The 72,089-nt window shown below is 37.7% G+C and overlaps 2 long non-coding RNA genes across 2 annotated transcripts; one reads left to right on the forward strand and one right to left on the reverse strand.

Annotated features, from left to right (window-relative positions):
- Positions 1–14,206: 14,206 nt before the first annotated feature.
- On the forward strand, positions 14,207–16,287 carry LOC128026442 (uncharacterized). Its single transcript, XR_008186424.1, has 4 exons — positions 14,207–14,325; positions 15,168–15,268; positions 15,400–15,553; positions 15,780–16,287. It is a non-coding gene; the product is annotated as an uncharacterized LOC128026442 (long non-coding RNA).
- LOC128026455 (uncharacterized) lies at positions 16,287–48,528 on the reverse strand. The gene is made up of 4 exons (XR_008186430.1): positions 48,389–48,528; positions 45,814–46,203; positions 16,678–16,848; positions 16,287–16,590 (listed from the first exon to the last, which is right to left on the reverse strand). It is a non-coding gene; the product is annotated as an uncharacterized LOC128026455 (long non-coding RNA).
- Positions 48,529–72,089: the final 23,561 nt, after the last annotated feature.

Consider the following 72,089-nt stretch of genomic DNA (forward strand, 5'->3'; position numbering starts at 1 on the left):
GGAGGGGGGGGGGGGGGCAAGTTCAGGAGGGAGTTCAGCTTCCTGACAGCCTTATGGATGAAGCTGTCCTTCAGTCTGCTGGTCCTGGCCTGGTCCTGGAGACTCTGGACTCAAGGAACTTTGTGCTGCTCACTCTCTCCACATTCGCACTGTTGATGGTCAGAGGAACGTGCTGAGTGTGAGCTCTCCTGAATTCAACAACAATCTCCTTCGTCTTCTCCACGTTCAGAGAGAGATTGTTGTCCCTGCACCACCCGGCCAGGTGGCTCACCTCGCTCCTGTAGTTTGTCTCATCTTTGTTGCTAATGAGACCCACCATAGTCGCAAACTTAATGAAAAGGTTGGAGTTGTGTGACGGTGTGCAGTCACGAGTCAGTAGATTGAAGATGAGGGGTTTTAACACTCATCCTTGGGGGGCCATAGTATTCAGTGTGATGGTGCTGCATGTGTTGCTGCGGACCCGTACTGCCTGAGGTCTTCCAGTCAGAAAGTCCAACAGCCAGTTGCCCAGCTGGACCAGTTTGTAAATAAGCTGTTTCTAAATGAGCTGTTGAGGGATGATTGTGTTGATTGTGATTGTGTTGAATGCTGAACTGAAGTCTATGAATTTATGAAATTATTAGTACACTTTTACTCAAAACTCACTTTAAACCCTGATCGAGTGTTTGTAATAACTTCCTTTTGCTATTTATGCTATTTATTGTATTTTACATCACTGCAAAAGTTAGCATTTTAGATGTACATTTTTAATATAGGCCCCAAATCTCAATAAAATCACATACAAACCATTTACTAATGTAATTGTGTGTTTATTATTTGGATATTTCATAGGTACAGAGGTTTATCTGTGTTGTTGTGGTCAGATATCAACACAGAAGTGTACAGGAAATGCATCATGGGTAGGACAGGACGGGATATGATGCACAGTTATGATGGACAAACACAGACGTTCTCTGTAAGCAGCAGCATGCTGGGAGCGGATCATTATCATCAGATCGTGTACACCAGTGAAAAATGAATTTAAATTATGATTCTGTTTGAAGAAACATGAAGTTAACATAAGTAAATATATCTATATATCTCTGTGTAAACCCTATTTGACGCTGTTCAGTGAATCTATGTGAACACAAAAAACTGCTGCATATGTGACTTAATATGAATACTTGGTGAATTTCTAATATAAAAATGACTCATACATATTTATTATTTTGTACTCTTGACACAAATTACTAAATAACTGAAAATCAGTATTAACATACTGTAGCATAACAGTAGTAAATGTATCTGTCTCACATGTGTCCTATATTGTCCCTCAAAATCACATCTACTGTCACGCAACAGATCTATTGCCAGGTGGTCACCCTAGTCTATAGGGACATTCCAAATGGGATTTAGGGATGAGGTGTAGTAATTATCAGGGGTGTTGCTCACTTATTTATAAGCTTATTTTATAAGTTGTTTTATTCGTCTTAGAATTAGCTGTAACTTAATTAAACCCAGTTAGTATAACAACTAAGTAAAGATAACTAATTATATGTAAGTAAGGTAAACTATTGTATTTTACATTGTGAAAAACAATGACATCAGATATTAGTACACTGCAAACGCTAAGTAAAAAACAGATCAAGCAATTGAATTTAAAACAGAATTTGATATGCTTCTCTTATAGGAATCCTAAGAACTGTTCACTCAAAGTTTTTTTGGGAACCAACAATGGTTATTTTATGACATTGCTACACCCTTTGGACATTTATTTTCAATAGTATATTCAGTCAGTTTTAGGAAAAAAAATAAGTCTATTATTTTTGTGAACACTTTGTCCTATCTTAAGAGGTATGCTTTCTAACTGGACCATATTAGAAATTATGAACAGCTTAGCAGCTGAACACTTTTCATCGCAATGGGCCACAGTACTGTTGCTTTGTTGTCTGAACCTGCTCTTTTTTTAAAATGACGGTCAATGTGGGTCAACCTACATGAAGTGTACATCATGTTTTATCAAAAGCAGTAGCAAAATTGAGTTCACAGCATTACATTGCACAGCATTACAACAACTTGCAGCACAAACTAAAAAATAAAATAAATAGTAATAATAATAATAATAAGAAGAAGAAGAAGAAGAAGAAGAAGAAGAAGAAGAAGAAGAAGAAGAAGAAAAAGAAGAAGAAACAAAATAAAATGTTTAGATTGTGGTTATTAATCATCCCTGAACATAAATATTCACAGTAACTTTAGTTATAATAATCAAATGCAATTTTGGTCACTTGAAACTAGCGAGGGCTACTGTATTATTCGAAAATTAAAAATTATCATACATTAATTGATTCTCTCATCACTCCATGCGTGAAGCTTCCTGCTGACGTCAGATTGCAAAATGCGTGGTTCAGGAGGGGATGCTGCTTAAAGTTGTTACGGTCGTTTCTAAACAGAGCAGGTGTGGAATTTATCCTAGTGTTGTGAGATACAAGAAACTTAACCAAAGACACTGTAACACGACTGACAGTGATATTTTTCTATTTTTGCTCCCTGTGAGAAGCCAACATATTCAGCAATACAGTAGACACTGCCAAAGAAAACGTCTCAAGTTACGAATGTAACCATGGTTCCCTGAGTTGGGAACGAGACACTGCATCCTCTAGGGGGCGCAATGGGGAACACCTTGTCGTGACCCGTCTCTGAAGCATACATTGAAAAAACACCAACTTGTTGGTCGGATATAGCCTCTGACGCCACTACCAGCGCGACTATAAACAGGCACCGGGAGAACACATCATTCACTTCTTCGTCTGAAGCTTGCGTCTGTAGCATGGCAGGGAGCTAGAAGACGCAGTGTCTCATTCCCTACTCAGTGAACCATAGTTACATTTGTAACCTGAGACGTTCCCTTTCAAGGGAACTTCAAACTGCATCCTATAGGGGGCGCTATGGGGAACAGTATACCCATGCTGCCATGCTGAGGGGAGTGTAGGCCAGAATCATGGCGAGCACTAAGTACCAACTCTACCATTTCGAGAATCACCAAAATAGCCCCTCATGTTGAGGGAAGCGATGCTTGAAGTGTATAAACAAATACACACTGGCTGAATGGAGCTCAAGGAAGCAAGGTCTAATCATCTCAAGAAAGGGAATGAAGCGAAGCACATAACCCTTACCGTACAGGATTTCAGAAAGTGCGCAGAGTCTTGTGTGCACACTGGCCACCATGTGGTTTTCAGGAAGTAGACAGCTTAGTGTGTGTACCTAAAGGTTCCTAAGCATCGCACAGGCGCTGAATCACACGTGAAAGGCAAGCTCAAATTTTACAAACCTCTGGCAATGAGAGCATCACCTGAGGCAGCATATACAAGAAGACTTCTGTAACTGCCACATCCATGTCCCACTAGATGCGACAGCACCACTAAGTGGCCAGGAGGCCCCTCAGGGTGGCCTGTCCAGACATCCATGAAATTCCATGCAGCGCTGTGCCAGGCCTGATGATCAAGGAGGCTCCCGCAGGAACCTGTGATCTCAGCTGCCTAATACCGGAACATGAAGCCGGATGTCTGGTGCTGACGAATGTTAAGTAAACAATGTAACTGAGCACTGCAAAGGAAACTCACAGAGTTTATTAGTAGACACATAACCACCAGCAATTTAATACACATAAGTATATACAGAGAGGTGTAAGGGAAACAGGTCAATTTAGCTCAAAGGGAATCATTTAAGATTTTAAAGGGAATTTGAACAGAATCACTGTTTCACGGCTGGTCACTTAGACGCCCTGCGATTCAGTGAACGGCCGTTTAACATAAAATCTGCGCTGGATACTAATATCCAAACTATAGTGAAACACTATCAATTAGCACAGTAACAAGATCGGCAGTTTAAGACATTAACTTGTAAGCACAAAACACAAGATACTTCTCTTTTCAATATGAATAAGGTTTTATTAGATAAATCTAAGACATATAAACTAATCTAACACATAAACGCATACACTCACACATTCATACAAGTTGCAGGAAGATCGAAAGTTAGGGAAAGATGAGTTTAAGAGAATGGAAATATGGAATCCAAAGTTTACAGCAATACGTTAAATTGCATAGACATGAACAACCATCAATCACGTAATTAGTGCTCGCATTGAGTTCCTCAATGAGGTTAAAATTATATTAGATACACCAGCAAAGGTCACAGTCTGGAGGTAAAGTTACTTGCGTCTCCTGTGAAGAAGGAGGGCTATCCCGATGTCGTTGATTGGCTGGAAGTTCAGTCGCTGAAGTGACGTCTTGGGGAGCCCGTGCTTGGGCGTTGGCTGAAGCTGGAGTTGTGGGGCTGGTTGGAGTTGAAACGCGCAGACGAGGTCGACGTTACAAAACTTAACTCAGAACACGAAACTCTCAAACGGAAAAGAAAAGAAATAAAGTTTGACGAGACTAGGTTGTGTTCCTTCTCATCGTGGCATAGTAGCAGCAGGCAGGCACGCTGGAACCACGCTCAAAGAACAGTGATGACTACTCAGCATGGCTAGAAGGATAGCTAGAGACTAGAAACAGACATGGCTAATAGCAGCAGCATAGCTGGAGACTAAAAACAGACTGAAAGCAGATTAAAAGCCCGCATGACTGATAGCACAAGCAAGACTAGAACTAAAAGCCGACATGGCTAATAGCAGCAGCTAGGGACTAAAAGCTAAATTTCATGGTGTCCAAAGTATTTAACCTTCCCTGTTGGCCACACCTCAAATGTTGTCTTAACCAATCAGATATTGTCTTGGCTCGGGGGGTATCATAAATCATATGTTTATCTTACCAAGCATGTGGTCCAAATGTTCCTGCTCTGGCAGGGTCTAATTTTGGACATGATTCCTATAACACGATTATGATATATTTTACAAATAACTGATTGTCAGGACAATATCAAGCAAGAAAATTCAATCACAAACATACCAAACATGACTATGTATCCTTCAGCTATCCCATAGTTATTAAAAAGAACATACACAATAAGTGATTATACATGATAGTCAAATGTGTGGGTTACACATAAATGAATATGGAGTTAAGCAATGGAATGATTCATTTATAAGTCTTTTTGAGTTCATTCTGGTCCATATATATGTACAAAGGGATGTTCTGTGAAGACAGAGGTGTAAAGCCCTTCCCCCTTAGGAATTTCAGTCTGGTTCTGCTAGGTGAGGGGGGGGGGGGGGGGGGGGTCAATGGGACTTGTGCAGTACTCTCATGGGTTTTCATGTGATGTCCAGCGATGCATTTCAATTACGAACAACAAATTTGACAATCTCTTCTTCGAATTGAAATTGTAAATAATTGGTCTAGTGGTGTTCATGTTGAAAGCTGTTGTGTGGACGAGTTGGTTGGTCATCTTGCTTGGTTCTTGTGGCACTAGAACTGATTTATGACTTCCTGAGGAATTCAGCTCGTGTTTCAACGCACAGCTTTGAAAGACTCTTTAATTTGTCTGGTTCATTTCTGTTACAGAGAATTACATACTCACCCACCCTCCTGCGCTGGAGCCCTGCTCAAGGGACGCCTCCTTTTAGTCCGGACCATCATTAGGGTTGTTGCTATGAACATAGAACCAGCCAAAAACATTATAAGGCCAGCATAGGAGACTGTTATGCAAGAAGTTTACACCTAACCTCGATCAGGTGGAGAGCTGGTGGTTACAGGGGAATTTAGGAAGGGGAGGATAAAAGCAGGAGTTAAAAATCACTAAAGGGAACGAGTAGATACCTCGGTATCACTCTAATTTGGATAGCCTGGATAACATCACTTAGGTTCTGTTTACCTCTTTGTGACCCACAATTCCTCTTTCGCCCGCCTGCAGGTGGGGGATGAGCGTGAGTTGCGACACCAGCCTTCTGTTCCCGTCTTTGATCCACAGATCGATACAGGCCAGGACCCCTATGTTGTTCAGGCTCAGACCTGGACCTTCATGGAACGAAGGATCTGAAAGCAGCGGAGCGTGCCTTTGTCTCCCTGAACTTCTCAATCACCGTCTCAAAGGAAATACCGAAAAGTTCAGAAGGTGAAACCTGAGCATCGAGAAGAAAACCTTTTCTTTCTTCCTGATGTCTGCAAGGTTCATCCACAGACGTCTCTCCACTACCACCATGGCCGCCCTAGTCCTGCCCATGGTGGAGTCGGCCTGCTTGGTAGCACGGAGAGAGATCCGTGGTGTGGCACAGCTTGGCTACCTGATCAGGAAAAAGGGCCGCGCCTCTATCCAGGTCTCTTTGCAGATCAGTCTGATATGCTTGAAGCACCACCATCGTGTGTAATAAAGCAACAGCCTGACCTGCTGCTCCATATGCCTTGGCATTTAGACGAGATTAATTTCTGAATGTCTCCCCCAACTTTGCCGTGGTGCAATCCATAACCTCCAAAAGCTCTACATACACAGGGCAGGAGAATTGAGAAGGCTCAGCCTCAGCTTCTTCACCATCCTCAAATATCTCCTGCTTTTCCTGGACAAAAACCCAGCAGAGCACTAACCTCAGTATCAGATAGTGTCAAAAATATAACATCATCCTCCCGAGGCTCTCTCTCGTCCGCCACCATTACGAGCGCCAAAGGGAAAGTCCCTCTTTAAACCATTCAGACAGATCCACCTGTATTCTCACAAGCTCATTCTCCACCATGCCTCAGCAGCGGCAGGTCCTGAACCACGGGAAGCAGATGGCTGCCTTTTTTCCTTTTTTTTTTTCTCAGAAGAGAGACAAATGAGAGCTGAGCTTTTTTTATTATAAAAACGCTCACAATGCATGCAGATTGCCTCCTGAAAGAAATTGCGTGCGTGCTCTTCACCCAAACAAATGATGCAAAGATTGCGTGTGTCATCGGTTGTCAAATAACGCCGACAAAGATGCACACATTGTCTAAACGCTTACTAGTAGTCGCCATGATATACAGAGAAAGATCGCTCTTACCGGTTCTTTCAGATGCATGTTTCAAACAGAACAGTCAGTGAAGAAGAGAATGACGTATTCTCCCAGTGCCTGTTTATAGTCATGCCGGAAGTGATGTCAGAGGCTGTATCCAGCCAACAAGTTGGTGTTTTTTTCAATGTATGCTTCAGACACGGGTCACGATGAGGTGTTCCCTATAGCGCCCCCTAGAGGACGCAGTTCGAAGTTCCCTTGAAAGGGAACTACTGTAAACAGGTAAACTAATGGAGAAAAACTTTCTACAGAATTTAAAGTAGCACAATAAAATGATTAACTAATAATTGTATACACTGGTTGGGTTGTTTGGTCTATGGGTTATTTCATAAGCAAATGAGCTTATACTGTATTAAATAATAATTTGTGAGCATGCGTATTATAGGCTAGTCGATTTTTGTAATATATGACTATGATATAGTTTACCATACATTTTCAATTTGCAAGAGTCTGCCAGAGATTGATTTATATTTTCGTTATGTAAGTAAATGTTAAATGCTTGTTTGCAGCCCATGGCGTTAACTGTGAACTGGTGGACTCTGGTTTTCAGTGCATGTCCCGTGCTGATGGTTCGAAGCAGAGACTCTGCTCTGCATTTACCTGCTGCTCCGTCAACAGACAGAGATTGACACACTAGTGACAGTCAAGTAATAACGCTATATATTGGCAACTAACCAAAAGTTTGCACTGTGTAGGCTTTTTTTCATAAAAGTAAGGCTGGAGATTTAAGATTTAAATAAAGGTTTCATATAATCTGTTAATTACTAATTTTGTTTGTATTTTTTAAAGTTGGAATTTTCCATTTGTTTACAATTGTCAGAATGGCAGGTTCTATCGTGACAACTTCCCCCTTAGTAAGACAAAATTAGAAAATTAGGTTAGATTTTAGTGAGCTGTGTTCTGAATTTTCCTTTTCCTGTAAAAAAAAACAACAATGGCAGAAATGTTCACTAGTTTTTTGTAGTCAAGTCTTAACAAAAACTTACTTTCAAACCTGAAGTTATCCTGTGAAGAATTGTGTGACAACTAGCCCAGTTCCCTTCTATATATCAGTCTTAATGACTTTATTTGCAATAAAAATTTCAATAATAAAAAAAAAAAAATGTTTGCATGTTAACTGCAATTAATTGAAAATGTATTATAGCTAAAATTTATATTAAGTCAGCTGGAATTTACAGTGTTATTTAACTCACATAAGTTTAATTAATTTGTAATTACCTCTATTGTCTTTGTAATAATATGGAGGCCGACAGGTCACCTGTAGGAGAAACAAAAAACAATCAGTGGCGACGGTTTTGCAATCCATCCCCTCAGTTTCTAAACTGTGCTCACAAATTCTTAAACTGTTCCCTCGGTTTAACAAATGTGCCCACGGATTAATAAACCTTACCCACGGATTTCCAATCTGTGCGCTCAGATTTTGTAAACAATACCATCGGTTTTTGAATCTTGCTTTCGCAATCCGTTCCCACGGATGTGTAAACTCAAGGATTTGTGGCTCCGTCCCCACCGGCAGATTCATTTCTGTTTATTAAACATTATTTTTCATAGTATCCTATGAGACCATTATCAGCATTTTAGCGTTTATTTTACATTAATCACCAATAGCATAAGACAGCGCCACTTGTGTATTATAGCCTAAAATAAAAGCTAAAAATAATAAATAAAAAAAGGTAAAAAGCAATACAAAACGAATAATGTGCCGGTTATGTTGTCATTCCTTTTCTAACAATGTAATGTTATAACAGTCCTAATTATTAAATAATAACAGTGAGGCATGCATCTAACTCTGGGGTCGAGACAGAAGCCCATCAGGGCAGTGCAGAGGACCACCACAGCCGTGCAGTCAAGACAGAAGCCCACCAGGGTGGCGCAGAAACCACCACTGCCATGCTGTCAAGACAGAAGCCCACCAGGGCGGCGCAGAGGACCACCACAGCCGTGCAGTCGAGACTGAAGCCCAACAGGGTGGCGCAGAAGACCATGGCACAGGAGAGCAAGTCTGGTTAGGTAAGCCTGAAATAGAGAACATGAACAGGTTAAGGGGGGCCTCCGTGGCCATGACAGGGCAGGCAGTGAGTTCCTGGATGGCCTCCATGGCCATGACAGGATAGGTCGAGCGCTCAAGAAGTTCGGCTGAGACGTGACGAGGCTCTGGAAGTTCCGCAGAGATGTGAAGAGGCTCTCGTAGTTTAGCAGAGACGTGAAGAGGCTCTGGTAGTTCAGCTCTGGTAGTTCAGCAGAGACGTTGAGAGGCTCTAGTAGTTCAGCAGAGAAATACCTAGAAAATCAAAATCAACTGCAGGCGGCAGATCCTTTTCCTATTTGAAGCCTAAACTCTGGAATAACCTACCTAACATTGTTCGGGAGGCAGACACACTCTTGCAGTTTAAATCTAGATTAAAGACCCATCTCTTTAACCTGGCTAACACATAACATACTAATATGCTTTTAATATCCAAATCCGTTAAAGGATTTTTAGGCTGCATTAATTAGGTACATCATTAGAAGAATGGCATCTATGCCAATATTTGTCTGTTTCTCTCTTATTCCGAGGTCACCGTAGACCACCAGATCCAGTCTGTATCCAGATCAGAGGGTCACAGCAGTCACCCGGATCCAGTACGTATCCAGACCAGATGGTGGATTGGCACCTAGAAAGGACTCCATGAAACAGAATGAGACAGGCTGGTTTGTATGGACAGGTGAAAACGATGAAACTGGAGACAGCTGAGTGCAATACCAGGTGTGCAATTAACAGTGATGAATGGGACAAAGGCTTGTGGCAAATGTTGTGCCTGCAGTGGGGTGACTATGGGGAAGTGAGACCACCAATGGACACCCAGGGAAACACAGACCAGACACTCTGACACAGTGTCAGTCACAATGCCAGGTTTATTTTACAATGATATTCAAGTTCTTAGATTATCACAAATTAAACAAAATTTTGATCTTTCTTATTAAATCGTTGTATTCCACCTCTTACTACACTTGATAGAGAATCACTTAAGACACTTTGCTGTAGACCTATTCCACTTAATAATATTCAATTAAAACTTTATGTTAACACGTAAGCGCTTGCTGCATGAATCTGTGAGTACAGTTTACAAATTCATGGGAACGGACTGCGAAAGCGTGGGCACGGATAAAAGTACGGTTTACAAAATCTGTGCGCACGGGTTGGAAATTCGTGGGTACAGTTTATTAATCCGTGAGCATGATTTGTTAAACCGAGGGAACAGTTTAAGAATTTGTGAGCATGGTTTATAAACTGAGGGGACGGACTGCAAAACCGTCGCCACGGATAGTTTTTTTTTCCTACAGGTGATATGCCAGGCTCCATTTGAAACAGTGCAGGCCGGTAAGAAATTTTGTCCGACTTGAGATGTCATATGTGGCATTAAAGTACCGCGAGAGTGTTTCGAGAGCAGCCCTCTTATCAGCCGCCGCAGTTTCTCCAGGGATGCGTTCGACTTGCAGCACGGCTACAGACGGCGATAAACGAGAGCAGCCGCTTGCAGTCGGGGGCAGAGTTGAAAAGGGAACTGTCAAGCCGTTTTCTCAGAAAATCTGAATATTACTTAAGACCAATACAAAGAAAGGATTTAAAAACCCGACTGAAAAGTATGAACGTGAAAAGTACAAGCATGTACGGCACTCAATACTTAGTTGGGGCTCCTTTTGCCTGAATTTCTGCAGCAATGCGGCGTGACATGGAGTCGATCAGTCTGTGGCACAGCTCAGGTGTTATGAAAACCCAGGTTGCTCTAATAGTGGCCTTCAGCTCTTCTGCATTGTTGGGTCTGGCATATCGCACCTTCCTCTTCACGATACCCCCATAGATTTTCTATGGGGTTAAGGTCAGGCAAGTTTGCTGGTCAATTAAGAACAGGGATACCATGGTCCTTAAACCAGGTACTGGTAGATTTGGCACTGTGTGCAGGTGCCGAGTCCTGTTGGAAAATTAAATCTGCATCTCCATAAAGTTGGTCAGCAGCAGGAAGGATGAAGTGCTCTAAAACTTCCTGGTATACGGCTGCGTGACCTTAGACCTCAGAAAACACAGTGGACCAACACCAGCAGATGACCCAAACCATGACTGAAAACCATGACTGTGGAAACTTTACACTGGATCTCAAGCAATGTGGATTGTGTACCTCTCCTCTCTTCCTCCAGACTCTGAGACCCTGATTTCCAAAGGAAATACAAAATTTACTTTCATCAGAGAACATAACTTTGGACCACTAAGCACCAGTCCAGTCCTTTTTGTCTTTAGATGCTTCTGACGCTGTCTGTTGTTCAAGAGTGGCTTGACACAAGAAATGCGACAGCTAAAACCCATGTCTTGCATATGTCTGTGCGTAGTGGTTCTTGAAGCACTGACTCCAGCTGCAGTCCACTCTTTGTGAATCTCCTCCACTTTTATGAATGGTTTTTGTTTCACAATCATCTCCAAGGTGCGGTTATACCTATTGCTTGTACACTTTTTTCTACCACATATTTCCTTCTTTTCACCTCTCTATTAATGTGGTTGGACACAAAGCTCTGTGAACAGCCAGCCTATTTTGCAATTACCTTTTGTGTCTTGCCCTCCTTGTGCAAGGTGTCAGTGGTCATCTTTTGGACAACTGTAATGTTAGCAGTCTTCCCCATGATTGTATAGCCTACAGAACAAGACTGAGAAACCATATTTAAAAGCCTTTGCAGGTGTTTTGAGTTAATAAGCTGATTAGTGTGGCACCAGGTGTCTTCAATGTTGAACCTTTTCACAATATTCTAATTTTCTGATATATTGAATTTGGGGTTTTCCTTAGTTGTCAGTTATAATCATCAAAATTAAAATAAATAAACATTTGAAATAAATCAGTCTCTTTGTAATGAATTAATTCAGTATACAAGTTTCACTTTTTGAATAGAATTAGTGAAATAAATAAACTTTTTGATGATATTCTAATTATATGACCAGCACCTGTATATGCTTTTATCAGTGATGTATGATAAACATGACTCAATACAACATTGCGACTACAATAAAAAATTGCTTTTATCGTTCTAAAAACACAGATTTCTTGTCATTGGGTGCGTTCCACTTGAAGCACGGCTACAGATGGCGATCTACGAGAGTAGCCACTTGCGTCAGGGGCGGAGTTGAAAACAGACATGTAAAGCCAGACACCTTCTGCCCTGTTAGTGACACTAATGCATTGTTTGCATACTTTTTCACAGATGAAGTAAATAAAATGCAGCATTTATCAAATACACAGACATTTCAGAAATATTTTCATGAGAAACAGAATCACTTTTTAAATACATTGCAATATTTTCAGTAATAAAGTTATACTATTTATATACTATTTAAATACTAATACAGTGAGGTATATATGCTTTTATCAGTGTTGTATGATAAATACAACTCAATACAACAGTGCAACTACAGTAAAAAAAAAAAAAAAAAAAACGGCTTTTACCGTTCTAAAAACACATATCTGTGTCCATTATTGGAACACAATATATTGAATAAACTCCGAAACACACATGATCATTGTCATGTGGTCAATTTGGCGCTGTCTCAAGTCAGGCAAAAGGTGGGTTCGACTTCATGCAGCACAGCACAGCACAGCACAAACCGATCGCAATCTGACTTGAAGCAGTGCATGCCGATTAGAAATTTTGTCTGACTTGAGACGGCGCAGACGCCACATGAGATTACATAGTAGGCTACCCTGTACTAGATTAAGTCCTTTGTAGTAGTATTCATTTTTCATTTTTCATTTTTCATTTTGTGGGGAAGTCGTGGCCTAATGGTTAGAGGGTTGGACTCCCAATCGAAGGGTTGTGAGTTCTAGTCTCGGGCCGGATGGAATTGTGGGTGGGGGTAGTGCATGAACAGGTCTCTCTCCACCTTCAATACCACAACTTAGGTGCCCTTGAGCAAGGCATCGAACCCCCAACTGCTCCCCGGGCGCCGCAGCATAAATGGCTGCCCACTGCTCCGGGTGTGCGCTCACAGTGTGTGTGTGTGTGTGTGTGTGTGTGTGTGTGTGTGTGTGTGTGTGTGTGTGTGTGTGTGTGTGTGTGTGTGTGTGTGTTCACTGCTCTGTGTGTGTGCATTTCGGATGGGTTAAATGCAGAGCACAAACTCTGAGTATGGGTCACCATACTTGGCTGAATGTCACTTCACTTTTCACACACTCACTTTTTTTTGTATTGATTTATTTAGTTAATTTCTTTCTTATTTTTCCTGTTGTGTTTATTTTGTTTATCTATGTAATTTTTGTTATGCTGCTATTTGGACTTATTTGAATTAAGAAGTGTTTTTTTCTGTAGTTTATTTGGTATTTTGTATGTTTGCCAAGCAAAAAGAGCTATGTGCTTTGAGGTTTTTAAGATCTACACACACTTTTTCATCAGTCTCAGGCTTAACTGTAAATATTAATAAATACAAAATGTTTCCACTGAAATATATTTCTGATGGTGTGGTGGAATTGTGTGGTATACCAGTTAAAACCCATGTTTTTTATTTGGGAATCAAAATTTTAAAAAATCAGAAGGAAAGATTTGATCTAAATTATCTTCCTTTGATAAAATACAAAATAAATTTAATTCTTGTTTATTTAAAGATTTTTCTTTGAATGGTAGAATATTATTATCAAAAGCTGAAGGACTGTAAATATTATCTTATACAGCAATGGTTTTAAATACTCCAAAGTCAATTATTAGTCAAGTAAACAAGAAAATGTATAACTTCATTTGGAAGAATAGACTACATTATAGAGACAATCTAGGTAATTTATTTCATCAAGGTGGTTTCAAATGCTATCGACTTTGAAGTATCTAATGCTATCTTTAAAATTAAATGGATTCAGAATTGTATTAAATCAAATAATTAATTATGGTATTATATCGAGTCAAAATAGGGCCATATATATCTGCAAAATAAAACAATGTTTTGCAAACAAAAAAATATGTTTTGCAAAAAAATATATATGTTTTGCAAATAAAAATAAAGTATTGAGAAAAAAATTGCTTTTTTGCAAGTAAAAAAAAACAATTGCAAAAGAAAAGTTTACCACTGAGAAAAAATAAAGTTTAGCAAAGTAAAACTTCAGCAGCATTGATTTGCAACACATTTCTCTTTGCGCTGCTCCTTTAAATCCGCGTTTCAGTCATCCGTGCCTCTGCGGTGCAAGCTTTCCTTTGCGCTTCATTTTTTCTTTGCGCCTCCCTTTGTGTCCCTGAATTGACGTGGGGGAGGGGTCAAGAGGTTGAGGTGTGTACAAGGGACGAAGGCGCGTCCTTCTCGTTACGTCATCAGCGCGAGCCCCAGACCGAGTGGATCGATCGAAATGAAGGAGCAGAGACATGCGGGTGATGGATCACAGGTATGTGTTATTGAACGCTTTCTTCAAGTTCGCTAGATAGACCGATAACTATATGTAACTATGTGTATCAACGTGTTTGCTCAAGTTAAGTAAGTTAGAGATCAATTAATGCGGGTCGCATCGGCGGCTGTACATTTCTCTTAATATGCACACCTTTCACGTTGTTTTATAATTAATAAATAATAATTATTCTCCACGCCCTAGTTGTATTATGGACTATAAACGATGCTAAAGGTGTCTCTCAAAATATACTGTAAAACAAATAATACAAAACAAATGCCTTGTATGTGTAAACATAATTTGAAATAAACCTCTTTCTGATTCCTAACAAGTTTATTTATATACAGTAGGTCACATCCCTATAGACTATGTTTAAAAGCTGTGATGTTTATATGATACATTGTTAATGCACTTATTCTAGATCAGTTGTGTGAAACTCAATTCCTGGAGGGCCACAGCTCTGCACAGTTTAGCTCAAACCAGCTCCAACCCACACCTGTTTGGAGGTTTCTAGTAACCCTGAAGATCTTGATTAGCTGAATCAGATGTGTTTGATTGGGGTTTGAGCTAAACTGTGCAGAGCTGTGGCCCTCCAGGAACTGAGTTTAAAACACCTGATCCAGATAATCCTATATGATGTTGTGATGACCTATTTAACAGAGAGAATATTCTGATGTCTGTACAGCTGCACAGAATTGAATGGGTCTTCTGACCCAAAGCCTTGGTCAGATTCAGTCAGCTCAGGGTCAGCAGCAGCAGCCACAACAACGACAGCAGCCTCCTGCCTCAAATTCATAAAACCTTTATTTCTACGCACAGTTTACATTTTTATGTTTTTTCAGGTGGAGGAAGAAGAAACTGATCTCTCTGCATGGAATGATCAAATAATTAATTGTGGTTTTACTGGGGCCGTTAAACCTGAGAACAAAGAGGCCATAATAAGGTCAGAAAAAGTCTTCTAACTTCTTTACATTTGAAACCTTGCAAATGGTTTTAATTTTGCTGCCTACCAGATATACTGATTAGCCACAACACTGTCTATATTATGCAATAATTTTCTGGTTCTTTTTCCAGATCAATTGTGCTTCATGCAACTCTACGTTTGGTCCCTTTGTTGAAGCAAATCTGAAAAGGTCTTGAAGTCCACAATTTTGTGGACATCCTGGAAAAACATTCAGGACTTTGCCACCAGTTCTTTGTCCCTGATGTGGTGTATGATGATGATAAGGTATCAGTAAATAGAAAAAAAATATATGCCTATATCTTGTATTGCATTTTAGTAATGTTATATATAGGAAAATTATTATTTGCCAAGTTTAAAAATAATTGTCAAACACTTGTTCCTTACAAAAAAAAATAATAGTAGAAAATGGTAATAAAGTAGCTTTGGATAAAAGCCAAATGCATGTGCATATGTACCTGAAAATGGATGGTTGTTTTTTTTTCCCCCACAGGCTGATGCAGACTTCATCATGCAGAACATTCTTCCAAAAATGTCGGAGAAGGGATCAGTACGAGAGACTTATGAAACCGCTATAATCAACTTTCTGCAAGACTTTCTCCAAGAAATTGAAAGCTGTGTTATGTATGAACTGACAGAGTTGATTTAGTATAAATATTGTAAAAAAAAAACTGCAGATTACACAAATTAATGTTAAAATATAATTGATTTAATTCAGACAATACCAACCCCAACCAAGCCATTCAATTTGACAACGGTTTAAACAATTTAAAATTATACTAAATGTATGTAATTGTACGTTCAGGAAAAAAAAAAAACCTTTTATACATTGGTAAATGTTCTTATGGTTTTGAAATTTACTGTGTATGTGTAGAGAACACAACGTGTTACATAATGTAAAATTGTATATCTTAATGAATGTGTTAAGAGAACACAAGTTGTTATACTAGCCATTTTCTGCTTTAAATATAGCAATACAGAAAATAAAACAAGCATGCAATGTCACCTTAAATTTGTTTTTTATTGACTTGGATGTTAATTTGCTTGTAAATGGATCATTTGGTCACTAGTCATTTCAATGACTGATTTAGTGTAAATTAAGAATGAAGCAGCACAAAATTTAAAACTTATAAATACTGGTCTCTTCCATAGTTTTGAGAGTTTGAGTTTGGGTTAAAGAAGTTTGAATTTGGGCCTATAAGTTCTTAAGTTAAGGGGCATTTGACTGGAGGAACTACAATTCCTGTCCACGGCTGGTCAGAGATACTGTCTGTGTCCCAGTCAGAGTCGCCGTCTTGTGCAATCTGTTAAAAGTTGGTAATAGTTTATGGACATTGGGGCAATATCTTGCATGAAAACATTACATTAAAAGACACACATTCTTAAAATACCTCAGATAGGACTGGAGGAGTGACAGGGTTTTGCAGGAGTCCAATTTCCCACAACTGGTCTGGGCTTCGATTACTCTATGTGCGGAGAGGATGGTTATTCCACCCACTAGTAAAGGAGTCAAGGCTGGCTTGGAGACGAGGTAGGAACACCCTCTGGCCGGTCTGAAGTATCTGTTATTAATAATATAGGAGTTTAATAATAATAACAAGAAAGCGATCAATAACACATACCTGTGATCCATCACCCGCATGTCTCTGCTCCTTCATTTCCAAGTATAGGTCTCTGCAGGAAAGTAATGGGAGTTACGAGATCAAGGTGTTTTTACACCATGATACCTGATTAGTTGATGTAATAGTGACGTTAGGTTTAGGGGTGGGGTTGGGTAAGGGGGATCATTTAGATTGCATGATTCAAAAACACCCAGCAGTTTCAAAACACCCATATGGTGATAAACGCCCACTTTTGCTCTGCAGAGACCTAAGTCTCTTCATTTCGATCAATCCACTCGGTCTGGGGCTCGCGCTGATGACGTAACGAGAAGGACGCGCCTTCATCCCTTGTACACACCTCAACCTCTTGACCCCTCCCCCATGTCAAATCAGGGACACAAAGCGAGGCGCAAAGAAAAAATGAAGCGTAAAGGAAAGCTTGCACCGCAGAGGCATGGATGACTGAAACGCAGATTTAAAGGAGCAGCGCAAAGGGAAATGTTTTGCAAAGTCAATGCTGCTGAAGTTTTACTTTGCTAAACTTTATTTTTTCTCTCAGTGGTAAACTTTTCTTTTGCAATTATTATTTTTTTTTTTTTACTTGCAAAAAAGCAATTTTTTTCTCAATACTCTATTTTTATTTGCAAAACATATTTTATTTTTGCAAAACATATTTTTTTTGTTTGCAAAACATATTTTTTTTGTTTGCAAAACATTGTTTTATTTTGCAGATATATATGGCCCTATTTTGACTCCATAATTATCACATTCATAAATGTCCATGGTCAAAGAGTACACCTAGTTACTTCAGCAACTTAAAGTGATGGAATGTGTAAGGAACTATAATTAGTATATAATAATTCAAGGAACTCTAAAGCAATGTATACTAATATATACTTTGTAAACTAATTTTGTAGTAGGAGATATGGGTTTGTTTTTAATACCCCTCTGTATTTTTTTACTATTATTGTCTGTTTGAACTTTTTAACATTTTTGCTTTTATTGTTAATTTGTATATGAATCGTCATTAAATAAAGCATTAAAAAAGAAGAAGAGAAAAAGCATTTGGACAAGGCTTTTGATTTGGACGTGCTACCTCGGCTGTGCGTCCTGCGTCATCAACCCGGAACTATACAGTTCGATTCAGTTCGATTTTTTTAACCGGCTCGACCGGTTAGTTCATGTCTATGAGTTCATAGTATAGACATAAATACCTAGACGCCTCATTGCCGCTTTGAGCCGTTGCTGCAATACGTCAACGCGTCCGCCATGTTTGTGGGGGCAAGACTGCCTTATAAATAAATGGAAGTAAACGGAGGAGCTGCGGTTTTTCAGGATAAAAACATGATAACGTTCACATTTATCAACCGATTTCAGAGGTTTGTGATCTACGTAGTTAAAAATAAATTTGCCTCCAGTTATTTATTTAGGTTTGTAGTATAACTGTGACATATGCATGTAATGTAATTTGAATGTACATTAAAGTCAATGAAGTTGCTTTATTGCTTTCTCTGTGTTCAACCCCAACTTTTTTTCTCTCTCTCTCCACAACAAACAATAACAAAGCAACTGATAAGCTTTTATGGATCCAGTGAAAATTTAAATATTATGCACTGATACAGTGGACAGTAAAAATATAGTAAAAGTGATATGTTATATTAAAAAGCATATGTAGGAAAACTTGTAGTAAAGTGAATAATATAAAAATCGAGTACAACAGTACAATAACATAAGTGATATAATATATTTATAGATTTTAGCACAAATTATATGTATATGAATAATACCATAATGTATTAAAGAAGAAAGAAGAATATGTAATATCAAGGGTGGAATAATACAGAAAATGAAGAATAAATTAGTAATATAAATAAAATAAAGAGTAAAATAAACAATTGTGAAATTTAATTTAATAATGCTATTTGCTTAATAGATTCTTAAACAAATTAAGACACAACTAATGACACAACACAAAAAAATGTAGACATGAATTCCATATTTTGTTTAATTTATGAGCTCCTTAAGTATAATGTATACACGTGCACATACACACACACACACACACACACACACATATATATATATATATATATATATATATATATATATATATATATATATATATATATATATATATATATAATACCAAATCCTCTGAATCAAACTCAGCTCGAGATACACATTTTATTTAAGTTTTCAGTGATAGCTTTCTCTGGGAATAGAGTGGTTTAGTTGTGATGACAAAACCTGACTAAAAAAGACTAATTCTCCACCGCTTTCCTCGAGATTTTCTATTTTATTCAATTAATGAGTAAAATCATGTAAAAATAAATAAAAAAATAAAAAATAAAAAACACCTTGCTTGACATTTTGTTCTACAATGCAAATTGCATACCCCCATGCAGAAAATACAAATTGTTTATTTGTCCATATATGTTAATACCTAGGAATGTATGTGGTGTGAGTGTGTGCAGTTTACGTTATACAACAAAATGTGAGTATAGCTATGTTTATCACAGACCAGAATATGAGATGATGCCCATCAAAAAATCTTTCTATTAATAAAAAAATAATAATCATTATTACAACATCAAGTGCAATAATAAACTATGATTTTTGTCATGATATTGCAGCTGGACTCACTAATGAGTTCTTGTGTTTTTCATTTCTAGGCTATTTACATTATGTAGTTTTTGTGTAAAGACACATACAGTACAGCATTAAACAGCCTGTGTTAATCATTTTAAATGCAGTCTTTAGTATTGTGATTGACTGAAAATACTGGTTAGATTTAAATAATAATTAATAATTCCTTAAATTAATATAGCACTTTTCTGGGCACTGAAAGTGCTTTACATAGAAGGGGGAATCTCCTCAACCACCAGCTGTGTGCAGCATCCACCTCCAAATATTTGACAAAAACGACAGAAACATTTAATAGGGTAATTATATTAAATTATATTGTTATAAAAATTACCCTAATGGAGGTAAAACATGCTCCTGGAAGTCTATTCCTTGGAGAAGAGAGAGTGGTTGGGGGGGTATGTTGAATATGACAAGGGTGATTCCGGCCATTCATTCAGGGCTGCTCTGGGTTTGAACTGGGTTTGAAATTAGGCTGTGAAAGTAAAGCCTAGTCTTGGAAATGCAGAGAACAGCTTTATTAATCTTTCCTTAAGGCTTTCATTGTCCTCTTTACAATTTGCTAATAAATAAATAAATAAAATAAATATATATAAATAATATATATATTCAGTTCACAGTTATATGACAAGTTATGAAATCCTTATAATCAAGTGATGATAAACTTAATCTTTGTAAATAAATAACTTTAGTGGAATTAAAGAGAGATGCTTTAGCTCCATCACTAATCCTGACAGTCTATGGCAAGCCGAATTGACTTTTATTCATTCGCAGCATATGCATTCTTAATATAAACAATTCAATTTTTACTAGTTAAAATGTTTATTCTTGATATCAGGAATTAGATTTCTACTAGTAACAATTGCTATTTTTGATATCAACAATTACATTTCCACAAGTAGCAATGTTAATTCTTGATTTCAACAATTAAAGTTTCACTAGTTAAAATGCTATTTCTTGATATCAGGAATTACATTTCAACTGGTAAAAATTATAATTCTTGATATCTGTAATTGTATTTTCACCAGTTAACCCTCTTGGCACCACGGTCGAGTTTACTCGACAAGGATGAATAAAACGGACGATTTTGTCAAATAGGGTGTCAAATTTCATGCAACCTCCCCTGCACCAGATAGCAGACATGTAATACTTCATCTCTGACTGAAAAAAACGTCATGCTCCTATACAAAATCTTCGAGCTAGAGCACATTGAATCAGTGCGAAAAAAAGCAGAGCTTGTGTGAGAGTGAGCCATTTTATCTGACCAATATTGTCAACGTCAGTGAGTATTGCATTAGATTATTATTATTATCATTATTATTATTATCTAATGGCATCAATAAAGCCGCAATGAGGTGTTGGGACTTCTATTCGCGGACACTGATTCTGAAGGGGAATATCTGCATTCAGAAGATGACGGTGATACTGAAAGTGAAAGTATAGCCCTACACCAAGCACAAATGGTGAATCCTTTGCCCAATGTAAATAAATGGTCCTTTGCCAAATGTCAGAGGTGTGAACAATGTTTGCCGGGGTCGGAGTGTTCATCGCAAAATTAGCAAGCGTGTTATTGTAGCGGGGACGAGGCGGGAGATTTTTACCGCGCTAGACATGTATATTTGTCTTCTGACCGCACCTCTCCGCAATCGCGGCGACAGTATTGTAGTGTCTAATGCCTCTGGGTATGTTAGACGAGGTCGAAGTATTTATAGGACAGTTAGGAGGCAAGGTGGGGCGTTGCAATGACACTGACAGTAGTCCGAGCTGTGCACACTCGGCGCGTGCGCGAGGCAGATCTGGCCGCGCTGCTCATAGCGGAAGCAGGGGCGATGTGACACGGGGCATAGCTTTTGAACTAAACAGGTCTTGTCTACTTGTGTTTGTGTGTCATATGAATAATATAGTGCCCCATACATGGAATCAGAGTGCCTGCTGCATGTAGTAAATTTAAAATCCCAACCGCTACATGCATTCGCTTTGTTTCTACCATTTATTAGTAATGATTTACACAGTTTGTTTACTGCTTACTATTTAACTGAGCATTCAGTATCGTGCAATATAGCACACAGAAGGTGAGGGACATTTTTTGGGGGAAAGAAGAGCTGCATTTTATCATTTAAACATGTGACTTTTCATGAAAATTCTATAATTCAAGATGACCACCCTCATATGACGTCATAATATGCAAATTAGATGGGGAAATAAAATCCCTACATAAACATTGGGTCATCCTTAATATTTTTATAATTGACAGAAAGTCTCTATCTTTTATACATTTTAAGATATAGCCTTTTGAAATTAAGATGTCAAAATTGAACGTTTTAGGAAAAAACCTCTGGCGCCTAAAGGGTTAAATGTCACAATGGGCTGCCATTCAAATTTAACTGTTGATATCAAGAATTGGTTTCTTACTAGTTGAAATTCCGATTTCAAATATCAGAAATATCCTTACTAGTAAAAACCTCTTATTTTTGATATCAGTAATCACATGGTTACTATTACAGATGTCTATTCTTGATATCAACAGTTCAATTTTTGATATCAACAGTTCAATTCTTGATATCAACAATTCAATTCTTGATAACAACAATTTAATTGTCACTAGTGACAATGTTCATTTCTGATATCATGAATGTGATTGTTACTAGTAAGAAATTTAGATTTTAAATATCCAAAATTTTATTGATATCAGAAATGCATTTTCTGATACCAGAAATAACAAATGTAACATGCTGAAATACATTTACTGATATCAAGAATTCATATTTTTACTAGTAAGAGAGTAATTCTTGATATCAACAAAGGCAGTTGATATCTGAAATTGCCCTTGCAACTAGTGAAAATAGAATTACTGATATCTAAAATAACATTTTAGCTAATAAAAATACTTTTACAGATATGTAGAAATGCCATTTTTACATGTAAGAATAGCTATGGTAATAAGATCATGAATATTAATGAGATTTTCTGATAGTCCTTGTTTTAGCATCAGCATTGGCCAAAGATGGCAGAAGAACATCCATGTGCAGAAAAAGCTCCTCCTTTATTTGTTTTATCAATGAAATATGAAAATTATATTATGGCTGGATTCATTTTTTTAAGTTTGAGTTAATTGTAAAATAATACATTTATGCTGTTTCTTTTTATTGAACACTAAGTCCTTCAGATAATTAAAGCAAAAATGAACAAGGCATTAATTTAGTTTTAAAAATAAGTTCATCATTTTTTCAGGTGTTTATTTTTGGTTTTATTACACTTTCCTTTAATACATCAAATAAAAAATACGGACCCACTTTATATTAAGTGGCCTTAACTACTATGTACTTACATTTTAATTAATAATTTAGTACAATGTACTTATTGTGTACATACATGTTTTTACATTGTACTTTTATTTAAAAACAAACAACATGTAATTACATCTGTATTTAATTGCTGTAATTACATTTATAATTACACTGTTGACCCATACTTTACACCTTAACCCACCCTTAAACTTACCCATATCTCCAACCCTCTTCCTAACCTTACCCCTATCCCACCTCAATAGTAGCAAAAGTGTTTTACAATACAATATGAACACAATAAGTACATAGTAGTTAAGGCCACCTAATATAAAGTGGGACCAAAAATACAACCAAAAGGAAAAATATAATAATGCATAATAATAATGATACATACAAACGGTTTACTTTTTTTAATATATATATATATATATATATATATATATATATATATATATATATATATATATATATATATATATATATATATATATCGTTGGCTACATGAATGAGTTGTATCCTAATAGGATTATTTTTTTTTTTATATATATATAACGTTGTTCGGTTCTTGAAGCATAGGTGGACAAGATGAATGATAAAGTCTATTGAACCTCTTTATCATGTCTGTCTCAGCCATTTCAATGTTATGTTAATTATGGCACTGCACTGATACACTCTTCTGAAAGTGAAGACATGAATAACAGTTTCTCAATTGTAGTTGGTTCAGAGAATGGACAATGATTTAATAAGAATTGTGTAATCTTGCCCATCTGGTTCATTTCTTCTTCTTCTTCTTCTTCTTATTAAGCTATTATAATAATTCTTATTATCCTGTTTTATTAGGCTATATTGTTGTTGTTGTTTTAAGTTTGTTATGGAAAATGGCTCGTTTATTCATTATTCCATCTAAGTTAACAAACGGAAAATTAGTTTTTGACTTGATTTCTCATTTTGTCGTTTGGGGTTTAAAAAACGGTTTATGGCTTCAATATTTCATTCGCACTTGTGGGCGGAGCTGAAACGCTCCTTTCATCTGATTGGTCGGATCGCTCCATCTTCAACTCGTTCTCCTCAGTCTTTCAGAATAAGAGTCTTACAAGAGCAATATCTGAAACCAGATGTAGACACATAATTTGCGTTGTTTGACTTGCAAGTCACCCCTTTAAATTATTTCTAGGTTATAGCATTGTATGAATATTGTCCCACTGTAAATACAGTGCAAATAGTTCTGTCTCCTGGGATAAAAGTGAAGTGGAAATAAAAATCAATAATAGATTGAACATTTCCATGATAATATGTCTGTAACATTTACCACTCTCATCTTTTAAGTCTAATGGCACTAGGTAGGTGTGTGTGACATAAATAATTAATTGTGGAAATTAATATAGTTAAATTTATTAAATAAATTAGAATTATTAGTTTTATTACAGACACAATTGAATGATGTTTCTCTTTTAGTCTTCTTTGTTGGCCTTGAGAAAGCCGACATATATTTGAACATTATTATCATTTATTATGAAAGTAATTGACAACGACTAAAATTTTATTGTTTCACCAAATTCATCTCAGATCTTCAGACTCGTTTGACTCGTTGCTGTAACTGGTCAGACTTTTTCCTTCTCAAAAAATCCTAGTGACTTTCATTATCTGAGCGATGAAGGTCTTACACTTAAGGTCCACTAGAGGGGGAGACAGGATTTCTGTTTATGTAAGTTTAAATGACAGATAAATACATTAATTTCATGTGTACTACCATGAATATGCCATATCTGTGTAACACAGGTTCTTCAATGATAGATGGTGTGGTAGGGGGGTATACCTTAGCTCAATGATAGCTGTATAATATAAAACAACATTAACTACTGCAGCTGGTACCAAATAAAAATGATTAAGTTTTGGAAAACTGCAAGTCAAATGTACTTGCACAAATGACTTGCTGTTACATAATACCCCATATACGTTGTTGGGGACGTTTTCGTCCACTAGGGGGTAAAGTTGAGTCTTATTTTGGCCACAACTTTCTCTGTGTTTCAGCTAATGGAATGATTGGTGACAAATCTTATTTTGACACTTATTTTGGGAAAATGCTTGAAATTTTTCAAAAACTCAACAGTATACTGTGGGTAAATTCACTACCCTTTTGTTATGTTCGGGATGAAAACACCCACTTTAAAAATGTCTCAGATAAAGATTATTATTATTATTATTATTTTTTTTTTTTTGCATAAATCTATTAATCACCCTCATTCCTGATCAAACTACCAAATGTTTAAAAAAAAAATCCAAGATTTTAACTCTTTAATTACCAAGTTCATAAATTATGTCACTGATTTGGGAAGAAAAAACACACACAAAATGACATATTTTCAATATAAAAAGTAATTGTGGACTGGATTTTTTTTTTTTTTACCTTTTATGACAGTCTTGGGCATGTCAAAGATTAGTAACTGTAGATTGGCTTTGATGTATTGTTAGTTTTGTGCAGCATTAGATTTTAATTTTTTCTCCCTCATTTATTGTTGGTGGCTGTTTTTGCCCCATTGACTTCCATTATAATGACATTTTTTGATAGCAAAGCCATGACACCATATAATCATGCACTCTTGATTGTTGGTGGTTTTCCCTGTTGGGAAGAGGTAACATTTGTTATTTTTACAGTTGATCACTAGATGGGACCATTAACCCTTTAGGCCTGTGCAAAAAAACGCTTAGTTTCTGGCCTGTATATAGAGTTATATGGAGTTTAACAACAAATTATAGTGTGTGTGTGTGTGTGTGTGTTTGAGAGAGAGAGAGAGAGAGAGAGAGAGAGAGAGAGAGAGAGAGAGAGAGAGTGTGAGAGAGACCTTTGTTTAATTACCTTGATGTATCTGAAAAAATCCAAATATGCACCTCATGCTCTCAGAACTACATGGACTAAACAATAAAAAAAAAGAAGTGTGTTTATGCACCTGCTGACTTTTGATGGTGAAAAGAACGGAGGGCCTATGTGTGAAATGCTTGTCTTTTCTTGATGGTGAAGCCAGTTTAAAACCTTTAAATCTTATAAAAAAAACTACTTTGAACATAATTGATTATGGACCAAAATTCAATACCAACTTTAAATAAGCAGCAACTCGCTGGAAGGTTCAAGCTGCATAATCATTTCTAAAACTCTGGTTCAAGTCAAGCCCTTTCTCGTATTTCTTGCTGCTCTTCTCACCATCAAATGACCAGAAGGATAGCATGCAAGTGTTTAAATCCATGTACTTTGTTTTTGTTTAGTCTATACTTATCACCACCATTAAAAGGCAGCAGGTGCATAAATACACTTTTGTTTACTCCATGTAGTTCTGAGAGCTGAGGTGTACATTTAGATTTTCTCAAATACATCAAGGTAAGTGTGCAAAAGTCTCTCTCTCTCTCTCTCTCTCTCTCTCTCTCTCCTACACACATACACACAATATAATTTGCTGTTATACTCCACATAACTCTATATACAAGTCAGAAACTAAGCTTTTTTTTGCACAGGCCTATCTAAAGGGTTGATGGTCCCACCTAGTGATCAACTGTAAAAAATAAAAAAATTTACCTCTTCCCAACAGGGAAAATCACAAACAGTCAAGAATGCATAATTATGTTTCATGGCTTTGAAATCAAAAATGTAATTATAATGGAAGTCAGTGAAAAAAAACCATCCACCAACAATAAATTAGGGGAAATTTTTTTTATCTAATGCTTATAGCAGAGTGAATGTTTTCATCCCGAACATAACGAAAGGTAGTGTATTTGAACAATGCACAAGGGATACATAATAATTTTTATTTGGCACCAGCCGCAATTAATGTCGACAGCTAGCAGGAGTGTGGTGGGGTGCGAGGTCTGTTTTGACCATTGGATGGAGACCTAAAGGCAGTGGCCTTAATGCTTATCTGAAGATTTTGTCTTTATAGATTACAGTTTACATTGTACTTACTGAAGTACACCTCTGCATGCAGACACCCAACTGTACAAATTCATTTATAGATTTAAAACCCAGTCCTGAACCGGGAGAACCATGTTCTGCAGAGTTCAGTTCCAACACACTTGCTTGGACATTGCTACTGATCCTGAAGACCTTGCTTAGCTTAGGTGTGTTTATTTGGGGTAGCTAAACTTTGCAGTACACTGGCCATCCAAGAGGAGGACTGAGAGTCCTGACATTAGCATTTACATTCAGTGCATGTGATTTATCAACACTGAGTACATCTTAAAATGTACAGCTCATGAAAAATAAAAGTTCCAGATGGACAAACATTAAATGCATAAACCAGTGTGAATAAAAAATAAATCTTAAAATAAATTTGGAGGTATTTGAAAAAGCCAGAATGGGAAGTTTTAAGTACAGCTTGAAGTGTGAAGTTTATTCTTGTACACAGATATGGCATATTCTTGGTAGTACACATGAAATTAATGTATTTATTTGCCATTTTACGTAAATAGAAATCCTGTCTCCCCCTCTAGTGGACATTAATTGTAAGACCTTCATTGCTCAGATAATGAAAGTCACTAGGATTTTTTGAGAAGGAAATTTGGTGAAACATTCAAATTTTAGTCGTTGTCAATTACTCTCATAATAAATGATAATAATGTTCAAATATATGTTGGCTTTCTCAAGGCCAACAAAGAAGACTAAAAGAAAAACCATTCAATTTAGTATGTAATAAAACGAATATTACTAATTTATTTCATGAAATTTAACTATATTAATTTTCCCAATTAATTATTAATGTCACACACACACACCTACCTAGTGCCTTTTGACTTAAAAGATGAGAGTGGTAAATGTTACAGACATATTATCATGGAAATGTTCAGTCTATTATTGATTTTCATTTCCACTTCACTTTTATCCAAGGAGACAAAACTATTTGCACTGTATTTACAGTGGGACAATATTCATACAATACTATAACCTAGAAATAAATTAAAGGGGTGACTTGCAAGTCACAGCAGCACGAATTATGTGGGCAGCAACATCTGACTCAAATATTATGTCAATTAACAGTGAGCGGTGGTTTCAGACACTACTCTTATAAGACTCTTATTCTGAAAGAATGTAAGACCGAGTTGAAGGCGGAGCGATTCGACCAATCAGATGAAAGGAGCATTTCAGCTCCGCCCACAAGTGAGAATGAAATATTGAAGCCATAAACCGTTTTTTAAACCCCAAACGACAAAATGAGAAATCAAATCAAAAACTCATTTTCCGTTTGTTAACCTAGATGGAATAACGAATAAACGAGCCATTTTTCCATTTCTCGTTATTGAATTCATGTTCTCTCACTTGAATCCTCTTGAGTCTTTCGTTTTCTGATTTTTAATTGAAAACGGATTTGGAATGGACGGAAGATACCCTGATTGTTTCATTGCTTTCAGCTCGAAACGGGAAATATAATAAACAAGGAAACCAAAACGAAATAATGGATCAAATTTACGTTTTCTCAATTGTTCTTTATTTGTTGTAGTAGGTCTAACTATTTCCCACGGTGCCGTCCTGCTTGCTTTGCGCATGCCCAGTGGATAGTTTCAAAGGAATTGCGCTTACTTCCGCGTATTCCTCGCGGGGATAAAGAACACGTTTTTTTTTACGATCACAGGCATAGTTACAGTATGTCCAATAACAATACAACACGCTCTAATAGATTATATTGGTTAATATAATATAATAAATCAATCAGAGATGGTTTAAATGTCCTTTGAAATCAGGCTAACCACTTGTTTTGGTATGTTTGGCATTTTAAGTGATCATTAATTAAAACATTTATATTAGCAGATTATTTTATTAATAATGAGATCAATAAAAGCAATCAAAACCACTTCAAACGTTGACTACTTTATACACACACACACACACACACACAGAGAGAGAGAGAGAGAGAGAGAGAGAGAGACAAAACAAGTAGTTAGAATATAAATATTTAGAATATATAAAGAAAGTTTTTTTTTTTATCTTAAGTAGCCTAGATAGAAATCGAACAGAGAGCAAGTAGAGGGTCAAGTGTTTTCTTTATTTAAATGCAAACATTTAAACAAATATGTACAGAATTATGTGAAGTTAAATATTTACATTATTTTTACAGTTACATTGTGTGACATAGGTAAGTAGTAGTTTTCAGATGTTCTTGACGTCATCAAACCAAAGTAACAGCAAGCGTAGACTTATGTATCATTCCTGAATCCTGATATGAATCAGTCTTTGAAAGACCTATTATTATAGACAGTTCAGTGACAAATTATTAAACACAGACACTTGAATTTATTCCTGAAAGAATCTGAATCTTGGACGAATAGATTGAATAAAAGGCTTCTTTATTAACACAGTGACTTACCGACACCTAGTGGCGATATTAATTTCATAAATATAATAAAGTAGGCCTATCATTTCATTTTGTCATTACATATTTCTATGTTAAAAATGTTGTATTAAACATTAATCTCATTTCATTATACAGTTGTAATTGCTATGTAAAGGCATGTCTAATAAGCATTAAACTGTAAACAGGCCTAATACATCTAAAATAAACTTCAGACGCAGCTATCTCTGAAGGCTTAATTAATACTGATTTAATTATTACATGTATTCCAATTTAACATTATCATTATCATTAAGAATTTAACATTAAGGATGAGATAAATACACACCCGATTCTCAAAAACTTGGGACGCTGTACAAATTGTGAGTAAAAAAGGAATGGAATAATTTACAAATCTGATAAACTTATATTTTATTCACAGTAGAATATAGATAATATATGTTGAAAGTGAGACATTTTGGAATGTCATGCCCAATATTGGCTCATTTTGGTTTCATGAGAGCTACACATTCCAAAAAGATTGGGACAGGTAGCAATAAGAGGACGGAAAAGTTAAATGGACAATTTGCAACTTATTAGGTCAATTGGAAACATGATTGGGTATAAAAAGAGCCTCTCAGTGTCTCTCAGAAGTCCAGATGGGCAGAGGATCACCAATTCCCCCAATGCTGCGGCGAAAAATAGTGGAGTAATATCAGAAAGGAGTTTCCCAGAGAAAAACTTGAAGTTATCATCATCTACAGTGCATAATATCATCCAAAGATTCGGAGAATCTGGAATCATTTCTGTGTATAAGGGTCAAGGCCAGAAAACCATTCTGGATGCTCGTATCTTCGGGCCCTTAGACAGCACTGCATCAAATACAGGAATGATACTGTAATGGAAATCACAACATGGGCTCAGGAATACTTCCAGAAAACATTGTCGGTGAACACAATCCACCGTGCCATTCACCGTTACCTGCTAAAACTCTATAGGTCAAAAAAGAAGCCATATCTAAGACCCAGAAGCACAGGCGTTTTCTCTGGGCCAAGGCTCATTTAAAATGGACTGTGGCAAAGTGGAAAACTGTTCTGTGGTCAGACGAATCAAAATTTGAAGTTCTTTTTGGAAAACTGGGACACCATGTAATCCGTACTAAAGAGGACAAGGACAACCCAAGTTGTTATCAGCGCTCAGTTCAGAAGCCTGTGATCTTATTGTTCCTTACTCTCCTTCTAGAGTCCTTAGGTCTACCGATCAACGGCTTTTAAAGGTCCCTCGTTGTAGTCTAAAATCAAAAGGAGATCGAGCTTTTTCTGTAGTAGGTCCCAAACTCTGGAATAGTCTCCTATTCCATGTGAGGTCAGCTCCATCGGTAACAACTTTTAAGTCCTATTTAAAAACGTATTTTTTTCTTTAGCTTTTGAATAAGATATGTTTATTTTATTGTATTATTTTAATTTTATTAATTTTGTAAAGCACTTTGGGGCAGCATCTGTTGTTTAAAAAATGTGCTATATAAATAAAGTTGCTTGCTTGCTTGCTAAATTAATTTCATTTTTCAGATTTCAAAATTAAATAAAAAAACATGGGGATGAAACCCTGATTTTATGCTGATTCTTCACAAAAAAACGACAGTCTTCTTTAGGCTATTCATTTATTTTATGTGAGAATTAAGAAAAAAAAATCCTGCTGGCAGAATTTGGAAGAATACAAAGCATTAAAGCACAAAGATCTGAATTTATCTTAAAGTAATTAGTTATTTTCCTACATAGCTGCTAAATATAATTTTTCACTTGCTGCCTTTCCAACCTAAGGAAATAATAATAATTGTTGCCAATTCAGACGAGATCTGATAAAGTCATGGATTTACAATAGGCCTACTAAGTGTTACTTCAACCCTGATACTACATCAATAATTTGATAACTGAAGAATGGCACACAGCAGTAGATAAGCTGATCCTAGGTTTAGACATAACACAAGGAATAAATGAATTTGTTTTATTTGTACAGATTGCAATGTAACTGTAAAATAATGTAAATATGTAACTTCATAGTTCTGTGCATGCAGTATTTTTTTACATGTGCACTAGAACCGTTTGTAAGTGTGTATTGCTAATAGATCTTAAATTTCAAAGTACATCTGTGCAATAAAGATGTTCTATTCTATAAATTCAGTATAATTAAAGGGTGTAATCTATTTAACTGATACAGTAATTGTCAGGTAGAATACTATTACAAACATTATTACAGTATGTCAACCATTGCCTTTTTAATTACATTGTTACCTTTAAAACTGTTATATTGCAAAGCTAAATATATATTACATGCAGTACATGCATCTTCAAGAAACATCTAAAAACACATCTTTCATCTTTGACCTTCGAACTCTAGCACTGTCTATTCTAATTATATCTATTTTTTATTTATTTATTCTAACTGCTAGTTTTTCATCCAACACTAGCTTTCTGTATTCTTTTTCAATTATTTCCATTTTTTTTTTTGTATTGTATATGTGTATGTATTTATGGATGTGTGTTGTGTATTTAATAATTAATGATCTACTTATAATGCCTCACATACCAAAACAAGTGGCTAGCGTGATTTCAAAGGACATCTAAACCATCTATGATTTTTATTATAGCGTGTTGTATTGTTATTGGACATACTGTAACTATGCCTGTGATCGCTAAAAAAAAGTGTTCTTTATCCCCGCGATGAATACAAGGAAGTGAGCGCATATTGGATAGTCTACAGTATATAATGTTCCAGATATAATTGTTTGCGCTCTGATTTAACACTGGGTTTTTATTATAGGCATAAAACATAAATATTTAACTGAAACTTGTCTATTAAAATCTGTTTGCATGAACTTTTAACTTTTAACCCTCCGCTTTTGGCGCTCAGCCACCTACTTTGAAACTATCCACTGCACATGCGCAAATCAAGCAGGACGGCACCGTGGGAAATAGTTAAGACCTACAACAGCAAATAAAGAAAAATTGAGACAACGTAAATTTGATACATTATTTCGTTTTGGTTTCCTTGTTTATTATATTTCCCGTTTCGAGCTGAAAGCAATGAAAGAAACGTCAGTTTTTCATATTTGGATCATACAGAAAAACAGAAAAACAAAATATTGATTCGTTATTTCGTTTTTGGTTTGCCAGATTAAATGGAATAATTGAATGATCGGATGATACACGAATCAGGGTATCTTCTGTCCAGTCCAAATCCGTTTCAAATTAAAAAACAGAAAACGAAAAACTCAAGAGGATTCAAGTGAGATAACATGAATTAAATAACGAGAAATGGATAAATGGCTCGTTTATTCGTTATTCCATCTAGGTTAACAAACGGAAAATGAGTTTTTAACTTGATTTCTTATTTTGTCGTCTTGGGTTTAAAAAACGGCTTATGGCTTCAATATTTCATTCGCACTTGTGGGCGGAGCTGAAACGCTTCTTTCATCTGATTGGTCGGATCGATCCGCCTTCTACTCGGCTCCTCAGTCTTTCAGAATAAGAGTCTTACAAGAGTAATATCTGAAACCAGATGTAGACACATAATTCGCGTTGTTGCGACTTGCAAGTCACCCCTTTAAATTATTTCTAGGTTATAGTATTGTATGAATATTGTCCCACTGTAAATACAGTGCAAATAGTTTTGTCTCCTTGGATAAAAGTGAAGTGGAAATAAAAATCAATAATAGACTGAACAGTTCCATGATAATATGTCTGTAACATTTACCACTCTCATCTTTTAAGTCAAAAGGCACTAGGTAGGTGTGTGTGTGACATTAATAATTAATTGGGAAAATTAATATAGTTAAATTTATGAAATAAATTAGCGATATTAGTTTTATTACATACTAAATTGAATGGTTTTTCTTTTAGTCTTCTTTGTTGGCCTTGAGAAAGCTGACATATATTTGAACATTATTATCATTTATTTTGAGAGTAATTGACAACGACTAAAATTTTAATGTTTCACCAAATTTCCTTCTCAAAAAATCCTAGTGACTTTCATTATCTGAGCAATGAAGGTCTTACACTAAATGTCCACTAGAGGGGGAGACAGGATTTCTATTTACGTAAAATGGCAAATAAATACATAAATTTCATGTGTACTAACATGAATATGCCATATCCGCCATAACTTCACACTTCAAGCTGTACTTAAAACTTCCCATTCTGGTTTTTTCAACCTACCTCCAAATTTATTTTAAGGTTTATTTTTTATTCACACTGGTTTATGCATTTAATGTTTGTCCATCTAGATCTTTTATTTTTCATGAGCTGTACATTTTAAGATGTACTCGGTGTTGATAAATCACATGCTCTGAATGTAAAGTGCTAATGTCAGGACTCTCAGTCCTCCTCTTGGATGGCCAGTGTCCTGCAAAGTTTAGCTACCCCAAATAAACACACCTAAGCTAAGCAAGGTCTTCAGGATCAGTAGCAATGTCCAAGCAAGTGTGTTGGAACTGAACTCTGCAGAACATGGTTCTCCCGGTTCAGGACTGTGTTTTAAATCTATAAATGAATTTTTACAGTTGGGTGTCTGCATGCAGAGTTGTACTTCAGTAAGTACAATGTAAACTGTAATCTGTAAAGACAAAATCTTCAGATAAGCATTTAGGCCACTGCCTTGAGGTTTCCATCCATTGGTAAAAACAGACCTCGCACCCCACCACATTCCTGCTAGCTGTCAACATTAACTGCGGCTGGTGCCAAATAAAAATTATTATGTATCCCTTGTGCATTGTTCAAATTCACTACCCTTTTGTTATGTTTGGGATTAAAACATCCACTCAATTAAACTGCTGTAAGCATTAGATAAAAAACAAATATCCCCTAATTTATTGTTGGTGGATGTTTTTTTCACTGACTTCCATTATAGTTACATTTTTGATTGCAAAGCCATGACACATAATCATGCATTCTTGATTGTTTGTGGTTTTCCCTGTTGGTGCACAAAGTGCACAAAGGTCTCTCTCACCCTCTCTCTCTCTCTCTCTCTCTTTCTCTCTCTCTCTCAAACACACACACACACACACTATAATTTGCTGTTAAACTCCATATAACTCTATATACAGGCCAGAAACTAAGCCTTTTTTTGCACAGGCCTATCTAAAGGGTTAATGGTCCCACCTAGTGATCAACTGTAAAAATAACAAATGTTACCTCTTCCCAACAGGGGAAACCACCAATAATCAAGAGTGCATGATTATATGGTGTCATGGCTTTGCATCAAAAAATGTCGTTATAATGGAAGTCAATGGGGCAAAAACAGCCACCAACAATAAATGAGGGAGAAAAAATTAAAATCTAATGCTGCACAAAAACTAACAATACATCAAAGCCAATCTACAGTTACTAATCTTTGACATGCCCAAGACTGTCATAAAAGGTAAAAAAAATATCCAGTCCACAATTACTTTTTATATTGAAAATATGTCATTTTGTGTGTGTTTTTTCTTCCCAAATCAGTGACATCATTTATGAACTTGGTAATTAAAGAGTTAAAATCTTGGATTTTCTTTTTAAACATTTGGTAGTTTTGATCAGACTGAGGGTGATTAATAGATTTATGCAAAACAAAATTAAATAATCTTTATCTGAGACATTTTTACAGCATTTTAATTTAGTGGGTGTTTTCATCCCAAACATAACAAAAGGGTAGTGAATTTACCCACAGTATACTGTTGAGTTTTTGAAAAATTTCAAGCATTTTCCCAAAATAAGTGTAAAAATAAGATTTGTCATCAATCATTCCATTAGCTGAAACACAGAGAAAGTTGTGGCCAAAATAAGACTCAACTTTACCCCCTAGTGGACGAAAACGTCCCCAACAAAGCATATGGGGTATTATGTAACAGCAAGTCATTTGTGCAAGTACATTTGACTTGCAGTTTTCCAAAACTTAATCATTTTTATTTGGTACCAGCTGCAGTAGTTAATGTTGTTTTATATTATACAACTATCATTGAGCTAAGGTATACCCCCCTACCACCCCATCTATCATTGAAGAACCTGTGTTACACATGAAATTCATGTATTTATTTGTCATTTAAACTTACATAAACATAAATCCTGTCTCCCCCTCTAGTGGACCTTAAGTGTAAGACCTTCATTGCTCAGATAATGAAAGTCACTAGGATTTTTTGAGAAGGAAAAAGTCTGACCAGTTACAGCGACGAGTCAAACGAGTCTGAAGATCTGAGCTGAATTTGGTGAAACAATACAATTTTAGTCGTTGTCAATTACTCTCATAATAAATGATAATAATGTTCAAATATATGTCGGCTTTCTCAAGGCCAACAAAGAAGACTAAAAGAAAAACCATTCAATTTAGTATGTAATAAAACGAATATTACTAATTTATTTCATGAAATTTAACTATATTAATTTTCCCAATTAATTATTAATGTCACACACACACACCTACCTAGTGCCTTTTGACTTAAAAGATGAGAGTGGTAAATGTTACAGACATATTATCATGGAAATGTTCAGTCTATTATTGATTTTCATTTCCACTTCACTTTTATCCAAGGAGACAAAACTATTTGCACTGTATTTACAGTGGGACAATATTCATACAATACTATAACCTAGAAATAAATTAAAGGGGTGACTTGCAAGTCACAGCAGCACGAATTATGTGGGCAGCAACATCTGACTCAAATATTATGTTAATTAACAGTGAGCGGTGGTTTCAGACACTACTCTTATAAGACTCTTATTCTGAAAGAATGTAAGACCGAGTTGAAGGCGGAGCGATTCGACCAATCAGATGAAAGGAGCATTTCAGCTCCGCCCACAAGTGAGAATGAAATATTGAAGCCATAAACCGTTTTTTAAACCCCAAACGACAAAATGAGAAATCAAATCAAAAACTCATTTTCCGTTTGTTAACCTAGATGGAATAACGAATAAACGAGCCATTTTTCCATTTCTCGTTATTGAATTCATGTTCTCTCACTTGAATCCTCTTGAGTCTTTCGTTTTCTGATTTTTAATTGAAAACGGATTTGGAATGGACGGAAGATACCCTGATTTACACGGACCCTAGTGACAATGTTATTCTGATATATGAAAATGTATTTCTGATATCAACAACTGGGTGGTTAATTTCTGATATCTAAAATGGCTTTCTTACTAGTTACAAGCACATTCATGTCACTAATGACAATTAAATTGTTGAAATCAAGAATAGACGTCTGTATGTGAAATTGTAATTTCAATTAGTAAGAAAGTAATTCTTGATATCAACAATTACATTTGAATGGCAGCCAATGGTGACATTTAACTAGTGAAGATACAATTCCAGATATCAAGAATTATAATTTTTAATAGGGATGGGCGTTTACCGCAAATATCACGTTCGAATATTTGAGGTTACGAAAAACGAATATTCGAATATTTGTTTATTTAAATTAAGTTTAATGAGACAGACGTTATTTTTCAGCAACATTTATTGTTTCCGTCATTTTGAACAAGCTTACACACAATAAGCTTGAAAATTACACATCGTGTTTTGTAGATGAAAACCTTTAACAATGCGTGCAAACAAACAAAAGTACAGATTAAAAGCAAAAACATAAAAATAAAAGTGAACAAATTAAAATGTAAAGCAGCCTGCAGCAATTAGGCTATTGTAGAACGTAGCCTACACTTAAATTTGAAACTTTAAAACTTTCAGCAAATCTTTTTTGCTTTTTTTTCTATTGTTTTATATGTTCTTGTTAAGAAACACGGGCATGTAAACATGATCGGGGGAAAGTCGGCTCCTTAGCCTGTTAACAATAAGGCCGGCCGCACAGAAAACGCGCTCTGACGTTGGCGGGAGTCACAAATAACGGTGTGCTAAGCGAATAAGTTTTGTGGAGCACTTCGTGTTTTCGTTTCACCACTGAATGGGATCCTCATCTGGTGGAATACATGGCTCCAGCAAGAACTGTTCCCACTTGTCTCGGCTGGACTCTCTGTAATCATCGCTGAAGAACTGCTCAGCCTTTTTTCCGACGAGTGGGCATTGCATACTCTTCATCGTTGGTGACGCAATCATGGAAAATAATGTTCTGATAATGTTCAAAAAAGTTGAATATATGTTTTTTTAATGTTATAATGTTTTTTTCTTACTTATCTCATGTTCTCATCGAGAAACCTGAGATGTTTGTGCCGAGGGTCTAGGGCAGACGCGAGAAGAGGAGTTTTCGCTGCATTCTCCAAGTTAGTGGTGTTTATTCGTTGCTCGAGAGATGCCACAACAGTGTTATTGAATTTGGTCACTTTCTGTGATTCTCCACGGCATATCTGAAGTACTGTAGAAGACCGCAGTTCTTAGGGGCTGTTCACATATCGTGTCTTTTGGGTGCTCAAGTTCGTTATTTCCAATGTAGGCACGAGGTATGCACGCTCATAATGGAAGCGATGCGCTCACGATGCACACGCTGTGCGACCCGCCCGTTTTTTTCCAGGCGAGTCCGCACCGCATCGAGTTAAAAACATCTCAACTTTTCAGAATGCTGCAAGCACACCACGGGTCATGTGACAAGAACTAAACATTCAGCTTCATCCTTTCCCGTAACAACGTTGAAAGCTCAGCCAAGATGAAGGAACAGCTGATCAGCTTTCATTTTGAAATAAATTTAGTAGCAGAGCTACTGAAAGCGTTTTTTTTTGTGCTGCAAATCCATTTATCCTTTGCTGTAATTTCTGCATTTTCACAGAGAGAGCGTGTCATTGTTGCTTAGCAACGGCAGACGCCTCGGGAGTGCTTCTGCCCGAGCTCTTTGGAAAGAAGGAGAACGCGGTGCACCTAGCGTTTTCCACGCGTCTTTAGGCGCGATATGTGAACGGCCCCTTATTCATTCATTAATTATTTTTTTGCTTGCATACATCTTCAAATATGCCGTGGAGAATCACAGAAAGAATATCATTTTTATTTATCGAATAGAGCAGAACGAATATTCGAATGTTCGGCTAATTTTTTCTAGTTGAAATGTAATTCCTGATATCAAGAATTAGCATTTTAACTAGTGAAAATGTAATTGTTGATATCAAGAATTAAAATTGTTACTAGTGGAAATTTAATTGTTGTGGAGCTGCAACTAATGATTATTTTTTCTGTCGACTAATCTAACAATTATTTTTTCATCACTACTCTAACGATTCTTTTTATTAAATAAATTATTAATATAGTGTTCTTTTTGATTAGCTAATGAATCCTTTGGATAACTTTACAAAAAGCATAACTTCTAATATAATATTTCAACCTTTATTCATTCTTCCCCCATAAAATACTTAATTCAATTCAAGTTTATTTGTATAGCGCTTTTTACAATACAAATCATTAAAAAGCAAATTTACCGAAAATTATGTTTCTACAATATTTAGTAGTAGCTAGTAGTTTGTGCACGTTTGACAGGATTTTAGAAAAAAAAAAATAATAATAATAATACAAGACGTAGTCAGCTAGACGATGAACTATCAATATTATTAATTGATAGTTATTTATATGATGACGTCACACATGTAGCAATAATTGTTAGATCTAGAAACATCTGGGGACTTTGAGGGTCAGCATCATCTCTTCTCAGGTGTTCTGGATCCAGACTGGAGTTTGTGTAAATCCTAGTTACATCCCGTGACAAAACATAGAAACAAAATAGAGACATCATTAGAATAGCCAGGGACGTGCACAGACATTTTGAGGGGCAGGGGCTCAAGTGAAATAAAGGGCACTTCTCATAATTACGTATTTTTTTTCTTTTTTAAAAACAAAAAAGTATATATATTAATGCAACACTGACTTCCTTTAAAAAAAAAATAATTAAAAAAGTTAATTAATTTTATCTTCCTCAAACTCTAATTTTCAAAAGATGTCTACAAAATAATCAGTTCACACAGAAACCATGGTCTCCTTAGTATTCACTAGGTTTATAGAGCAGCAAAGGAAACCATCCCACAATGTGCATGTTTGGAAAACATTTTCTATGCTACTAGTTTCAAGTATATATTTAGAATAACCAAACTGCATCAAGCAGAGGGGTGTGTTTTACTAATAATTTGTTTATTTTTTTACACAAGGCACTACATCATTTTAATTATTTCTGTATCCTCTCTTTTTTTGGCATTATGCTGCCTGCCTGGCCCTGCACTGCAAGCATGATTAAAATTAATTGTTTAAATAATTTTTGTTTCACAAGCAAAATAACTTTTTAGCTTCACACAACTAAGCATCAGAATACTGAATTGCCTTAATGTTTTAATCAAATACATTAATATTATTATTGCTATGCATGTACACATTCACAATAACTGATGGTGACTGACAAGGACTTAGTTTCACATTTGAGGGAGGACTGTATCATCACCATCATCAAATAAAACCTTCAAAATCCACATTTAGATGGAGTTTGTTTTAAACCTACTACACTCAAAAAATATTCTGTGGCTTAGTAAATATTTAACTTAATTAACTTAATAAAATCTTACTTGATTGTTTGAATTAAACTTACCAAAATAATTCAGTAAAAATTAAATAAAATTAAATAAAAGCCAATGTCATGTATGTATTTGTCGTTGTATGGAATACTATTTTATAAAGGTTTAGAGGAAATAAAAAAAAGTTCATAAATAAAAAGTTAATTTATAAATATTGTTATTTTCAATGTTTAATGTTAACTTATTTCTACTCACTTTTATTTATTAATGTACAGATGCAGTTACTCAGATTTACTACATTTTTTAGAGTGTAGCCTATCCTCCATCTGTTTGCATCTGTCGATTTCTTCTAGATTCACCAATTTAGATTTCTAAATTTCAGGGGGAAAGACTCTTGATGTAAGTCATTAACTAACTGGGGACGTTCTTATTTTATTAACTTATTTTATTACATGGCTTGGTTGATCTCCAATGTAGAATGCGGTCTGTTATTTCTTGATAACAGACTGCTGCGCGGAGTATAACAGACCGTTGCCATGAAAAACAGAGCGTTGCTATGGACTCACAGGATTCTAACCGTAGAGACGGAGCGTACTATTTTCTTTAGCGGAAGCAATACAATCGGGTTTGTCAATAAACTCCCTTTTAATATTTTGTGTCAAATTATTTATTTATTTGGTAGGTAGCCATGTAATAAGCAGGAGGATAATGTATAGCGATTATCCCTTACACAGCTCTAGTCTTGTAGCTCATGAGGCATGCATGCTAGCAAAACACAGGTTAACTAAGTTATATTTGCCTTTGGCTAATCAGCAGTAAATTCGAGCATTATTCGAGGCACTGGTATTTGAATCTTTTGTTCATCACCAGCTCCACTCACCTCAGCACAAGCCAAGAAAAACACTGCTGGGAGGGGCTGCTGCTGCCTGCAGGTGTGTGTCTGTGTATCTGATGTGTGCCGATCGATGTGCGTCGATGTGCGCCGCTGCGCGAAATGGGGGGAAGGGGATTGGGGGTCAATGAGCGCTTCAGAACTCCTGACCTGATATTTAGATATACTATTCTTCAATAAATATTAGGGCCGGGACTCGATTAAAAAAATTAATCTAATTAATTAGAAGCTTTGTAATTAATTAATCGAAATTAATCGCATTTTAATCGCATATAAATATTTGACCTGAGAACAGTGAGAAGTAATTTTTTTTTCACATGAATTTATAGTATACCATTAAATAATGACTGAATACATAAGCTTAAGCAACAAAATATTGTTTATTTTTGTTCAACCAAGTCTAGCAGACCAGTGCAATTTTTGCCATGAAGTGTAGCAATAGCATATTTAGAAACAATTTAGAAATAGTACATTTCAGAAATTCAGGAAACTTATAGGTGCTGGAACCTTCTGTAAAGAGTTTTTTAAGTAAAACACAATACTGTCAATTACATTCAGAACATTGGAAACACTGACTATTAAAAAAAACATCTCTCTGTTGCTTCAGAGGCCATAACATACTAAGTCCAACTCTCAATAACCTTGGCCAAAACAATAAAGAGTTCAACATAAACTGTTGCACCAACAAAATAATATATAGTTCAACATAAAGTGTAAAGTCCACGCTAACTGCTATATGTTTTGCGTTGAGGTGATACTTGAGGCTCGATGTGCTGCAGTGATATGAGAAGCGAACGCTAGTTGGTGCTCCAGTATAATCGGTCCGCCGAAACAAATCCAGTGAGAAACGTTCTGCGGTGCAAAAATAAGTTATTAAAAATGCGGGATTTTTTTTTCTGTAATTAATTAATGTTAGTTAACGCGTTATTTTTTGTGTAATTAATTAATCTCAATTAACGCGTTAAAGTCCCGGCCCTAATAAATATATTTGTTTGACAGGGAAGCTGTGCGTAAACAGGAATACAGTATTGTTCAAAATAATAGCAGTACAATGTGACTAACCAGAATAATCAAGGTTTTTCGTATATTTTTTTATTGCTACGTGGCAAACAAGTTACCAGTAGGTTCAGTAGATTCTCAGAAAACAAATGAGACCCAGCATTCATGATATGCACGCCCTTAAGGCTGTGCAATTGGGCAATTAGTTGAATTAGTTGAAAGGGGTGTGTTCAAAAAAATAGCAGTGTGGCATTCAATCACTGAGGTCATCAATTTTGTGAAGAAACAGGTGTGAATCAGGTGGCCCCTATTTAAGGATGAAGCCAACACTTGTTGAACATGCATTTGAAAGCTGAGGAAAATGTGTCGTTCAAGACATTGTTCAGAAGAACAGTGTACTTTGATTAAAAAGTTGATTAGAGAGGGGAAAACCTATAAAGAGGTGCAAAAAATGATAGGCTGTTCAGCTAAAATGATCTCCAATGCCTTAAAATGGAGAGCAAAACCAGAGAGACGTGGAAGAAAACGGAAGACAACCATCAAAATGGATAGAAGAATAACCAGAATGGCAAAGGCTCAGCCAATGATCACCTCCAGGATGATCAAAGACAGTCTGGAGTTACCTGTAAGTACTGTGACAGTTAGAAGACGTCTGTGTGAAGCTAATCTATTTTCAAGAATCCCCCGCAAAGTCCCTCTGTTAAAAAAAAGGCATGTGCAGAAGAGGTTACAATTTGCCAAAGAACACATCAACTGGCCTAAAGAGAAATGGAGGAACATTTTGTGGACTGATGAGAGTAAAATTGTTCTTTTTGGGTCCAAGGGCCACAGGCAGTTTGTGAGACGACCCCCAAACTCTGAATTCAAGCCACAGTACACAGTGAAGACAGTGAAGCATGGAGGTGCAAGCATCATGATATGGGCATGTTTCTCCTACTATGGTGTTGGGCCTATTTATCGCATACCAGGGATCATGGATCAGTTTGCATATGTTAAAATACTTGAAGAGGTCATGTTGCCCTATGCTGAAGAGGACATGCCCTTGAAATGGTTGTTTCAACAAGACAATGACCCAAAACACACTAGTAAACGGGCAAAGTCTTGGTTCCAAACCAACAAAATGAATGTTATGGAGTGGCCAGCCTAATCTCCAGACCTTAATCCAATTGAGAACTTGTGGGGTGATATCAAAAATGCTGTTTCTGCTATTTTTTTGAACACACCCCTTTCAACTAATTGCCCAATTGCACAGCCTTAAGAGCGTGCATATCATGAATGCTGGGTCTTGTTTGTTTTCTGACAATCTACTGAACCTACTGGTAACTTGTTTGCCACGTAGCAATAAAAAATATACTAAAAACCTTGATTATTCTGGTTAGTCACATTGTACTGCTATTATTTTGAACAATACTGTATATATTATTTTTTTAAATAATTTATAAAATGCTCACAATTTAAAAGATACATTATTCGAATGCTTGGTGGAAGAGATGTGTTTTTAATCTAGATTTAAACAGAGAGAGTGTGTCTGAACCCCGAACATTATCAGGAAGGCTGTTCCAGAGTTTGGGAGCCAAATGTGAGAAAGCTCTACCTCCTTTAGTGGACTTTGCTATCCTAGGAACTACCAAAAGTCCAGCGTTTGTTACCTTAGGGTGCGTGATGGGTTGTAGCGTGGTAGAAGGCTAGTTAGGTACGCAGGAGCTAAACCATTTAGGGCCTTATAGCTAAGTAATGATAATTTGTAACTGATATGGAACTTAATAGGTAGCCAGTGCAGAGACTGTAAAATTGGGGTAATATGATCATATTTTCTTGACCTCGTAAGGACTCTAGCTGCTGCATTTTGGACTACCTGTAGCTTGTTTATTGACGAAGCAGGACAACCACCTAGAAGTGCATTACAATAGTCCAGTCTAGAGGTCATGAATGCATGAATTAGCTTTTCTGCATCAGAAACAGATAACATGTTTCGTAGCTTGGCAATGTTTCTAAGATGGAAGAATGCAGTTTTTGTAACATTGGAAATATGATTTTCAAAAGACAAATTGCTGTCTAATATAACACCCAGATTTCTGACTGTAGAGGAAGTAACAGTACATCTGTCTAGTTGCAGATTGTAATCTACAAGATTCTGTGTAGTGTTTTTTGGTCCAATAATTAATATCTCTGTCTTATCTGAATTTAATTGGAGAAAATTATTTGTCATCCAATCTTTTACATTTTTACACACTCTATTAGCTTAGATAATTGGGAAGTTTCATCTGGTCTCGTTGAGATATATAGCTGAGTATCATCAGCATAACAGTGGAAGCTAATTCCGTATTTTCTAATAATATTACCAAGGGGCAACATGTATATTGAAAATAGAAGGGGACCTAGGACGGATCCTTGTGGCACTCCATATTTTACTGATGATAAATGAGATGACACCCCATTTAAGTAAACAAAATGGTAGCGATCGGACAGGTAGGATCTAAACCAATTTAGAGCCTGCCCTTGAATACCTGTATATTTCTGTAATCGATCTATGAGTATGTCATGATCTATGGTGTCGAACGCAGCACTAAGATCAAGTAAGACTAGAAATGAGATGCAGCCTTGATCTGACGCAAGGAGCAGGTCATTTGTAATTTTAACAAGTGCAGTTTCTGTGCTATGGTGGGGCCTAAAACCTGACTGAAATTCTTCATAAAGATCATTTTTATGCAGATGATGATATTGAGAAGCGGTTCTTCGGCTACAGGTAACAGCTCTTTCAGTAATTTAGTGGGTACAGGATCTAATAAACATGTTGTTGGTTTAGATACAGTGATAAGTTTATTTAGCTCTTCCTGTCCTATATTTGTAAAGCACTGCAGTTTATCTTTGGGTGCGATGGATGAAACTGAAGTGTTAGACGCTGTAGAATCTACATTCGCTATTGTATTTCTAATGTTATCTATTTTATCAGTGAAGAAATTCATAAAGTCAGTACTATTTAACGTTGGTGGAATATTTGAATCAGGTGGCGTCTGGTAATTTGTTAACTTAGCCACTGTGCTAAATAAAAACCTTGGATTGTTTTGGTTATTTTCAATGAGTTTGTGTATATGCTCTGCCCTAGCAGTTTTTAGGGCCTGTCTATAGCTGGACATACTGTTTTTCCATGCAATTCTAAAAACTTCTAAGTTAGTTTTTCTCCATTTGCGTTCAAGACTACTAGTTACTTTCTTGAGAGAGTGAGTATTACTGTTATACCATGGTACAGTACGTTTTTCTCTAACCTTTTTCAATTTGATGGGGGCAACAGCTTCTAATGTATTAGAGAAAATAGTGCCCATGTTGTCAGTAATTTCATCTAATTCATGTGTATTTTTGGGTACAAATATAGCAGTTGAGATAGATCAGGCAGGTTATTTGCGAATCTTTCTTTGGTGGCTGGAACAATAGTTCTGCCCAGACGGTAAAGCTGAGCCATATAGTTAATATCAGTTATACGCAGATGCACGATACAAGGAAATGGTCTGTGATATCATCACTTTGAGGTACAATATCTATAACAGTAAGATCGATTCCATGAGATATAATTAAATCTAGTGTAAGATTAAAACGATGAGTGGGCCTGGTGACATTTTGCTTGACTCCAAAGGAGTTTATTAGGTCAGTAAAAGCAAGTCCTAATGTATCATTTACATTATCAACGTGAATATTAAAATCTCCCATGATTAGTGCCTTATCAACTGTAACTAGAAGGTCTGAGAGGAAATCTGCAAATTCTTTTAGGAATTCTGTATACGGCCCTGGTGGTCTATACACTGTAGCCAGAGCAAGAGATACATTAGATTTCTTTTGCATGTCTGACAGTGTAACATTTAGCAGAAGTATTTCAAAAGAGTTAAACCTGTATCCTGTTTTCCGGGTAACATTGAGAATATCACTATATATTGTTGCAACACCTCCGCCACGACCTGTCTGATGGGGCTCATGCTTATAACAGTAGTTTGGTGGAGTAGACTCATTTAGACCAAAATAATCATTTGGTTTTAGCCAGGTTTCAGTCAAGCAGAGTACATCAAAACTATTATCTGTGATAATTTCATTTACAATAACTGCTTTTGGTGTGAGTGATCTAATATTTATGAGCCCAAACGTAAAAATGTTTTTTGTTCATTTACTTTACATTTTTCTGGTTTGATTACGATAAGATTTTTTCTAGATCCTACATTATATTTATATTTTGACCTCACTATTCGGGGAACAGACAAAGTCTTAATAGTTTTTACAGCGCAAGTACTTCTATCATTTGAGCGTGTAGAACAAAACTCATCATAATAGTAATCTGAGAATTGTCTTACTAGTCACATGGAGTGAAGTGTCCTGGAGATGATGTCAGAGAGCAGCTCCGCTCCGATTCTGCTGGGGTGTAATCCATCAGCGCGAAACAGCCTAGGACTCTCCCAGAAAAGATTCCAGTTATTAACAAATAACAGTTTCTTTTCTTTACACCATAACAACAACCATTCATTTAAAGCAAAAAGTCTACTGAACCTTTCGTGTCCTCGTCGATACGTGGGCAGTGGTCCTGACACGATGATCGTCGCCGCGGGCATCGCGCTGCGAACCGTCTCGATCAGGCTGCTGAAGTCCCTCTTCAGCGTCTCCGCCTGCCACAGCGTGGTGTCGTTAACCCCGGCGTGAAGCACGACTGCTCTGGGGCTCTCGTCGGCCTTCAGGATCACGGGTATCTGCGCAGAAACATCGAGAACACGAGCACCAGGCAAACAATGAGTGTGCACTTTACCTTCCACTAATGTAGCACTTACATGTCGGACGATGGAGTCTCCGATGATCATAAAACTAGTGATAGCGAGGCGCTCTGATTGTTTTTGTTGTAGAATACAATAGAGTATATATTCACACGTTATATAAACGGAAACGATGATGTATAAAATTATTTTTAAGTTAAAAATAGTCAATGAAAAGAATATAGTGACGGAGCTCAAACGCAGTACAGCCGCCAACAACAAACAGGAAGTCTGTGACTTCCAGCCATCTGTGTGTAAAATGATTAAATCAATTATAATTTCATGTTGGTTGGCATCAAACCTGCCGGGAATAATTTCTTATTTAAATAAAATAATGCTTTTTGATTCTGATTAAACTGATATTTATTCAGCTGCTGTGAAGAAACACAACAGAAATCTCATGTAGATCAAGGATTCCCACAGCCATATGTGACCATGGACCACAAAACCAATTTAAGTGTAAATTTAAGTGAAAATTAGTAAATAAGCTTTCCATCGATGTATGGTTTATTAGGATTGGACATCAATTGGCCAAAATAAAACTATCTGACAATCTGGAATCTGAGGGTGCAAAATAAATAAATAAATAAAAAATTCTAACTAATGCAAAAAATTTCATTTAAAGTTACCCAAATGATGTTGTTAGCAATGCATATTACTAATCAGAAATGAAGTTTTTATATATTTATTGTAGGAAATTTATATCTTCATGGAACATGATGGTTACGAACGCCTTGAGCGGTTGGAGGCTCCAGAGGAAACCTTAAATGTGGTTTAAGTATACAAAAATAAAGAAACAAAGAAAATTATTTTACTATGGTAAATATGATTTAATGATAGCGTTTAGAATTAAACCACAGTAGCCACAAATTTACAATTGTCTCAGATGTTATGAAATGTTCTTTAGCATCACAAACCATAAAATGTAGTCAGGGTTCTGCTATGGTTTATTTTCATAATAGCTAAACACGGGTCACAAGTTAACACGATCACATTTCCTTGATTCAGCATCTGCACGATGTGAAGCCGGGAGTCCTGTCTTGAATCCAAAGATCTGGAGCTGATTCGGTGTAGATCGGTAGCTCAGTGGTTCGTTACTGTTGTCTCGCAGCGCTGAGTCTTTTAACGCATACTTCAGCTGCTACGTGCGATCATACCAATAACTTGTTATCCTTACAAGAATATCAATCATGCAATAAGATTCTGCGTTTATTATACACTTAATAATATCACATCAGTTTGTGCTTTTAGAATCACAGAATCTGCTGCGGTCGTTCCATCACATCTGCAGCGGAGACCTGAACCAGGAAGTTGGTCACCAGATAACAACTGTAACACCGGAGAGTGCCAGTATGTTTTCCTATTGTTTTTGTGATAGAATGCAACTTTCTCCATTCTCAGGAGCAGAAGCCGCCATTACGCGAGATGTAAACAGTGTGACGTGTCGACGCATCCCTTATGAAAATTAACCATGGTTTTACTACAAATAAAACCAAAAAACCATGGTTACTATAGTTAAACCATGGTAACCACAAATTAACCATGGTTTTGCTAAATTAACCATAGTTTAACCATGGTATTTGTAGTAAATCTGTGGTTATACAAATGGTAGTAAACACGCCAAAAAACCATGGGTTACTACTGTTTTACTATAATTAAACCATGGTTATTTTTCGTAAGGGATTTCACGCAGGTCAACGTAATCGATGAAGTCGATTGTTGATATCAAAAACAGCAATTGTTACTAGTAGAAATCAAATTCCTGATATCAAGAATAACATTTTAACTAGTTAAAACTGAATTGTTGATACCAATAATTCATATCCTGCGAATGAATAAAAGCCAATAAGGCTTGCCATAATAGTCTTACATTGTCTTGTCAAAGTGCTCACTTGTAGGTATTGTGCTCATAACACAATTAAGTTTATGATATAAGCTACAATACAAGTTAAAACTTAATAAGAATTAATTTAAACTTGTAATTTCTTATAAAGTCTTTCAAATCTCACCAGCGATATCGCTAGCTATTAATATTCTGACACTTGTGGCTAGCTGTCAACGTAATGTTAAAAATGACCAAAAACATCCAGAACAAAATAAAATAAATAAAAATGCTGAGTCTTACCTGTGAAAGATAATATCCAGAGATTTGTTTTTATTATTGTGTGACGGTTTGTAGATGTTTACCGAAGGGTCAGATATGTTTTCTTCTGTTCTGATATGAGTTTTAGAGTTGCCCGCTCCAATATGGTGTCGACGTTAACGTGCAGTGGAGCGGCCAATGAGGCGTCTAGGTATTTATAGGCCCTTTAGAAGGGTTAGTTTCTGAAAACCGGCTCAAAAGAACGATTCGTTTGAGAACCGAACATCACTATTCCGTAGATCTACTCCATTGTCTGAACTAGGTAAACTTCAGTTAACCATTATTGGTGAAATAGTGTGTTGGGCGTCCGTCTGTTGTGGTTTTTCCAGAAGTTTGAACTTGAAGAGGAGGAGAGGGTAGTAACGTCATTATCAAAGTTTGTGCGAGTCCTAACGTTAGCCGTCTTTGATTACTGTTTATTTGAAGGACCGATATTTATTTACCGACTGCGATCTGCACGAGAACAACCCACCATTCGGGAACTTTGTATCTCACACAAGGTAAACCTTCTTGCAATCTTTAATGCCTGCTTTAGATTTCGATTCTCTCTCTCTCTCTCTCTCTCTCTCTCTCTCTCTCTCTCTCTCTCTCTCTCTCTCTCTCTCTCCCTCCCTCTAAACAGTTTCTACTTAGGTTTTTAAAATTATCAGTGATCTTCTTAATCAGCATGTTTCTGACCACTTTGGTTTTCCGCAGTCTTTTTCACACTGTGATAAACTGTTCTTTCTGTGTCATATTCATAAGGCCAGCTGCAAATCTCAGAATGAACTTTCTCCTGGAGACTCTTCGGTTGATAGTGTTAACCATATACTATCACATTGAAGCCTTCATAAAAGTAATCGTTCCTCAGAGAAAGAAAGATGTGTCTGGGGAGATTGTGCTCATTACTGGGGCAGGTAGTGGTATTGGCAGGCTGATGGCTCTCGAGTTTGCCCTACTGGACGTCTCACTGGTGCTTTGGGACATTAATGTGGATGGTTTGAAGGAAACTGCAAAGCAGGTTAAAGAAAAAGGAGCATCGAGGGTACATTACTACCACTGCGACTGCAGTGATAGAGAAGTGGTCTACCGAGTGGCAGATCAGGTAAGCCAGGTCTAAACCTGTTGCTGTGAGCAGTTTATTTTTTTTATTTTTTTTATTTTTTTTTTCTGGAATGACAAGTATTTAATTTAAAACCATACGTGTTCTGGGTGCTTTGATGAATATAATTTGAGTGATCTGTTGAGTTGTATATTGTAGACAATATAATTTTATTATAAAATTACTCATTAGGGCTGCACGATTAATTGATATGGAATCGAAATTGTGATTCGACAGAAGCTGGGATTTTCATGCTTGTGTGTGTGTGTGTGTATATATATATATATATATATATATATATATATATAATATAACAATTATATAAGTCACATAATCTCACAGAAGGATTTATTTTGAACACTTGACTGATATTATGAAGTGAATTTGGAGTAAAAACATGTTATTGAATGTCTTTTTTTCACATGCTTTCAGATGGAACAACATTTACTACACGGAGCCATTTTTCCGATTCCATAATCGTGCAATAAAATCATCTGCAAACTTATTATTTTTTTTTTTTTGCTAACTTATCAGTGAACTATGGCTCTTTGTGGTAAATGCTGCTCCATCTGAAAACAGGTGATGATGATTTACTGCTGATTACAGAACTGGCTTTCCTAACAAATTCGCATGACAAGCGCATTCGGCTAATCGTGCAGCCCTGTTACTCATTATAGCATTGGAACGCATCTTTGCATCACCTTTAAAGGGGTCATAAAAAAATAAATGTGCTTTTTGCAAACAAAAATAAAGAATTGCAAAATACATATTTACCATGGCTATATCTACTAATTTATTTGCAACACTGCTTTTATTTTGCGATTAAGTCAAGTTTGAGCTTGCCATACCATTTTTCCCTCTCACTTTCTTGCACGGTTTTGAGATGGGGGTGGTGTCAAGGGACGGGGCCCCAATGCCCCCGCCGACGTCATCGTCCATCGCTATGTTTCACTGTAGACATCGTCTGATGCCAAATTTGAAGACCTCAAATATACCGTATTTTCTGGACTATAAGTCACACTTTTTTTCATAGTTTGGCTGGTCCTGCGACTTATAGTCAGGTGCGACTTATTTATAAAAATTAATTTGATATGTACCAAGAGAAATTAACTAACAGAAAACATTACCGCCTACAGCCACGAGAGGGCTTTGCTGCCAGAGATGCTGCACAGTGCTCCTGTAGTCCATACTAAGCAGCACAGAGCGCCCTCTCGCGGCTGTAGACGGTAATGTTTTTAGATTAGATTAGATTCAAATTTGTCACTGCACATGTAGGTACAAGGCAACGAAATGCAGTTAGCATCGAACCAGAAGTGCAATAAGCAGTAAGTACAGAATATACAAGGTCTATAATATGTACAATAACTAATAATAATTTATTAGTTGTAGTAATTTATCTGTAGTAATTTACAGATTTTAAATATCACTATTACCGTGATATACAGATAGGTGTACTATGAACATACTATACAGATGGATTATGTATAAGTGTATGTACACTATAGGCAGAACTATGAACATATGAACATAATTACACTATTGTGTAGCCACTGGGTTGTACATAATAATTAACTCAAATGATATATAGGGAATTTGAATAATTAATCAGGAATATGATTAATATATATCTCATATGACAGTTACACTAAATTTTATTGATTATGAAAAATAGCTCAATTGCATTCATCAATAACTCATAGGGCACTGCAATTTACTCATTAATATGTCAATATTCCATTCTTCATATCAATTATTGTGATATCTCTTACTGTAAATTACTGCAAATCAAACAGTGGTTTGTCCAGCAAATGGCCGTAAGATTAACTTATCAATTTTCAATAAAGTTATCACTTCTTATAATTCAAGGAAAAATATTCTCTGGCCATGAAAACATTATCCTATCATTATGATAAATTTAGTTTCTCAAAATAAAGCTTGTAGCTAAAGATCAGACACTTCAGTGACTCGTAATGTGAGCGGTTCGGAGGCAATCATGAATATATTGGTTTTTAATAATTGAACTAATAATACATCAAAGTACAAATCACACAGAGTAAATACGCGTACGAAAATACAGACAGTAAACGTTGTACAAGACATAACTGAATCCAAATAAGGGAGAGAAAGAGAGAGAGAGAAAGAGAGAGAGATCACAGAATGAGCTTGGGTATGAAAATCACAGACAGTAAACTTTTGGAAGCCAACAACGACTCAAATCATAGAAACACTTTAAGCAGCATTTAAATCTCCATAGAAAATGATACTTGCAGAGTCTCTCTGTGTGACGCCAGACCGGCGACGCGCGTGTGAGCTGCGCTGGAGTTTGGCGTGAGCTGGAGCAGCGTGGTCCTTTGTGGCAAGGAGTGTTCGTTCATCTTCCGGGCTGCTGCGGAATCGTGCGGTATTTGAAAGGTTTAACAAGGCAGTGTTTCAGAATTCGTCTTCCCCATGTGGAGAGGCGAATAGGCGAATAAACTTAGTAAAGAAAACAAAACAACGAAAACGAAAGCTTCCGAAGGAGCCATGAGAATGGCTGTCCTCTCAGCCCCTGTGCTGACCCAAGGCCGCACCGAGTGACGAGCGGGAGCGATGAGGGTCGCAGCAGGTTAGCAGCGTGTAAGAGAAGGAAGAGAGGGCGGACCTTGTTCAGTCAGCTCTTATGGCTTGAGATGGTTCACGCCTCTGTTCGCGTGAACAACCAATGAACGTCCGCGATCTGAAGCGGGAAAAAGTTCCTTTGTCTCTGTGGAAACACCCACCCTACTAACTTTGGGGCTTAGCAGATTTCAGCAGTGATATTCTAGCAAGTTCGTAATTCCAGATTAATACATTTTTCATTACTTTGCTTTAGATAAATGGGTCTGTCAAAGCATGACGATTAAACAGATACCAAAAATAATATATATATATATATATTATTATTATTATATATTATTATTATTATATATATATTATTAATATATATTATATATATATTAAAACATGAAGTTACATTCTGTGTAAGTCTGTAGTCTGTGTGTGTGGTTTGGGGGGTGTTGAGGGGTGTCAGAGGGCAGAGTTCAGCAAGGAGACATCTTTAGGGAAAAGCTGTTCCCGAATCTTGTGGTCCTTGTCCGGAGGCTCCTGAAGTGCCTCCCGGAGGGCAGGAGGTTAAACAGTGCATGGTCAGGGTGAGAGGAGTCCTTGAGAATGCTGCGAGCTCGACATAGACAGTGTTTCCTCTGGATGTCCTCAAGAGCAGGAAGTGGTGTCCCTGTGATGCGTTGGGCAGTTTTCACCACCCTCTGCAGTGCTTTGCGGTCAACCACTGAGCAGTTCCCACACCAGACTGTGATGCAACTGGTCAGGATGCTCTCAATCGCACACCGGTAGAAGTTTACCAGGATGGATGAAGACAGCTGGTTCTTCAGAGTCCTGAGGAAGAAAAGGCGCTGGTGAGCCTTCTTGACCAGACTGGAGGTGTTTGTGGCCCAGGACAGTTCCTCCGAGATAGTGAAGCTGGAGACGCGTTCAATAACCATCCCATTAATGTGGATGGGGTCATGCGTGCTTCCTTTCTTCTTCCTGAAGTCCACAATGAGCTCCTTGGTCTTATTGGTGTTAAGAAGCAGGTTATTGTCAGCGCACCATGTGGCCAGGTGCTGTACCTCTTCGCTGTAGGCAGTCTCATCGTTGTCTGTGATGAGGCCAATCACAGTGGTGTCGTCTGCAAACTTAATGATGGAGTTGGATCCATGCACAGGCTTGCAGTCGTGGGTGTAAAGGGAGTAGAGGAATGGGCTCAGCACACAGCCCTGTGGTACGCCAGTGTTAAGTGTGATGGTGGTGGAGTGGGTGTGGCCTGACCGAACATGCTGAGGCATGTTGGTCAGAAAATCCATAATCCAGTTGCAGAGGGAGGTGTTAATTTCCAGGTCTCCAAGTTTTGTGGTCGGCTCGGAGGGAATGACGGTGTTAAATGCTGAACTGAAGTCAACAAACAACATCCTAACATACGTGTTGTTATGGTCCAGGTGTGTGAGTGCAGAGTGCAGCACTGTGCATACTGCCTCTGTGCTCCTATTTCTGCGATAGGCAAATTGGTGTGGGTCCAGTGTGGGTGGGAGGCAGTCTTTGAGGTGTGTTAGGACCAGTCGCTCGAAGCACTTCATAATGATGGGTGTGAGTGCTACGGGGCGATAGTCATTCAGGCATGTTGGGGAGGAGTGTTTCGGTACTTGCACAATGGATGTGGACTTAAAACATGTTGCCACAGTTTCTTGGGTGATGGATAGGGATGGGTATAGTTAAGGTTTTAACGGTATTACTACTCTTACCGATACTGCTTAACGGTCCGGTACTTTAACGTTATTCTTATCGATACTTTGTGTTGTGTGTGTGTGTGTGTGTGTGACTGACAGACAGCCTCCGCGGCGCGCATGTGAGTTCTTGCAGATCTCACAGACAAACGTCTTAATAATATCGCAAATTAGAAATGTTTGGTAAGATAAAATGTGCACGATAACATTAAGCAAATCTCTTCGCCATCGTCACTCTTTATTATGAAGCAGGAGTTTACGTACAGTTAATGCATGTGCGTGCGCTCGTTGTGGTGTGTGTGTGTGTGTGTGTGTGTGTGTGTGTGTGACTGACAGACAGTCTCCACAGCGTGCATGAGTTCACGCAGATCTCACGGACAAGTGTTTTAATATGATCGCACATTAGAAATGTTTAGCGAGATTAAATGTGCACAACAACATTATTAAGCAAAAATACATAGTAAATAGTTTTTTTTTTTTCTCCAGTACCGAAAGCAGAACCGATACTGTCAGATCTTACTGATACTATGGTCTTTCATAATTTAGCCCCGGGGCCAGTTTAATAGTGGGTTTCGGTACCCATCCCTAGTGATGGACAGGTTGAAAATGTCTGTGAAGACCCCTGCAAGCTGCTCTGCACATGCCCTAAGTACACGTCCAGGAATGCCATGGAAAAATGCTGGGTAAAGAGAGCCGGAGCGGTGTTAGCTTTAGCTTGGCTCTTAGACCTCCGTGCTTCCCCCGTCTTTGTTTACAATCTCGACGCCGCCTGCGAGCACTTCTGCCCGGCCGGGTAGAGTGCGTAGCCTCGGATGTTCTAGCAATCTCAGGGATGAGTCGAAGATTGGTGATTAAAACTGTTGGAAAAGTCCTCCCCGATATCCAAAGCTCCTGTCGGGTGTATGATGTCAAAGCAAAGCTGTTCAGTACGAACAGACCCGAGAAGAGCAGGAATAATACTGCAAAATTGCAAAAACTGGAGAGACGCTGAGCCTCGCAATGTGTTCGCACCGCCATCTTGGTCAACAAAAAGACATTTTTTTTTCTCTTGGTTCTTGGGATCTAAATAAATGCGACTTATAGTCCGGTGCGACTTATATATGTTTTTTTTCCTCGTCATGACGTATTTTTTGACTGATGTGTCTTATACTTAGGTGCGACTTATAGTCCGAAAAATACGGTGTGTATATATAATTCTTGTATTTAATGCATAAACAACCCCACGGGACCATAGCAACTTGAGATTATCAGAGATTGTTAAAATATTTGTATCCATCCCATAGTCCATTGATGGTAAATCAATACAGGTTTGGGACACTGTGACAGTGATTAAATAATAACATTTAGAACTTGTGTGTTTTGAAAGTATTAGCACAAAAGATAACTTGGTTAAATAATCAGGCGCTGTTTGACAGGCTTTAGCGCGTACATTTTAAAGCACACACAGATAATGAGAGAGTAACTCTATCTCTAAGTTAACTATTGCTGTGAATGAATGTGGAGTTGTAGAGTGTATGACAAAGTAGGGCTGGGCGATATGGACCAAAAAATATATATCTATATTTTGCTATATCACGATATATGGTATATAAAATAACCCCCCAAAAACTACTGTAAAAACAAATATGCCAAATATTACATGTTTAGGGCCCTATGAAATGTTGTTTTTTTCTTCTTCTTCACCATATGTTTTATTGTTACCTAATTCTGTGCTTTAGCATGTGTAATTATTTCAATAAATAAAAACTTTCTTAAAATAGCCTTAAATGAAATGTTTTTTCCCAAACATATGGGATGGAAACAAATATTTGATCAATCTCTGATAATCTCAGGTCACTATGGTCACGCAGGTTTGTTTATGCATTTATGCATTAAACTCGTGGCCTAAACCAAAAAAACGAAACCAAAATTTTACAGAGTATTTTTTTGCATTTTTTTTTATCTTACAGTAAAAATGTTTTTATCTTATTTCTTAATTTATGCCAGGAGTTATGTAAATGAAAAAAAAAGTCGAGATCGATATGAATCTTGAGTTGTAGACCTTTTTAATGATGTACAGTATTGTTCAAAATAATAGCAGTACAATGTGACTAACCAGAATAATCAAGGTTTTTAGTATATTTTTTATTGCTACGTGGCAAACAAGTTACCAGTAGGTTCAGTAGATTGTCAGAAAACAAACAAGACCCAGCATTCATGATATGCACGCTCTTAAGGCTGTGCAATTGGGCAATTAGTTGAAAGGGGTGTGTTCAAAAAAAATAGCAGTGTCTACCTTTGACTGTACAAACTCAAAACTATTTTGTACAAACATTTTTTTTTTCTTTCTGGGATTTAGCAATCCTGTGAATCACTAAACTAATATTTAATTGTATGACCACAGTTTTTTAAAACTGCTTGACATCTGTGTGGCATGGAGTCAACCAACTTGTGGCACCTCTCAGCTGTTATTCCACTCCATGATTCTTTAACAACATTCCACAATTCATTCACATTTCTTGGTTTTGCTTCAGAAACAGCATTTTTGATATCACCCCACAAGTTCTCAATTGGATTAAGGTCTGGAGATTGGGCTGGCCACTCCATAACATTCATTTTGTTGGTTTGGAACCAAGACTTTGCCCGTTTACTAGTGTGTTTTGGGTCATTGTCTTGTTGAAACAACCATTTCAAGGGCATGTCCTCTTCAGCATAGGGCAACATGACCTCTTCAAGTATTTTAACATATGCAAACTGATCCATGATCCCTGGTATGCGATAAATAGGCCCAACACCATAGTAGGAGAAACATGCCCATATCATGATGCTTGCACCTCCATGCTTCACTGTCTTCACTGTGTACTGTGGCTTGAATTCAGAGTTTGGGGGTCGTCTCACAAACTGCCTGTGGCCCTTGGACCCAAAAAGAACAATTTTACTCTCATCAGTCCACAAAATGTTCCTCCATTTCTCTTTAGGCCAGTTGATGTGTTCTTTGGCAAATTGTAACCTCTTCTGCACATGCCTTTTTTTTAACAGAGGGACTTTGCGGGGGATTCTTGAAAATAGATTAGCTTCACACAGACGTCTTCTAACTGTCACAGTACTTACAGGTAACTCCAGACTGTCTTTGATCATCCTGGAGGTGATCATTGGCTGAGCCTTTGCCATTCTGGTTATTCTTCTATCCATTTTGATGGTTGTCTTCCGTTTTCTTCCACGTCTCTCTGGTTTTGCTCTCCATTTTAAGGCATTGGAGATCATTTTAGCTGAACAGCCTATCATTTTTTGCACCTCTTTATAGGTTTTCCCCTCTCTAATCAACTTTTTAATCAAAGTACGCTGTTCTTCTGAACAATGTCTTGAACGACCCATTTTCCTCAGCTTTCAAATGCATGTTCAACAAGTGTTGGCTTCATCCTTAAATAGGGGCCACCTGATTCACACCTGTTTCTTCACAAAATTGATGACCTCAGTGATTGAATGCCACACTGCTATTTTTTTGAACACACCCCTTTCAACTAATTCAACTAATTGCCCAATTGCACAGCCTTAAGGGCGTGCATATCATGAATGCTGGTTCTCATTTGTTTTCTGAGAATCTACTGAACCTACTGGTAACTTGTTTGCCACGTAGCAATAAAAAAATATACGAAAAACCTTGATTATTCTGGTTAGTCACATTGTACTGCTATTATTTTGAACAGTACTGTAAAAGTTATAGTTTATGAAGTTGATTGCATTATTTTACATTGAAACTAGCAGGAACTCTGAACTTATGTAAACAAAGAACACTTCTGTGTGCTGGCATCCTCCCACAAGTTAAGAGATTTTAAACAAACACTGTTAATACACATTTAGTTAACCAAATGAAATGATACACATTTTTATGCTATAAAAGTGTGCACATTAAGAGGGAAAAACAGCAGATGTTCATGTTAACAACTTTTTTAACTTGAGCAAATGCTGCTATTACACACATACATTTGTTAATAAAGTTAATCAAATGAAAACCATGCATGTTTTAATGCTACTGAATAAACGGAAACAATCCACTCTAGAACAGTGAGCTGCATCTCGGTCCGATGACATCACTTCCAGAGAGGCATGTTGTACACAGCATCGTCCCTTGACTCCACCCCCATGTCAAAACAGTTCCAGAAAGTGAGACACGCAGAAACATGAAGCGCAAAGGGAAAAATGGTATGGTAAGCTCAAACTTGACTAAAATGCTAAATAAAAGCAGCATTGCAAATAAATTAGTAGATATGGCCATGGTAAATATGTATTGCAAAATCAATGTTTTTGCACGGTTTCATTATAATATTTTAAATTTATTTTTGTTAGCAAAACTTATTTTCTTCTTGCAATACTTCATTTATTTGTTATTCCTTATTTTTGTTTGCAAAAAGCACATTTATTTTTTTCAATACTTTTACTCCTTTGCATATGTATTTGCCATTTTATTGACTCCTTTACAATCAGTATTTATGTCTCCACTGGATGCAACACATGCCTAGTTTGTAATGGGTTTTATTGTTTTTGTATTGTGGTGAGTGGTGTAACATTTCCATCTCATGATTGAGGCATTCGTCCAATCCCAACGCATTGGATAGCTGGCCAATCAGAGCACACCTCGCTTTTCAGACTGATGAGCTTTGTAAAAAAAAAAAAAAAAAAAAAAAAAAAAAAAAAAAACACGTTTCAGAAGGTGGGACATAGAGGAGAAACAATGTACAGTATGTAAAAAATATTTTTTTTTTTACCTTTAACCGCATAAAAACATTTCATTATACCAAATACACGATTTTTCTTTTTAGCAACATCATATGACCCATTTAAACTCACTTGTACAGAAACTATTATAGATTGAGTGATCGATAGATAGATAGATAGATAGATGGATGGATGAAACTCTATATGAATATTTTTTGATTTTTTTTTTCACTAAAAATTGTCATTCAGATTCATTAATCATTTGACAACTTCTGTAGGTAAGTGAATACCAGCAAGAAACTGCCTTTTTTTCCGACTTTCATAAATGTTCAGTTTTTTCTGCCTCTGCAGGCTCCATGTACTTCTCAAAGATTATTTACGGTGTTCTTAAAGCTGCGGTAGGTAACTTTTGACTCTCTAGCGGTTAATAAACTGCTTGCGTCTTGCGGAAGAACATCGTAGCCGGAACTACTACTCTCTGTTTATGTCTATGAAGAATCACAAAGGTTCTGGGTTACTCCGCCGCGGTACCCCCGAAGTAATCTAAAGTAGTCAGAATATAAACGCTTAATATAGGTGCACCCTAGTGATTCAGGACAAGCTAAAAACACGGTTTGGAAAATGGATTCATGGTGTACTCTTTTATTATATACATTTTTCTACATTTTGAACACAAACAAACTTACGGACCGCAGCTCTGATTGGTTGTTTTCTTAACGGGAGTTGTCCGTAACTGCAAATGGCAATAGGACCACTGGGAGGAGCCAGATTAGCTTGATTTTTTTTTTTTTTTTTTTTTTTTTTCACAGATTATCTGTCTCATATTCTACTGTCAGGACATAATGACAGGTTTAACAAATATGTAAAAAATATATTTTTACAAAAGTTACCTACTGCAGCTTTAAAGAGTAGGTCTATATGTATTTTTAATAGTGAATGATTAGATATCTTGATACTATGTTCTATCATCTTATGAACAGCTGATAATAACTGTGAACACACTACACTTTATTTGTATACACATACTTTATTTATCTAACACACATACTTAGTATACACTTAAATTTTGCACATAATATATATGTACATACATAACTGCATTTTGTAATATACCTGCCTACAATTGACATTTTTATATTGCCATTCACTATCTACTTATTTGTATTTTTTATTCTTTTATTATGTGTTTTATGTTCTGTCGCTGTCATTCTGTTGTACTGCGGAGCTTCTGTCACGAAAACAAATTCATTGTATGTGTAAACATACCTGGCAATAAAGCTCATTCTGATTCATTCATAATATTGTAAATGATACTCTGTATTGTACTGATTATTGTAAGATCTTTTTTTCCTTACAACAGAAACTGACTGCACTAAAGTTGAAAAATCGACACAAAACGCATGTAAATACTTGTCTAGTTTACACAACTCCAACAGGATTCTCATTGGTCAGTCATGGCATTCTGCTGTCATATATATTTGCATAATGACCAATAAACTATCCACATTATTTTTCAATGAGGAAGTAAATAATTTTTTGTGAATGGTAAGATTTCAGGTTCATTAGCCGCTATAGGGAAATACCGAGAAGAATAACCGTGTACATTAAGCATTACAACTATTTGCGCTACATACCAGTGTGTTCATATTTGAGATACAATATTTAATACATATTTAAATAATATGGTAAGACACACCAATTTTTGTCTTATAAATTGTTTGTTTACCAGTTTATGGTACATTATAATATGATGATATTTACATGACATTTAACTTTAACAAATGGTTAATTTGAGAACTGTATATCGCAAATTATTTAACTCCTATTGATTATTTGTCCACTTTTAGGTAAAAAGTGAAATTGGCGATGTCACCATACTTATAAACAATGCTGGCATTGTCAGTGGTAAGAGGTTCATGGACACTCCTGACGCACTTGTTGAGAAGACACTCAGAGTTAATGCAATGTCTCACTTTTGGGTAGGCTTTATATATTTTCTTAACATATGATAGCTAATTTCGCTGGTACCTGTGACCAGTGACAATAAAGGGATACCAATAAATATTTATTTATATATAATTTATTTATAAAAAAAAAAATTAAGTTACTATTCTGTGTAAATGCTAATTTTTTGTTTATGCTTCTATTTTAGACATATAAAGCATTTCTGCCTGCCATGACAGATAAGAACCATGGACATCTGGTCAGCGTTGCTAGTTCTGCAGGCTTGATAGGTGTCAATGGACTGGCAGGTAATGGAATGACCGGTTTTTGTACGCAACTGCTCTCTTACCTGATGAGCTTTTGGAACAGTGACAAATTCCTCCAGGACTTTGAGTCCATCAAACAACATGTTTGGCAGGCTTAAATTGTTTTTAAAAGGTTCGCAGCAGACATGAATGAACATTAATACACAACTTGTATATCACAATCTGTGTGTATAACCCCTTTTGCCCGAGGTGTCCCCACATAATTTTTTTTTAATCAATTCTCTAATCAACCCCTGAATGAAATAACACAAAATAAGTATCATTTTAAAACTTCAAATCCCCCCCCCCCCACTTCAAAGTAGTGCAGAGTTATTTGCTGATAAATGACAAACACACACAAAAAAAATGTGGGATTTACTCTAAAGCCCTATATCAAATGATAATTGTTTCTCGTGGGGACGTAAGGGATTTTCACCATTTACAGGGGGTAGTTGATGATTTTAATGCAGTCCGAATCCAGAGTATTTCTCTCATCACCTCCGTAAAAACGCTGAGCGGAAATTACCTACTGTTTTCTAGACAAAAACCAAGGTCATGTAGTAATTTAATTGCTGTCCAAATCCACATCTCTTTTAAGAAAAGAAATCGATTACAAATTGAGTTTTGAAAGTCTTTTTGAGCACTCCCGAACACTGTAAGGTAACGTTGTGCTTCGGTGTAATTTACATATATATTTATTTCTGAAATTATGTAAAGTATTTAAAAGAAAAAAAAATTCAATATTACTCTACGAAAGCGACTGGGAGTAGAAAGAAAGGCACATAAACATTTGAAATGGTTCTTTTGTAGGGGTGTCGCGATATATTGGTATTGACGATAACCGTTATATTAAAAGCAACGATTATCGATACAGCTTACACCTGTCACACAAGAAGAATATGCAGCGCTCTCTGAGGAGAGCCGTGTTCATCAGAGCAAGTTGCCACTATTTTACTAGTCATATAATGGGAAACATTATATTTTTCAGGAACTCGAGCTGCGTCAAGCACTTTGGGGAACATCCCCAAGAAGGGCGTGATGTCACGGGCGGGGTGACGTAGCGACCAGGAAGCTATAAAGGCACCTGCCACGCAGCTGGCTTCAGCTTCTTGTCCTTCAGCAAGCGCTCTGTGTTTGCATGTCATTCAGTCTTGTCAGTCTTGTCGTTTGTCACTATTTGCTCCTTTAAGTAGCTATAGTATGTCAAAGAGCAAAGCTAAGACTAGGCATCTGAAGGGTGTATCCAGACCGCGTTCAGATTGTGTGTTTCTGCCTACTTAATTAAGCTAAACGTTAGAGGCGGTGATGAACGCGGTCTGTGCGTGGTCTGCCCGGGATCAAAGCGCACTGCGTATGATTTCACGTGCGCTTTGATCCCAGAGGGCTCTCTTCGAGAAGTGAGCCTTCTCCAGCGTTCCTCCCGATGCCGGTCCCGCTTTCGCCAAGGCGGAGCAGCGCCGGCATTCGTTGGGTTGGCATATCGATCTGCTGGAAGCTTGTAGTTGCACAAACATAGTTGCATAAGCACTGGTATACAACAAACAGTGTTATGCCTAACATTATACGGGCAGCGTTAATGAGCAGCTATTTAATCTCAGAGGGGATTAATATTGTTTGTGTGACTAAGCTATTTGCGCGCTATCGTGGCAATGAGTGTATTACATTTTCAGTTTTGATGTGAATTTTTCCATACCTGACCGCGTGTCTGGTTATTTAAACTCCATTTAATAAGGAGGGGTTAGTTCTATCACTTCAATGTGTACTTTATCACAAACTAGACCGTGTTTACTTCTCTGATTGTTTGATTACATGAAATTCTGAGAAATTTAATGGCTTTGAGAAGTTAATATATCACTTTAATGTGTATTGTATCACAATCCAGACCGTATTTACTTGTCTGATTGTTTGATTCCATTAAATTCTGAGGAATATAATGACAGTTATTTGACTCGTGAAGTTAGATGTACTGGAGGAACTGCTGGGTGGGAGCAGCCCCCTCCACGTACAAACAGAGCAACGCTCTGGGCCAGTGACTTCTCAGCCTAATCGAATCCGATCGAGCTGTACTTCAGGCTGGGAGGTCCACAGCCAAGAAGTCCTGATGCATTTCGGTCACGACTACAGAGGGCGGCCCCTACTGGGGTAGAGCAGTGTCCACCTCATTACACGGTCCCCGTCTCACCTCAGTGCCCTCAGGAAGGTGGGTCTGCCAACCCTGCCAGAGTTTTAGGGTGCAGCAGCTTCCACCGAGCACTGCTCTCTCAGCCTGCACGTTCATGAAATGTGTAGATGGGGCTCTGGTATCCCTCCATATGCAGGGCATCCGCATTCTGAACTATATCGACATTTGGTTGATTTTAGCTCAATCAGAGCAGATGGCGGTTCGACATCGAGATGTTGTTCTTGCACATATGGGGGAGCTGGGTTTGATAAAAATTCTAATAAAATAAAAATTCTAGGCTACAAGCTCCAGATTTGACGGTCTTGTTAACAAGGGAAGTTTCTCAAACAAATTTCGTGAGGAACATGCACGGATAATTAACACGGCCAGTTCATCATTAGCAATTACACCGTTTACCAATCAGCTCAAGAGGAAAACGCCTATAAATAATCAAGCAAGTCCTTCCTTCGCTATCTCTCGATTTCCAGAATCTACGCATCGAATCGTCGCAGCATGTTTGAGACCGAATCATCCTCTGATGAAGACGACACCTTTCATGACGCAGCTCCGCATGCGTCCACAGCCGAAGTTCAGGACACCAACGCCCCGCAAGACGCTTCTACTGAGCCAGCGGCTGCACCACGGGGTCGCAGATCTTCCCACATTACCACCGCTCAAACCTCCAGACCCAGGGATTCCACTTCACCTTCCAGGCGTCAGCCACCGTCACCAGCATCCTCTCATGCCTCAGCTCTCTCCTCCGCTCCAGCCACGGAGAAATGGACACTGACAAGTCTACGCCAGGCACTCTCAAACGCCGGCATCACTGTTCCTCGCCGGATAAACAAGGCGGAGTTACAAGCCCTCTACGTATCCCTCCAGGCGAGGGCGCCACCGCCAATATCCACTCCTCCACAAAACAAATCGGGGCCGCTATGCTCCTTATTCCCGGCCCGATCCAACGGCAACACCTTCAAGGACGGAGTCCCGTTCATCAGGCCGAAACAAAAGGCCTCCGGCAAGCCAGGGCCAAGCGTCAGATGCAGCACAAAAAGACCTTCGATCCTCCGAACGTCGGCCAGCAGATCCTCCAGACGACACACAGGAGCACACCTGCACAAACCGCCAAGATGGCGCGAGCACGCCTCCTTAGTCTTACTCCCACTCCCAGTGTTTTCCCACCCTTAATCCTCTCCTCTACCCATGGCCCCCAGCCCCGCCATCCTGCTCTAGGGCGAGGCCGCCTCAGCAAATGGCAAAAGCCCCAACATCCACCATTCCCTCCCTTTTCCTCGCCACCGAAGCTGACCACAGCATAAGGCCGCCTCCACTCATGGCACAGACTCCAGCACCCATTATTCCCCCTCTCTTTCCTGGGCTCTCTTCCCGTGCAGCTCCCGCAACCGTTCCAAGAGCGAGCCGGCTTCCGCAGGCGGTTCCGTCAGCTGTTACTCCTTCCTCCATCTCTTATGCCCGTTCATCCTTCTCCCTGTCCTCCGCTAAGCTCCTACCCATGCCACTAAACGCCCCAGCCTTGGATCCTACACCCGTCTCCAGTAACATTCGGAGCCAAATTCTCTCAGGTGAGGATATAGATCTTTTTTCTCTCCTGTCTCCTATTTCGCCCACATCCTCCGACCGCCAAATTGACTGCGGCGAGTTCTGACTCACTCTAAAAAACACCGCTCACATTCAGTCCCGTATTCTTCCATTTGCCGAATTCGCCATCGCCTTTAATCGCTACTCCGAATCTGTTCCTCTTTTCCACAAAGGAAACGCGAGCTCAGCGACTATCTCACAATAATCACCGAGCTCGCGTTATCATACGGGGGTTCCCATTTCTACACCTACCATACATTTTTTTCCGGCAAAATGCATCATCCGAGTATCTCAGTGGAATCAGTGTCCTTATTGGGGAGCTTTGGACACTGAACTTCACAATCGGGTATTTTTAGGCTGTAGTAATTTCTTCCGAATTGCTCCATCACCCCAACCCAGATTTTTCTAACTACCTACTGTCGAGCCTCTCACACGGTTTTCATCCCGGGGTCGAAAGTCTCCCCTCCCAAAGCCTCATATGCCCCAACCTTCAGTCCACTCTCACGGAACCCGAACGAAACAGTTGACCTGTTAATTAAGAAAGAAATAGACGCTGATTTCATGATCGGCCCTTTTTCCGTTCCCCCCTTCAACATCTTTCGCGTCAGCCCCATAGTCGTAGCAACCAGAAAATTTTCTGGTAAAAAACGCCTCATCATCGATCTTTGACAATGAAGCCATGTCATTTCATATAAAGCGAAGTAAAACAGATCAGACCATGAAGGGCCACTTTATCTATATTTTTAACCTTTAATCACCTATTCTCCAATACCAAACTCTCCTAGCCTTCCTCCAGCTCAGGAAAGCCCAAGCTAAATCCCTTTCCAACCCTCTTTTCACAGATGACTGTAGCTGCCCTGTCTCCCGTTTTTGGTTCCAAAAACACTTAAAATCTGTCTTACGTCTGTCTGGCATCTCATCTGACGATTTCTCCAGCCATTCCTTCAGAATCAGCGCAGGCACCACAGTGGCTCAAAATGGCCTTTCCCATCATCAGATCCAAACACTCGGTCGCTGGTCATCAGAAGCTTTTAAGAGCTACATCCGATCAGACCCCTTAAATCTCAAGAAAGCCCACCAAACCCTCATCAGCCACCCGTTTTTTCCCTAGCCATCTCCATTTCCCATTCCAACAGCACCCTGCTCCTTCAGGAGCCATTATATATCTCCCCCACTGCTACAGCAGTAGTCAGCTCCCGCAGGAGCCTTTACGTATCTCCTCACTGCCGCAGCAGTATCCGCTCCCGGAGGAGCCGTTACGTATCTCCTCACTGCCGCAGCAGTGTCAGCTCCCACAGGAGCCTTTACGTATCTCCTCACTGCCGCAGCAGTGTCCGCTCCTGCAGGAGCCTTTACGTATCTCCTCACTGCCGCAGCAGTATCAGCTCCCGCAGGAGCCTTTACGTATCTCCAGTGCCGGTGCCCCGTGCTCGGAGCTCTCTCCCCGGACAGCACGCCAAATACGCTTTAAACCTTTATTTAATTATGAGTAAATGTGAACTCGTGAAGGGAAGTTTCTCAAAACAATTTTCGGGAGGAACATGCACGGATAATTAACATGGCCAGTTCATCATTAGCAATTACAATTTACCAATCAGCTCAAGAGGAAAACGCCTATAAATAATCAAGCAAGTCCTTCCTTCGCTATCTCTCGATTTCCAGAATCCCCCCGCCACCCCAATCCCGCACCCTCACCCAAGTTTCTACCCCAGCCAGGTAGAAGCACTCGGGAGAGCACTCTGGGCTGGGCCGGCCTCCGGGCTCAGACCCCTCTCCCCGGACAGCACGCCAAATACGCTTAAACCTTTATTTAATTATGAGTAAATGTCAACTCGTGAAATGTTCTGTATGTGCTTCATGACCTTATTTCAGTGACTTCAATATTTTTGTATTTCACTAACCATGCATGAACATTGTTTTCTCAAAAACAAAATCATGTACATACATGCTATTTACATATTATTTTAGCCCAGTTTGTACTGAATAGTGTTTTCAGACTTTAGCCACTAATATGTTTAGAAGCAACTGAAAAAAGCAGAAATGTCAGGGCATGTCAAAACTTCTCCAGGCCCTAGACCTCATAGTGTTAAGGTCTGAGAAGGTTCAAGGCTCTCAGTATGGGTTTGTCCAGTGAGGAAAGGTTTAAATTCCAAGAGGAAGGTTGGAACTAATGAAGAGTTTTACAACACTTTGTGTGAAACCATGGCAATTTGCAAAATGGAACTCGAGTGGGGGTTCATGGAACTCTTGTTTAGATAATCAGAAGACAGATTCATAGATACTAAACATGGTAAGATTACATATAGGTAAGATTACATAAACGAGTGGCTCTATCATAAGCATGCATAAAAAAAGTCAAGTTCAACAGACAATATGCAAGAATAGCAAAGAAAAAATAGGTTTTCTTATGAACTTATAAGAGAAGAGTCCCTTTTTTATGTATATCATGTGTCTGTTTTTGAGAGACTTGAGTTAAGAGTTGCTTTGCCACATTCCTGGGAGCCATAAAACTAGCGTTATCAGATAGTGTGCCTTTGGTTGCTATGGAACCAGAGGCCTTGTTCTGCCTTTTTTGAGGTGATGGTTGCATTTCAGGGGAGGCTCCATAAACCCTTTGGTTAGATAAAGGGGTGTTAGATATTATCTGTTAAATATAACAAATAGTTGTGTGTCTGATTGGTCCAAATGCTACAATTCTCTTCGGAAACCTATGGGTGACGTCATGGACATTACATTCATGTTTGTATACAGCCTATGATTTTACCATTTTTGAATCCATTCAGCATCTCCATGTCTGGCATAGCACTTTAGCTGTAGCAGGGAACTACACTGCGACCAAAATGGTCGCATATGCAACCTTTTTAAATGCCATTGTGACCCAAATTTTTATGGGGTCGCAAATGTATCACTGATTATTTTTGTAGCTACTTATGTATTATGCTATGATTTAATGAGCATTTATTTAAACCGAAATGTGTATTTTAAGAATACGTTTTATAACGTGCTCAGAGCATTCAACACATCAAGTTGGCTTCATCCCTGCGATGCGGTAAAGCTGAATTGAGCATCTGGTTACTCGTGCGCTCTGTTCGGTACACACAAGAGATCCGCGTCTCACAGACAGCAACACCGAACCGAGCTCTCCTTCAGGACGTTCGCGTCCTCCTGCACATGAACGAACAAATACAAATCGCAGTTTAAATAAACAGGAAAAAAAGAGCGAAAAGCGAAAGAGCTCAATTCAGCACCACGGTGTTCTGGGGTTCAGGGCGCAAGCACAGACGTGTCTCAAAGTCTTCTTGCTTTAGTACCGACAAAAAATACATACAAAACATGTCAAAATACCCATCTTGGAAAGTGTGTTTGAAAAAGTCTATGGTTATGTCTTAAGTGAAAGTAAAGAATTGAGAAAGAAATCGGATGTGTATCATTATATCAATCAATCACCTTTATTTATATAGTGCTTTAAACAAAATACATTGCGTCAAAGCACTGAACAACATTCATTTGGAAAACAGTGTCTCAATAATGCAAAATGATAGTTAAAGGCAGTTCATCATTGAATTCAGTTATGTCATCTCTGTTCAGTTTAAATAGTGTTTTTTTTTTATTTGCAATCAAGTCAACGATATCGCTGTAGATGAAGTGACGCCAACTAAGCAAGCCAGAGGCAACAGCGGCAAGGAACCGAAACTCCATCGGTGACAGAATGGAGAAAAAAACCTTGGGAGAAACCAGGCTCAGTTGGGGGGCCAGTTCCGGGTGACTGCAGTGACCCTCTGATCTGGACACAGACTGGATCTGGTGGCCACGGTGACCTCGGAACAAGAGAGAAACAGACAAATATTAGCGTAGATGCCATTCTTCTAATGATGTAGCAAGTACATATGGTGTTGTGTGAAGTGTTTCCGGTTCCAGTTTACCTAATTAATGCAGCCTAAAAATCCTTTAACGGATTTGGATATTAAAAGCATATTAGTATGTTATGTGTATGCCAGGTTAGAGAGATGGGTCTTTAATCTAGATTTAAACTGCAAGAGTGTGTCTGCCTCCCGAACAATGTTAGGTAGGTTATTCCAGAGTTTAGGCGCCAAATAGGAAAAGGATCTGCCGCCCGCAGTTGATTTTGATATTCTAGGTATTATCAAATTGCCTGAGTTTTGAGGACGTAGAGGAGTATAATGTAAAAGGAGCTCATTCAAATACTGAGGTGCTAAACCATTCAGGGCTTTAAGTAATAAGCAATATTTTAAAATCTATACGATGTTTGATAGGGAGCCAGTGCAGTGTGGACAGGACCGGGCTAATATGGTCATACTTCCTGGTTCTAGTAAGAACTCTTGCTGCTGCATTTTGGACTAGCTGTAGTTTGTTTACCAAGCGTGCAGAACAACCACCCAATAAAGCATTACAATAGTCTAACCTTGAAGTCATAAATGCATGGATTAACATTTCTGCATTCTCTTGACATTGAGAGCATAGGCCGTAATTTAGATATATTTTTGAGATGGAAAAATGCAGTTTTACAAATGCTAGAAGCGTGGCTTTCTAAGGAAAGATTGCGATCAAGTAGCACACCTAGGTTCCTAACTGATGACGAAGAATTGACAGAGCAACCATGAAGTCTTAGACAGTGTTCTAGGTTATTACAAGCAGAGTTTTTTGGCCCTATGATTAACACCTCTGTTTTTTCTGAATTTAGCAGGAAGAAATTACTCGTCATCCAATTTTTTATATCGACTATGCATTCCCTTTAGTTTTTCAAATTGGCGTGTTTCACCGGGCTGCGAGGAAATATAGAGCTGCGTATCATCAGCATAACAATGAAAGCTAACACCATGTTTCCTGATGATATCTCCCAAGGGTAACATCTAAAGCGTGAAGAGTAGCGGCCCTAGTACTGAGCCTTATAATATTATAATGGTGCATTGTCTCTTAAAGTGACCGTGCCTAATTTACTAGCTGTGTTGCAAGGTTAATTTTTTAACGAACTTGTGCAATTTGCTTGTTGGTAATAAACATTTAAACTGTTATCCATTGTATTTTATGTTGTTGGGTATTAGGGCTATGACGGTGGCTGATTTTTACCACCGCGGTAGTCATGGACCAACAACTGCCGGTGGCGCGGTGTTGATAAAAAAAAAAAAAAAAAATTTATATATATATATATATATATATTAATGTGTGTATATATATTAATGTATAAATATATTAGTGTCAATGTGCTCGTAAACGAGGGCGATAATTTTTTTTTTTTCAGTTTAATGTGTTCAAAATATTTAACGTAGGGGCGTGGATGGCCACCGACTCACAACTGCTGCTTCTGTCACTTTTTCTCAGGACAAGAAGTGAATTTATTCAGTCGCAGAATGACTGAACAGGAGACGTTTCAGACACGCGGTCCTCTTCACTTTTTTATCATGTGCAACTAATGCGAGTTCGGAAACGGTCCTGTGCTCAAAGGCGCCATTGCGTGCTTCCTTTGTGAATATCATTTCATATCAAACTATGTGCAAGCAGTGTTGTGGTCAGTTAATTCATGGAATTACCAAAAATAAGAAAGTTAAAATACACCCTGTCTAACGGACGCGAGCCCGCAGCGTGACAAAATACTCATTATAGTCAGTGATGCTACACTGGATGCAGCATAACACAACATGATAAATCCCCGTCCGGTCTGTGACGTACTGACATGGAGTTCAAATGTCCTGTGTAGACACTAAACAGACTAAACCTGTTGCATCGCGGTGGTGTTGTGTCCGGTTTACTTTTCCACCACCAAGCGAGCTCAGTAACTCCTCATCTGCACGCGCTCTCTTTGAAATAGGAATCGTTGCCATATTTCTTGTAACCATTTTTATTTATCACGGTCTTGTTTTGTATTTGGCCAGTTTGGAGAAAGCCTCACCAAACCTGACCAGCCAGCATTTGCGATCATGAGAACTTGTGCAAACGCGGATGGGTGACATGAATGCAGATGGCTCAACACTAAATTAATTTGCTGAATGCATAAACTATTTTCCTGCTCTTATCTGCCAATCTAAAGGAAACGCTGTGTTTGAGGTAATTTAATTACCACAGACTTACAAGTGGGACACAATCATGAAGTGGAACGAAATTTATTGGATATTTCAAACTTTAACAAATAAAAAACTGAAAAATTACCTATATATATATATATATATATGTATGTATGTATGTATGTGTGTGTGTGTGTGTGTGTGTGTGTGTGTCGTTATTGTGCACTGCTGCTCGTAGACTAGCTCCAGTGATCATTTCTGCGATGCTAAATGATAACAGCTCACCAGGACACTTCACCAACTCTCCACTCATTCTCCTCGGACCATGCATAGTTCTTGGAAATTCCTCATTTGCCCTCTTACGACTGGCTCGATCGAAATAACACAGCTGCGGGTCATCATACATGTTGGCTCTTGCCACCTCTTCCTCATCCCAGTCGGTCTCTATAACGTTAGTTCTGATGCTGCGTTCCAGGCAGGTTTTTGAGCTCGTAATCACTATTTCATACCACAACTAACGACTTTGTACCATTCCAGGCAAGTTACGCCAGACTTTCTGAGCGCAAGGAATTGTAACTAGATTATTTATTTTATTGCAACGTTACATTGACCTAAAATTGTTTTTTCAACGTGTACCACCACTTGCATAAAACACTGCATCCATAGGCAGTATTATTCGTAGGGGCTGTCATCATTGTTTCGCGTGCTGTGCGACCTCGGGACTCGGAGTACATCGATCTAGTACGAGACGGGTGGGAAGTCACGGGTTTGATTGCCGTTCCAGTGCACTTTCACGGGTTTAAGGTTGGAAAAAACACTGGTTATGGTTTGCCTGGAACGCGGCATCATACTAGGCAGAGGCTACCTTTCCTCGACTTCTCCCCAATGTGACGTCATCACCGAGTTGCGTAAAAAAAATGTTAATACCAAAAACTTAAATAGGTCTTTAAGACCATTTTTGAGACATTTTAAAAATAATATGTATATCTTGAGTGATTTATGTACCCATTAATCGAAAGTGGTGGTTAACCTGCAACATGGCCTTTAATTTATGAAAATGAAAGTAAATCACTCACTGCTCTTGATTTAATTACTTTGTAGTTTTAACAAGAATTTATCCAAAGTCCATCCAAAAATCAGATAGAATTGATTATATTGTTTTACTAGTGGGTTCAGGACACTAGTTCATTTATGTAAGTGAGTATAGCAAATTACAGCGAACTGTGAAATATTATACCCAAAAATTCTTCATACTGTAGACTACCAGTGAAATTTATTTAAACAAATTAAATAAAAGTAGAGACCTGACCATGTTTTGCTTAAGTGTTTCTTTAATTGCTAATGCAACCTTTTCACACCACAGTCTAAACAAAATTAAGCATTGTTTGCTTGGTAACTGTTCAAAAAAGTATTGATAGTTGTGTAAATATTGTCATAATGACAGTTGTCTGAAGTTTTGGTTGATTCCATTACATATCTTTCTATCAAAGTTATCTGACATTATCAAGAGGAATTTGTTCTGATACAGTTTAACTCTGAGTTCTTGTCATATTTTATTACCAATTTCTAAACTACAGCAA

This window comes from Carassius gibelio, chromosome A2 (assembly GCF_023724105.1).
Source record: "Carassius gibelio isolate Cgi1373 ecotype wild population from Czech Republic chromosome A2, carGib1.2-hapl.c, whole genome shotgun sequence".
In the NCBI taxonomy this organism is placed as follows: domain Eukaryota; kingdom Metazoa; phylum Chordata; class Actinopteri; order Cypriniformes; family Cyprinidae; genus Carassius; species Carassius gibelio.